Raw genomic sequence first — 61,348 nt, forward strand, 5'->3', positions numbered from 1 at the left:
GGAGAGGGAGAGAGTGGATGAGGGAGTAGGAGAGGGGGAGAGGGTGGGTGTGGGGGAGAGGGTGGGGGAGAGGGAGAGGGTGGGAGTAGTGGCGAGGGTGGTGAGGGAGTAGGGGGAGGAGGAGAGGAGAGAGTGGGATGAGGGATTAGGAGAGGGGGGAGAGGGTGGGTGTGGGGGGAGAGGGTGGGCGGTGGAGATGGAGAGGAGGTGGACGAGGGGGGGCAGGGGAGGGGGAGGAGGTGGGCGAGAGGGAGAGGGTGGGCGAAGGGGCAGGGGAGGGGGAGGGGGAGAGGGTGGGTGAGGGTGTAGGGGAGAGGGAGAGGGAGAGGGTGGGTGAGGGTGTAGAGGAGAGGGGACGAGAGGTCGAGGGTTTGGCAGAACACGAGTGGGGACTGGCAGCGGCGGGGGGCGAGGTGGATCGGATGGCCACGCTGCTGGAGCGGGATCCCGGGCTGTTGAACCGGCGGGACCCGGTGAGCGGACTGACAGCGACTCACTGGCTGGCGAAGCGGGGCGATGTGGAGGCGCTGCTGGAGCTGCGGCGCCTGGCGGGGAGAGCCGGCTTGAGGCTGGACGTGGACTTGCGGGCGGGCGGAGCGGGTTACACGCCCCTACACCTGGCCGCCATGCAGGGCCACCACATGGTGATCAAGCTGCTGGTCGGCGCCTACAACGCCAACGTGGACGCCCGGGACTACGCCGGCAGGAAAGCCTGGCAGTACCTGGGCAGCGGGACTCCGGGGAAACTGCGGGACCTGGCGGGGGCTCAGGAAGAGGAGCGCCCGCCCCGGACTGGAGCCCAGCGGGCGGAGCAAGCCCACGGGCCGCAGAAAAAAACCCAGTCCTTTGCAATCGTCTCTATGCAGAACTTCTTCCAACTCAAATACTGGCGCCAGTGGAGGTCCCAGCGCAGCGCAGACTGAGAGCCAGCGGCGGCTGCAAACACACAAACACTGGCATTGCTATAGCGCCAGACACGTCCCTGGTTATGGGACGCACACTTTGGCACCTGTTGTGTCGTGTTGTAGTGGAGGCCCCGGGGCAGCCAATGTACTACCAGCAAGACCCCACAAACAACGTGTGTAGTGGGAAGGAACTGCCGATGCCATTTGCACTGAAGATAGACAAAAAATGTCAGATTTGTTGAGACCGTTCCTCTCTCCAGTGATGCTGCCTGACCGCCTGCCCGGCTGCCCCGCTGAGTTGCTCCACTATTCTGTCTACCCATAAACAACACGAACATTTTCGTTTGATGCTGACACTTAACGTTGTTTATTCTTCTAAATTGTGGGCAAAAGCGCTCAACGTTTTGTTTTTCTCTCGAGAGTTTGGTGTTTGTTTACAAATTCCAATTGTAATTCTAGTTTCTATTTACCAATTGGTAAATGTATTGATAGGAGCTTTTTTTAAACTCTAAGAATCTTTGCACAATGAGATGCCACGTCCATTATTGACGTCTCTACATTTTCCATTAATAATTTTGGGAATCGCACCTTCGTTTTTTAATGTGAAATTGATCATTGGTGAATGTGTAACAAATCACTGAACAAGTCAGGGCGATTATTTCGCCTTGTCTTTATTATCTGTTTTGGTTTTTAAATCTGTTTAAATTTCACTTTTATACCATAAATCTGTACACTGCATTTTTTTTCCCAAGTGGGATATTACTGTGTAAAAACCACCCGGGTCGTTAATCTTGTTTTGGGGATTAAATTGTAATTACAAAGATCATCATTAACAATAGTGATAATAAAAATAACTGTAAAGTTAGAGATTTTTTGTGAAATGATTTATTTAAGGCAGGTTGCAAACTGAGTGCTTGTCAACTCACTGGTTCGGGCAGCATCTCTGGGGAACATGGATTGGTGACGTTTTGGGTCGGGACCTTTCTTCAGATCTTTCTGCAAACTTGAATGTGTGTTAGTGGGGTCATTCATAACATAGATCTCGCGGGGCAATGTAGAAAGACATTCTTGCCATAGAGGGAGTACAGAGAAGGTTCACCAGACTGATTCCTGGGATGGCAGGACTTTCATATGAAGAAAGACTGGATAGACTCGGCTTGTACACACTAGAATTCAGAAGATTGAGGGGGGATCTTATAGAAACTCACAAAATTCTTAAGGGGTTGGACAGGCTACATGCAGGAAGATTATACCCGATGTTGGAGAAGTCCAGAACAAGGGGTCATAGTTTAAGGATAAGAGGGAGGTCTTTTAGGACCGAGATGAGAAAATCATTTTTTACACAGAGAGTGGTGAATCTGTGGAATTTTCTGCCACATAAGGTAGTTGAGGGCAGTTCATGGGCTATATTTAAGAGGGAGTTAGATGTGGCCCTTGTGGCTAAAGGGATCAGGAGGTATGGAGAGAAGGCAGGGATGGGATACTGAGTTGGATGATCATATTGAATGGCGGTGCAGGCTTGAAGGGCCGAATGGCCTACTCCTGCACCTATTTTCTATGTTTCTATGAACTAGTGTGAATGGGTGATCAATGATCGGCATGGACTTGGTGGGCTGACGGACCCACTTCCACGCTGTATCTTTCAATCAATCCATGTATTTGCTATATTTACAATATTACTTACAATATTGTTGTATTTTCAGAATTCTATGTGTGTGTGTGTGGGGGGGGGGGGGGGGGGTGGTGTAGTTTTGCCTGTATTTAAAATATGGACTATATTTAGAAACACATTTAAAAGTTTCATTTTTAGTTTTGAGATACAGCGCGGAAACAGGCCACTCGGCCCTCCAAGTCCACACCGACCAGCGATCCCCGCACATTAACACCAGCCCACAGACTAGGGACAATTTACACTTACACCAAATATTCAAACCAAGCCAATTAACCCTACAAACCTGTGCGTCATTGGAGTGTGGGAGGAAACCGAAGACCTCAGAGAAAACCCACGCGGTCATGGGGAGAACGTACAGACAGTACCCGGAATCGGGATCAAACCCATGTCTCTGGGTCGGGTCGGGTTCAGGCTGAATAAGGGGTTCTACCCGCAACATCACTCATCCCTTCTCTCCAGAGATGCTGTCTGTCCCGCAGAGTTACTCCAGTATTTTGTGTCTGTCTGCTGGTTTAACTTGTTTAATAGAGGATGCATCCATACACTATTAACCAGTTGTTGCTCCATTCACATGTTGAAAGGTCTGCTTTGTATTAAATTCCATCTTCCGTTTTAAATTCTAGATCGACCAGTCTTCACAAGATAGTCTGGAGTGTGAATAATACTCAGCCCTGTGCCTCAATGATTCAACAAAATTCATAAACATAGTGCAATGTATTTGATGGCTCACCAGATATCAAGTGTCAAAATATGATAGACACTAATTGCATGAATCATCTTTGTATGAGAACATGCAGTGGGTTCATTTTACCATCTATATATCAGTTGCCATTCATGCTGAAAATGTTGTGTTACACAAATACTTCATTCAAATATAGGATGTGGACATCGTTGGCATTGACTGTAAATTCCGTGGTGCCCTTGAGAATGTATGTGGTGGAGGGCCACAGACATGTTTGAAGCGTGGCAGTAAAGTTGGGTCGAGGGCTTGTTTTTAAAAAATCGTGTTCTATGAAGGATGATGGATTATGGAATTGCAATTCAAGATAGGGACTAGGGAAATGTGTAGGTGGTGATGTTACCAAAGAGGTTAACAATTGGTGGGAAATGTTATTGAAGAATGCTATAAATATGAAAATAATTCAGTCAGTCTATTTACGTTGCAGCTACTCCTGTGACAGATTCCAGTCACACATAAATTCAGGTTCTTGTGCCTGTGCTTCTCTACAGAGCTCTGTGCACTGTGCAGTACATTTGGCCAATGGTAACAACATTAACTGATTTGTAGCGGTGAGAATCCTTAATCTATAAAGATTTAAACTGAGGTTATATTAACATAAGGTTTGATGCTGCACTGGAAGTGGACACATTGTGGGAGGGAACTAGGTTAGTGTGATCACCCATCATCACTCTCTACCAGGGACTCGAAATGTTATTCACAAATATAGCAGTGGGCAAAGGAAATAGTTTTGCATCAGAGCCAGATTTGGAATGTCAATCCAGCCTTTTGCGATATCTGTAGTTTAAACCCACACTTAGTTTAGATTGCCCAACACAATAGGACTGAGCTAACTGCAACATTGGTCCTCTGTTAACATTTAAGGTGTGTTGACTTTTTTGGCTTGTTCATCGTGTAACTAAATATGTAGGAAGGGACTGCAGATGCTGATTTAAACCAAAGATAGACACAAAATGCTGGAGCAACTCAGCGGGACAGACAACATCTCTGGAGAGAAGGAACGGGTGGCGTTTTGGGTCGAGACCCTTCTTCAGGCTGTTGTCATAGATAAGAAAGAGTAAGATGTGAAAACACGACTAAGGGAATGGAGACAAAAATGCTGGAAAAACTCAGTGGGTGCAACAGCATCTATAGTCCCATAGATGCTGTTGCACCCGCTGAGTTTCTCCAGCAATTTTGTATACCTTCGATTTTCCAAGCATCTGCAGTTCCTTCTTAAAGAAAGAGAATGGAGATCAAGAAACATGTCGAATAGATCATTGTTGGCTGGGAGAAGGTAACAACAAAGCAAACAAAGATAAAATGTAGTCAGAGACAGTAAGACTGGTCGGAGAACTGTGAAGTGGGAGGGATGGAGAGAGAGGGAAAGCAAGAGGTACTTGAAGTTAGAGAAGTCAATGTTCATACCGTTGGGGTGTAAGCTACCCAAGTGAAATATGAGGTGCTGTTCCTCCAATTTGCACTGGACCTTGCTCTCAATGGAGGAGGCCTAGGACAGAAAGGTCAGTGTTGGAATGGGAGGGGGAGTTAAAGTGTTTAGCAACTGGGAGGTCAGATAGGTTTAGGTGGAGTGAGCGAAGGTGTTCAGCGAAACGATCGCCAAGCCTGATATATAGGAGTCCACACCTGGAACAGCGGATACAGTAGATGAGGTTGGAGGAGGTGCAAGTGAACCTCTGCCTCATCTGAAAAGACTGTTGAGGTCCTTGGATGGAGTCGGGGGGGGGGGGGGGGGGGGGGGATTATAGGGACAGGTGTTGCATCTCCTGCAGTTGCTGGGGAAAGTACCTGGGAGGGGGTGGTTTGGGTGGGAAGGGGTAAGTTGACCAGGGAGGTGCGGAGGGAACTGTCTCTGCAGAAAGCGGAAAGGAGTGGAGATGGGAATATGTGGCTAATGGTGGGATCCTGTTGGAGGTAGCAAAAATGTTTGAGGATTATGTGCTGTATGCGACAGCTGATGGGGTGGAAGGTGAGGTCTCAGGAAACTCTGTCCCTGTGGCGAAAATGTCACCAATTCCTATTCTCCAGAGATGCTGCCTAACCCGTTGAGTTACCCCAGCATTGTGTGTCTATCTTCAGTGTAAACCCGCACCTGTAGTTCCTTCCTACACAATTCTATTGTGATGGCCGGGGTGATTCAAACAAGCATTGGTCAACACTACAAATATTATTTAAACTTGTGTTAATATATCACGTCTGGCACTTCATGTACTTCTGGTGATCCAGTTTCTACCTCTGTCTGGGGTGGCGAATGTCAAGGATTTGTCACCTCCTGAAAGAAGGAGAGAGGTTACATGACTGGGCAAAGGATCTGGCAACTAGAGTATATGGTGCTAAACTGTGAAAGTGTCCATTTTGCCTGGAAGAACAAGAAAGCATATTATTTACATGGGGAGAGACTTTGGAACTGTGAGACTCGGAGGGACCCAGGTTTTATCGAGCATGATTCACAACTATGGGAAGATGAATTATTATTGATATTGTTTGGGAATTGCTTACAATAGTAAGGAGGTTGTGTTTCAGTTATACGTATTAATGTGACTAGGAAAGAAGGATGTTAATTAGGTTACACAAAAAAGCTGGAGAAACTCAGCGGGTGCAGCAGCATCTATGGAGCGAAGGATGGTAGCGTAATGTATGAAATGCGTGAGTTGTCTTGCACACAAAAGGTTGGACAGTCTAGGCTTGGCTTCACTGGATTTTAGAAGTGTGAGAGGGGACTGGATTGGAACAAATAATATCTTGAGGGAGCTTTTCAGGGTGGATGTGGCATAAGCAGCAACTAAGGGGTTGGGGTTGATTTATGAATATGATTTCATTTTTTGATACAAGGTAGCATTTTCCACTCAAGTGGATCATGAGCTTGCAGCCCTTTGCCTCAAGGATTGGTGGAGACAGGTTTTGGATATTTTAAAGCTCGAAATAGAAAAATTCATATGCAAGGGTGTGAATGTTTACCGAGTAATTGGGAATGCAAAATTGAGGTTGAAAACAAATTAGGCATGATCTTACCTAATGGCAAAAGCAGGTTCATTTCTGCTTCTCATTCGTATGTTTATGTGGAATAAACAGGTCCCTCTGATGTTTGTAGATTGTGATCAGTGGAGCACTGCAGGAAAGTGGCATTGGTCCAAACCACTGGCCATCTATGTTGGTCTACATTTCAGTGGACCAAAGATGTAATGTTACTAAGTTTCCTGATGCCACAAAACTAAGTGGGAATGTGAGTGGTGGAGAGGATGTGAAAAAACTTCAACGGGATACAGTCAAGTTAAATGAATGGGTGACAATGTGGAAAATGTGATGGTATCCACGTTGGTAGAAAAGGCTCCTGCTGCATACTTTGTAAATGGTGAGAGATTAGAAAATACTGAAATTCAGGAAGTGTCCTTGTACAATGTTCTCTGTAAGGCTGCACCTGAATTATTGTGCACATATTTGGTGTTCTTGTACAGGGTGAAAGTCTGCGTTCTGGTGTTCTGTAGTCTGGTAACACACGTGGTCAGGCATGTTTTGGATCTGGCATCACTGGTCTGCAGAGCAGCCACAAGGGTAGCTCGATTGGCATTTTTATATTCACTTTTTTTTTCCACATCAACAAAATTTGAGATTCAGACTTTAGATACAGCGAGGAAACAGGCTCTTCGGTCCACTGAGTCTGCATCGACCGTACTCTAGCACTATCCTACGCACTAGGAACGTCACAATTTTGCCAAAGCCAAATTAACCTACGAACCTGTACGTCTTTGGTGTGTGGGAGGAAACTGGAGCACCCGGAGGAAACCGACGCGGTCACAGGGAGAATGTACAAATTCCATATAGAAAGCACCTGTAGTCAGGATCGAATCCGGGTTTCTGGCGCTGTGAGGCAGCAACTCTACTGCTGCCTCTTGTGCCGTGTCAAATGCAGAATCAAATGTCACTGTTTGAATTTGTATGAAATGAAAACACACAATACAGAGAACTCAATTAGTTCACCAAGGACGACCATCTGCAAGGGGCTGGTTCACAGCAGAAGGCCACTGAAGGGATTTGTTTCGGAAACTGATAAGGCATTTTCTTTTATTGATACTAGTTGCAGTGGCCGGCTCTCAGTAGGGAGTCGCTTATGGGGGGCAGAGTGAACTGACAGCCCTCGGCAAATGTTTATGGGTGGTTAGGTTCCCATGGCAACTTCTTTGGTCCAGCTCGGTCTGATTTCAGGGGTGCCAGATCAGAGCGTTTGCCCGTACTTGCCTTCGAGCAAGTGCAGTGAAGACACATCAGATTCCTTCCAATTAGGAAGATCTGTCATGAGCAGATACATGAGCAGAACAGGACTGTCTTATGAAGAAAGACTGGATAGACTTGGTTTATACTCTCTAGAATTTAGGGGATTGAGAGGGGATCTTATAGAAACTTACAAAATTCTTAAGGGGTTGGACAGGCTAGATGCAGGAAGATTGTTCCCGATGTTAGGAAAGTCCAGGACAAGGGGTCACAGCTTAAGGATAAGGGGGAAATCCTTTAAAACCGAGATGAGAAGAACTTTTTTCACACAGAGAGTGGTGAATCTCTGGAACTCTCTGCCACAGAGGGTAGTCGAGGCCAGTTCATTGGCTATATTTAAGAGGGAGTTAGATGTGGCCCTTGTGGCTAAGGGGATCAGGGGGTATGGAGAGAAGGCAGGTACGGGATACTGAGTTGGATGATCAGCCATGATCATATTGAATGGCGGTGCAGGCTCGAAGGGCCGAATGGCCTACTCCTGCACCTAATTTCTATGTTTCTATGTTTCTATACCTTGGCTTCCATTTGCCAGAAAAAATAAATATACAAAATATTGAAGAGGTGCAATGAAAAACTTTGTTTTGCCGACTATCCTTTCAAATCACTTAACATTAAACAGTCAAGCTCGACTCAAGTACAATAGGTAGGGAAAATGGGATGATACAGAGTGCAGAATATAATTATCAGCATTGTAGCACACCAGTTCCAGAGACAAAGTCCAAAGACTGCAATGGGACAGAGGTGAATCAGACAGTACCTTAGCTTATAGAAGGATCTTTCAGACGCCTGATAACTGAAGGGAAGAAGAGTTAATGAGAAGACTAAATCAGCCTTGAACCTCAAATGATTTAGCAGACTTAGTGGACCATGAGGGTTAACTTTGCACCAGCTCCCAAGTCATCTCTTACATTCACTTAAGAGGAAATTCTGCATGGACTTTCTTTAGGAAGAAATGTGTCTTCATTTCGCCTTTAGATCTTTCCTCAAATGTTCTAAATCAATGATGCAGGAAGTAGCTGCTTCCATTTCTCTATTTTGTACATAAGCCCTTTCATCTTCCCCGTCTTGCTTCAGGAAGAAACCTAGTTTCTCAAATCCTTCCACAAAACTAAACTCCCTCGTTTCCGGTCATCCCAGTAAATCTGAGGCTCGTTCAGTGATTTGTTATGGATTGGGAACAATAAGCAATTTTTTAATTGCTTTGATGAATATTTTTCCACCACAAAATATCTGCCACATAGAAGGACATGAGAGAAAAGCCACATGAACAGTATTGATCACCAGCAAGGGAGCCTGGTGTGCTGTCTGTGCAGAGATTGTATGTTCTCCCTGTGGCCGTTTGGGTTTCATCCCACTTCCCACAGACGAGTAGATTAGTAAGGGCGGCACAGTGCGATCCAGGCTTCAGGTACTGCCTGTGTGGCGTGTGCATGTTCTCCTTGTAACCGCATGGGTTTGTTCCGAATGCTCTGGTTTCCTCCCACGTCCCAAAGACGTACGTGTTCTTTGGCTATGTGGCCTCTGCAAATGACCCATCGTATGTAGCGAGTGGATGTGAAAATGGGATATCAAACTAATATGGACACGTGATGAATGGGCGGCATGGTCTTGGTGGGTCGGAGGGTCAGTTTGATATTGTATCTCTAACAACAGATATATGTCATTACAATAATATCAACGAGATAATTGATATATTTTCCTTTGTGGACGATTAAACAGTCCACTAGTTTGCTTTAGGCTCATGGCTGCATCACTTCACAATCTGCAAGTAATGCCATTTCCTCCAAGTACAGTCAGTTTCAAATGGACAACCTTAAACCCGTCAGATGAATGCATAGTTGTACAGCGAACATTATTGTTATTTCAAATCATTTTGTGGCTTTGTCTCGTCACGTTGGAGGTGATTAAAGATTGCTTGCATTTTGGGAAGTATGGTTTTGATTTCAAGAACCACAACATCTGCAATATGTCAAACATAGCACCAGGAAGTGTGTTGTGGCTTGTACATTCTGGTACTTTTAAAAACAAGCCCGTGACAGGAACAGGAGGTCACTGGCATAATCACAGGTGTTTAGGGGCAGGACACAGGTAGGGTAGATGTGCTGCCTTACAGCACCGGACACCCAGGTTTGATCCTGACTAAATGTGCTGTCTGTACTAAGTTTGTACGTTTTCTCTGTGATTGCGTGGGTGTTCTCTGGGATCTCCAGTTTCCTCCCACACTCCAAAGACATACAGGTTGGTAAGTTAAGTGTCTTCGGTAAAATTGTAAGTTGTCCCTAGTGTGCGGATAGTGTTAGTGTAGGGGAATCACTGGCTCAGTGGGCCAAAGGGCCTATTTCCTAAAGTCTAAAGTCCTGTATCGTTAAAATCAAAATAAAGAACATTATAGTCAGCAACACTGGTTGGTCTACGACCTTTTGGAAGGACATTAGGTGGGATTTTAAATGACTTTAAATTGTTTCACAGTCAATAACCGGTCCTTTTCAGAACGGCAGGCAGTGACTAGTGGGGTGCCACAAGGCTCGGTGCAGGGACCCCAGTTATTTACAATGTATATTAACGATTTAGGCGAGGGAATGAAATGTGACATCTCCAAGTTTGCGGATGACACAAAGCTGGGTGGCAGTGTGAGTTGCGACAAGGATGTTATGAGGCTGCAGGGTGACTTGGATAGGTTGGGTGAGTGGGCAGATGCATGGCAGATGCAGTATAATGTGGATATATGTGAGGTTATCCATTTTGGTGGCAAGAACGGGAAGGCAGATTATTATCTGAATGGTGACAGATTAGGAAAAGGGGAGTTTCAACGAGACCTGGGTGTCCTTGTACATCAGTCACTGAAAGCAAACAGGCAGTGATTAACGCTGATGGCATGTTGGCCTTCATTGCTAGAGGATTTGAGTTTAGGAGCAAAGAGGTCCTACAACAGTTGTACAGGGCCTTACTGAGATCACACCAGGAGTATTGTGTGCAATTTTGTCTCCTAACTTGAGGAAGGGCATTATTGCTATTGAGGGAGTGCGGCGTAGGTTCACCAGGTTAATTCCTAGGATGGCAGGACTGACATATGATGAAAGAATGGGTCGACTGGGCTTGTATTCGCTGGAATTTAGAAGGATGAGAGAGGATCTTATAGAAACTTATAAAATTCTTGAAGGATTGGACAGGCTGGATGCAGGAAACATGTTCCCGATGTTGCGGGAGTACAAAACCAGAAGTCACAGTTTAAGAATAAGGGGTAGACCATTTAGGACTGAGATGAGAAAAAACTTCTTCACCCAGAGAGTTGTGAATCTGTGGAATTCTCTGGGTTAATTCACTGGATGTTTTCGAGAGGCCAATTTACTGGATGTTTGCAAAAGAATTACCAAATTAAAAAAAGAAAAAACATTACATTGATTAGTTATCTGGAGATAATTCAAAATTCATACAAACATACCATCTAGTTCTATATAACGCAATCTTCCCATATCTTCCCAGTGCACTTTCGAGTTCATTTTAAAATTCTTTTATTTGTTTTTAAATCGTTGAATGGGCTCGCCCCGCCTTACCTCTCTGAGCTGCTCCACCCATACGCTCCTGCCCGGTGCCTCAGGTCAGCTGATCAGCTGCTCCTTGAGGTACCAAGGTCTAAGCGGAAGCTCAGAGGGGATAGAGCCTTTTCTGTTGCTGCTCCGGCACTCTGGAACACCTTGCCGTTGCACATCAGACAGGCCCCCTCACTGTCCATCTTCAAATCCACCCTAAAAACTCATTTTTATTCTCTGGCTTTCGACACTGGCTGAGACATTGCTCCTGTTTTTAGTGCTTTTAATGTCTTTTAATTTTTACTGTTTTATAGTCCTTTGTTTTACGGTTTTTAATGGTTTGTAATAACTTCTTGTCCATGAGTTCTCATGTACAGCACTTTGTGGCAACTGCAGTTGTTTAAAGTGCTTTATAAATAAAGTTATTATTATTATCTAGCTCGGCATTTATCTAATTGGTGTCATGGCTCAAATAAACGGTCCATTTTTCCCAGATCTTCTCAAATAAATTCTCCTTGACTCTCAAGGAATATGTCAATTTCTCCATATTAAAGATGTCTCGCACAATTTCTAACCACTGTTCCTGTTTTGGACTTTTTTCCATTAAGCCACTGCCTGGTAATGGCCTTCTTACTTGCTGCAAGCAAAACTTTAATCAAATATGTATCTTCTATTTTTACGCTATCTTTAATATGCCCCAGATACATCACAGGGCAGGTATTTGGGATTTTATAACCCAAGATATTATTTACAGCTGCATTAACATTTTCCCAGTATGGCCTTATCTTTACACAGTTCCAGAAAATATGCGAGTGGTCTGCCTCCGTACTCCCACACAGCCTCCAACAGTGTTGTTGGACAGCAAGTTGTCTGCTTTTTATTTTGGGTGTTATAAAAAAGCGAGATAGATTCTTCCAGCAAAATTCTCTCCATACTAGTGAGCTTGTGGATGAACATTGTGTTTCACACATTTGATACCATTCTTCTTCTGTTATTTGAATCTTTAATTCTGCTTCCCATTTTGTTTTTATGTAGAGCGTTGATTCTCCCCCGCTTCCCACCAGAGCTTGGTAGAAAGCAGAGATGACCCGAGATCCCTTCTGTTTGTATGCATCCACAATCACCTTGATCACATTATTTGAAGTTTCATCTAGTTCTGGCCTTATCTCTTTTGTAAAGTAGTCTCTTAATTGCAAGTACAGGTGCACAACCTTTTATCCGGAGTTCCGGAAACCGAAAAACTCCGAAAACCGGCCATTTTTTCCAGGATGTCGTCTGCACACCAAAGCTCGCGTTTGGTGCCAAACGCAGCGCTGTGGCCGGTGGGGCTGCGGGCGGCACCGGTTGTAGCTCCGACCCCGGCAACTCTACCCCTGGCTGCGAGGCGCTCCAAATCCAGCGCCGTCCGCGGCCGGACGCCACAGCTCCGAGAATGTTGGGAGTCGGCGGCGTCGCAGCGCTGGGACACCAGCGGGGAGCGGGCAATGCCTTACCGGGTCGCCGTGCGGCAAGCTCCGGAGCGCTGTGGCCGCCGACTCCCCAACGTTCGCGGAGCGTCGCTGGATTTGGAGCGCCTCGCAGCCAGGGGTTGAGTTGCCGGGGTCGGAGCTCCAACCGGCGCCGCCCGCGGCCGGACGGAGCCCGCAGCTCCGCGATGTTGGGAGTCGCCGACCAGGTAGGGGACTAAGAATTAAAGTTTCCCCCTTCACCCCTACTCCACCACCACCACCACATAAAATCCCTCCAAACTAACTGACTAACATTTATGCAATGATTCTCCCGGTCTCCGGGGAGGAGGCAGCAGCTCCAGACTTTTCAAGCCGCCCGCGCTACCTACCTAATCTACGCTAAAAATCTTCCATTCGGAAATCCGAAAATGTCCGAAATCCGACAAGTGTCTGGTCCCAAGGCTTTCGGATAAAAGGTTGTGCACCTGTATCTAAAAAAATCTTTGTTTTCTCCAGACCATACTTTGACTTTAAATCTTGGAAGCTCATAAACTCGCCATTTTCTGAAATTGTATACATTGCCGTTATGCCTTTTTGTGCCCATTCTTTGCACTTTGAATCATACACCCCTGGCTTAAACTTTGAGTCATATGCGAACAACTTCAATGCGTGAACCCCTCTTTTTAATTTATACTTTTCCACTATAACATTCCATATTTCTAACGTAAATGCTACTATTGGATCCATAGCATGTCTCAAAGCCCCTCTCAGATATTTGTCTCCCACCAAAATCTGGGTCTGGTAACCCTGTATCTCCCTTTCCATTTCTTTCCATCGAGATTCATAATCAGGTCTACACCAACAAGCCAGAGGTCTGAGTTGAGCTGCATAAAAATATTTCCTCAGATTTGGTGAAGCCATTCCACCCTTGCTTTTCGGCAGTTGAAGTGTTGTTAGTTTTATTCTTGGTTTTTTGCTATTCCAAATGAGTCTAAAGATCATTTTATCCCAGGCTATGAATTTATCTCGGGGGACATTAGTTGGGAGAGACTGGAATAAATATAGTAATTTAGGTAGAATATTCATTTTTACCGTTTGTATTCTGGCACTGAAGTCTAGAGGGAAGGGTCGACCACCTTTCAACATCCTTTTTGATGTTTTCTTCAATTTTGTTATAATTAGTTTCAAACAAGTTGGAAAGTGTTTTGGTTATAGTTACACCAAGATACTGCATCATTTTAGAGTTCCATTTCAGATTATATGCATCTCTGATTTGTTGGGATGGAGAATAATTGAATGAAAGAATTTGTGTTTTTGTTATATTCAATTTATACCCTGAGTAGTATCCATATGTTTCAAATAGGTTCATTAGATTTGGGAGACATATATCTGGTCATTCAAGAAAAATAATGATATCATCAGCGAAAAGACCAATTATATGTTCTTTCCCCCCTATTCTGACCCCCTGCAGGTCTTCTCTCTGCCTTATTGCTTGTGCTAAGGGTTCAATATACAAAACGAAGAGAGTAGGAGAAAGACAGCATCCTTGCCTTGTGCTCCTCTCTAACTGGATCCTTTTTGATATGTTTCCATTTACCTTCGAGAGGCCAATTCACTGGATGTTTGCAAGAGAGAGATTTAGCTCTTAGGGCTAAAGGAATCAAGGGACATGGGGGAAAAAGCAGGAACGAGATACCAATTTTAGATGATCAGCCATGATCATATTGAATGGCTCAAAGGGCCGAATGGCCTACTCGTGCACCTATTTTTCAATGTTTCTAATATCAATATAACTGAACGGGACAGGCAATATATCTGTAGAGAAGGAATCGGTGACGTTTTGGGTCGAGACTCTCCTTCAGACTAATGTCAGGGCGATACAGAGGTAAAATGTAGTCGGAGACAGTAAGACTGGTGGGAGAACTGGAAAGGGGGAGGGGGTGGAAAGAGAGAGGGAAAGTAAGGGCTACTTGAAGTTAGAGAAGTAAGAGTGAGGCCCAGAGCAAATTGGAGGAACAGCGCCTCATATTTCACTTGGGCAGTTTTCTTTTTAAATTCCATATTCATTTAACTACGGAACTTCAAAGTTACCAAGTTTAAATTCAAATTCCGTTGATCAGACATCTGGATACTGATCCCATAATTCCATAACAACCACTATGTTCCCAAACTTCCCTGCCCAGTGTGATCTATTATATTCATGTATATTGATGTGTTTATTACTATGGGGTATACACATGATGATGTAAATGAACAGGTCAGTTATAATGTTCCATTTAAGATTTTAACGTCAAGCTGGAGATCAGAAAGATTCTGATATTAAACCGTTAGTATTCATAGTGTCATCGTCATACGGCAGGGAAACATGTCCTTTGGCCCAACTTGCCTTTGTTAACGACATACTGCATCTACGCTAGTCCTACATACCCACTTTTGAGCCAGCACCGCCATTCAATGTGATCATGGCTGATCATCCACATTCAGTAACCTGTTCCTGACTTCTCTTCATATCCCTTGATGCCACTAGCCCCAAGAGCTCTATCTAACTTTCTTTTGAATGCATCTAGTGAATCGGCCTCCACTGCCTTCTGAGGCAGAGAATTCCACAAATTCACAACTTAAAAGGAAATCTACACCCAAAAGACAAAACATCACACTTTGATCATAGGTAGACAAAAGTGCTGGAGAAACTCAGCGGGTTTACCCGCTGAGTTTCCCCAGCACTTTTGTCTACCTTCAATTTTCCAGCATCTGCAGTTCCTTCTTAAACACTTTGATCATATGTATTTTGTATAAAATTACTTTTACTAATAATATTAAGTATTTACATTTGATTTTTTTTGGCTTGGTTGCTTTTTTATTTCTTAGAATTGACTGCTGAGAGTATTGGCAGATGAACACAATGGTTGTGGACCACTAAAAGGTTGAAGTGCCTTCTGTCAGGCACTTATGTCCTTAACCAAACTAGCTCAGCGCAAAACCTATTCCTGTTTCAAAGTCAGCGAAGCCAATTAATAGATCAAGCTGTGCCAAAACAAACAGTGGTAGTTGTACAAAAGCAGTTGTGAAGCCGACTGAATCAGCTTGAAGAATGTTGCTGGGTTACCAACCCGCAGAAATTCACCCTCTACAGTCAGAGGGTGGTGAATCTGTGGCATTCAATGCCACAGATAGCTGTGGAAGCCAATGGATATTTTTAACGTGGAGATTGACAGATTCTTGATTAGTACAGGTGTCAGGGGTTGTGGGTGAGAAGAATGGATTTGAGAGGGAAAGATAGATTAATCACGATTGAATGGCAGAGTAGACTTGATGAGCCAAATGGACTATTTTGCTCCAATAACTTGAGTATGCAGCCCTATGCCTTGAATTTGAAATCTTATGCAGAAAAACTGTTTGAGTTTTATTAAGTATACCCACAGTTCTATTAGTTTGACCACTGGGCAAAAATTCTAGAGCTGGCAGACAGCCTCTGTGCTGAGATCACTAGTGCACCGTGCACTTTTTCCACTTGAGAGCTGCTCTCACTAGAAAAAAAGGCAGTATAAAATGGTGCAATGGGTTCTTTATTGTCATGTGTCACAGGTACAGTGAAATCCAATTTTTGCATACCGCTCAGGAAGACTATCCCATGCATAAGCACGATCACTCCCGGCCAGTTCAGAATGTAAAGGACAGCCCACTGAGTCTGTATGAAGGAGGTGGAATTTTACAGTCCAAACTGCAGCCGCTGCCTTCATTTCGGATGTCTCATGAACCGTCGTCCCTCTCCACCCCGGCAATCTTCAGCCCTTCAACACAAAATCCAAGTTAGTGCAAGAGGTGGTCTGTGAGGATTAGAATTATGCAGGATTAGAATTATGCAAGACAACTGAAGAACCTGATGGTTGTAGGAAATTAGCTGTTCCTGAACGTGGTGGTCTTGGATATCAGGCTTCTGTACATCTTGCCCGACCAAAATACACCACAGATATTTTTGCATGGTAAGCCCTCAATAACATGGGGAAAATCTGGACGTCTCAGATGTCAAACTGAGATTCTTCCATGCAACTGGAGAGACCATATTTTTGCACGGGTGTGAGGCATGGACTCTCACTCGAGCACTGTCCAAGTCTCTCGATGGTACCAACACCCGAATGCTCAGAAAGGTTCAAAATGTCAGTTGGAGGGACTACACCACCAGCGCCCAGCTCTATGGGGAGAATCAACCTCTGACTGAGAAGGTCAGGTGGAGAAGGAAGAGGCTCGCTGGTCACTGCCACTGCCACCCAGAAATGACAGCAAACAAGGTTGTGCCATGGGAACCACCCGTGGAAGACGTGACTCAGGACGGCCAATGCTGAAGACATTGATGGAAGACAAAATAGGAGTTTGCCAGCTGCATGGGGGACAGAGATGTGGTGCGTCCATCGGCGTGCCCGTGGAAACCAGCACCACTGCGTCGCTAATTTTTCAACAATGATGATTATGATATTTATCAGTGCAATTCTTTCCCCAAAACACCAATGTCCATCATCTCCATATTATACATCATCCTGACTTGGGAAAATATCACTATTCGCACATTATCGGCGGATCAATATCCTGGAATTTCCTCATCAATATTTGGATATGGGTTATGTGCAAGTAGATAAGTGAAGTTCTTGGCATCATGTTTGGTACAGACATTGGGGGCTGAAGGGCCTGATCTTGTTCTATGTACTAACAATGCTGCAAGAGTAACTGTACTGGGACTGAAACATTCAGGGAAATAGCTACCCACAAATTCCTCAAGAAGAATTAGCAATGGACGATAAATGCATTGCTGACAAGATGAACACATTCAAAGATTTAGACTTCAGAGATAGAGAGGAAACAGGCCCTTTGGCCCACCGAGTCCGCTCCGACCAGCGACTCCCATACACTAGCCTTATCCTGCACATTGGGGACAATTTTACCAAGCTATGTTTCACCTTCAATTTGCATCAAGAGTATATTTGTATGGAGGAGTTGGATTTTAGTAAAGGTCATTATTTTCTATTTTTTACTTGACTTTCTTCCTAATTTCCTGCACCAGGAACGGGTTTTAGTTTAGTTTAGATTATAAATACAATGCGGAAACAAGCCCTTCTGCCCTTCGGTACCGACTAACAATCCCCACACACTAATACTATCCTGCACACACTAGGGACAATTTACAATGACAATTATACTGAGCCAATTAACCGGAGATTCCAGAGAAAATCCTGCGCAGGTCACAGGGAGAACATGCAAACTCTGTTCAGACAGCACCCAGTCAGGATTGAGCTTGGGCCCTTGGGCTGTAAGGCAGCAACTACCACTGCACCATTGTGCTGCCCGCCAATGGGGTTAAAGGGAATTCAAGTCATTTGATTAGGGAAAAGACTTAATACCCCAAGGAACAAACTACCCTGGACCAACATCTACACAAGTCCAATTCACTTCTGGAAATAAACAGATTATGCGTATAGAAGGCAGCTGGTTACAATAATCGCAGGTTAAATGAATGACTGATGAACTTGGGGCATTTCTAGCCATCATGATAGAGCCTAGCACACTTGCTTTAGTTCTCAATAATGTTCACTTGAACCTGGCATATGAAGCAATGGGTTAACCAACCAAGATCGGCTGCCACACACCAATGAACATGAAAGATGTGCCAAGTACAATTAAAGATTGAAGATAGACACAAAAAGCAGGAGTAACTCAGCGGGACAGGCAGCGACTCTGGAAAGAAGGAATGGGTGACGTTTTGGGTCGAGACCCTTCTTCAGACTGAACTGAACTCTCGTCAGTGAGAGTACCTGTGATTGTCTGAAGAAGGGTCTCGACCCGAAACGTCACCCATTGCTTCTCTCCAGAGTCGCTGCCTGTCCCCACTGTTACTCCAGCTTTGTGTTTATCTTCAATTTCAGAGTTAAATAAAAAAAACACAGAGTGCTGGAGGAACTCAGTGGGTTAGGCAGCAGCTGTGGAGGGAATTGGGAGTTGTTTCGGGCCAGGGTTCTTCTTCAGTAGGAAGGAACTGCAGATGCAGTTGTCTTTGCAAAACGCCAAATGATTCCGGGAATGCCGGGGGGAGAGGGAGAGGGGGAGATACAGGGAGAGAAAGTGAGGGAGGGAGAGAGAGGGGACAGAGAGAGAGCGATCGAGAGAGAAAGAACGAGAGATAGAGAGATTCCAGCCTCTTAACCCCAAGCACTGTGGTAGATCAACGCTTACAAAAATAATCCAGATCTTGAAATTTAAAATACTAATAGTTTTAATCTGCTATAATTTTTAGAGGTACAGTATGACTTTTTATATCCTTGTATTTTTTAAGCAGCAAGATCAAGTCATTTTCACCAGGTTATTACTTTTCCATTGGCGAGTGGAATATTAATGAAACAGGAAGTCGGGCCGATCTCAGTTGTTCCCACCCGCTTGCAGCACCTCGGCCGGTACAGCGGTGACTCGTTGTTACGGTTATCTATGGTAGTTTGTTTTTTTTTTAAATCCGCATTTAACAATGCAAAATCGTATATCAGTATTCTTATCGCATTTCCGTACGAAACACGGAAAATCCGTACTACTTGGCAGCTCTGGTGATGGCTTGGCAACACATTTGGCTTCTATGGGTTTTGAGAAAGCAAGTGTGGAGGAACTATTTCTGCTGGCAAATAGCTGGCAACCAAGAGATGACAGATTTTAAAATAAATGTCTTTGCATAGTGGAACTTTACACTAGTTGTGTGTGTGCACGTAGAAAATGTATCTGCATGTAGGACTAAACCACAGTAGAAACAGACTCCCTAGTCAGTTTAAGGAGGCATGCAATGGGATGAGGACTAATTTAAAAGGCTATACGTATAAAGATGGTACATGAAGAGGGCTTTCAAAGACCTGCTACAGGAATAAAAGTTCAAATGCTGTGTTCTTTGCTGCAAGATTGTATAATTATTACACCAGTTTAAAAAAAACATTAAACTGGTGACCTTTGGTTAAATTAAGACTGTACACACCTTGTCATGAGTATTTATTGATCGCAAGTGTTCAACACCATTGAAAAATACAAACATTGCACAAGAAACAAAAAGGAAATAATACATTGCCTTGAGAATTAACAAAGTAAAAGTTTCAACTTTCTCTTGGGGTTCTTACAACTGCTCTGATCTTTGAATGTACAAACAGCTTTGCAACATTTGATCTGAAGAAAAGCAAACCAAAAATGTATTTTGTTGCAGATTTAGCATTGGTTTTTAGTTTTCACCAATTCCGCCGATCCTAAAGATGAGAACATCGACAAGATGTTAAACTTGGAATGACGGAACTGGCAATATTGCAAATCAAGGATCAAGAAACAGGCTCCATATTTTCTTGCTTATTTTACCACACATGATCCAAAACTATGTGCACTCTTAGTAAATGACCAACATGCTCACGAGATTAGTCACTGTACAGGTTTCTATTTCCGTTTTCTGTAAGCCATTCTGCTCCCCAAGAAAACAACTCAGCATCAACTGTTCTTCCATCGTATGGATCAGATTGCCATTCAACTGTTTAAAAAGCATGTGCACTCACACACCAACAAGTTTCTTCATACAAAACAGACTCCTGGCTACCAAGTAACTGGCGCCCTCTATTGGCTACACAGGGAGCAATGTTATAGGGACTTCAAGGCACAAGGAAGGAAGGTGGGGGTGGGGGGGGAATTGAGCTAAGAGCAGACTTATCACTTCACACTCGTTCCTTAATGAATCACATTTCCAACTAGTGTCAGAAATGATCTTGTGTTCTTCATGAAGTAAAACTCGAGTCAAATGCACTGGTGCAGCATAGCAATAGGAAAGAACAATTAGATTTTAAGCAAAAAACAAATCACCAGTCATCAAAGAAACAGTATTAGATCGAGAACTGAAGCAATACATCAGTCAGTTCAATGCAAACTGCAACTGATATGTTTTCCTGTTCTAGGCTTAGACACATTTAATGCTAAAAATGCAGCACCTATGACAAGTATGAAAGAACAATTATTTGTTTTTACTCACTTGGGCCTTTTTATTGATCTTTCTACCACGGAATCCAAGACCACTAAGAATTTGGTCTCTCATGCTCTAACCTGCAATGCCGAACTAAATTTATATTAACATAGCCCAGGTAAGTTATTTGCATCTTCCAGTATAATTCTGCTATAGCTAACAGAACACACCCTTTTGACTTGCCTCTTGCCTACCCTGAAGTAAATAATGGGTTATCATTGGTATCATTAGCTTGTGTCAAAGCAGTTGGCTAGTACATTTTCAGAGCTACTAGCATCTGTCTAGTAAGCACAACATTTAATTTACATCCCAGTTAATCTCCAACAGTTACAATCTTGCACGTCGATGCTCTGCCACAACCGCGATGATAAAATAAATCTTCATTCTTAACATTGGGAATTGACCAGCTTCAAACATTTTATCTGACAAGCAAACTGCACCATTCTCATTCTCCAAGCTCATCACCAATAAGGACACTTTTGGACTTCCCCCACACGCTCGTCATACTGCGATTGCGCGATCACTGAACGAACAGCAGGCTTTTCATTCCTCGCTCTCCTTTTCGGCAATGTTTCCAGAAGCCTCGGATTCCTTCTTCTCCTCGCTGTCCTCGCCTGATTTCACGCTGCTATCGCTAGACTTTGGGAACGCCACCAGCCGGCTGCGGCTCCGTGCGCCCGGTTGGTACAGCTGCATCGTGGGCCTGTCCTGCAGACAATATGAAAACACATTGACCACTTCCTTTTTTACAGCTGCTGTCTGACTTGAATGTTTTCACCATTATCCCCGATATGCACTAGGGATGTGGCCTGGACAAGGGTGGGACTACTTCCCCTGGAGTGAAAGAGGACAGGGGGTGTCCATAGAGATGTGTAAATCAAAAGAGGGAAAAGATAAAGGTGAATGGTCAGTCTTTACCCCCAGGTAAGTCTAAAACCAGAGGGACACAGAGTTCTGGAGTAACACCGCAAGTCACAGAACATGGATCAGTGATGTTTAGGGTCAGGCCTTTATTCAGGTCTAAACCAAAGAGTATAGATTTGGAGCAAGGGGAAAAACGATTTAAAGGGTATCCGATGGTGGTGGACATATGGACCAAGCTGCTAGAGAAAGTTTTAGATAGAGGTACAATTACAATTTTTAAATGACATTTGGACAGGTGGGCATGGAAGGAATGGTTTTGAGGGATGTGGGACAAAAATAGTCAAAGGGCCAAGCTCAATAGAAAACTTAATCAGTATGGACAAGTAGAGCCAAAGGGCTTGTATCCACACATTATAACAGCATTGTAGATTTTTCTAAGAATTACTTGCAGTTAGTTTATAAATTGTTCACTATGTACATAATTTTTCAAAACAATAAACAATGTATTTTTCTTTAACATGGCTCCAAGTTATTTAAATTAATTCCCTCCAAAAATGCTGGTAGTGTATTAATAATTGGGAACAGCAACCGGACCCTCTGGGCCCAGACTAAATTTAAATGCATTACAGGGCAGCGGGAAGCTGGTTTGCCGAGTTAGTTAAATAGCAGCAATTTAATAATAACTGGATGGCTCAAGGTTAAAACCACACAATAATCCATTTAAAAATGCCATTAAATATATTAGAAAATCCATATATTCAATGTAAGTAGATTGTTAGCTATGATGGTTTTATATAACGTTTTTTTTTTAAATTGTGTTTATTGATGGTTTAGTGCATTTAGAGATACAGCATGGAAACATGCAAAATCAATGAAATCTCAGAAGTTTAGAAATAAATGAAGAACAAGAGGTTAATAAAATATAACCTAATAAGAACAAAGGAAAAGTTTAAATATGAGAATGTGATTAAATAGGAGGCAAGAAAAATGTTTACTTTCTTTAAAAGTGGAAAAACTACCAGGACCAGATAAAATGCATCCCTGGCTGTCAGATCTTTCCACCATTTCCCAGCTACAGTTATGATGCCAAAGGATGGTGTGGTAACTAAATTAAAAATGGGGTTAGGGTTGGAGAGTGGGATTGATCAAACTATTGGAGGCAAGGAATCAAACTATTGCGGCAAAATGATAAAATGACATTTTGAAGGACAGTTCAAATAATTATTCAGAAAGACAGATCAACGGGTATCAATGTAGATTTGTCAAGGGATCGTCACAATTGACTAAATTGATGTAACAAGGCTGACTGTTGAAGATTACACATTTAATCTTGTTTAATTAGATTTTAGCAAAGTACTTGTCCAAGTGTCACATTGCAAGCAGATCAGAAACGTAAATATTCATGGGATCCAAGTAAAAAGAACAGCAAGTTAAATCCAAAACTATCTCAGAGGTATAAAGCAGAGTTGAATTAGTTGATGGTGTTTTAGTGAAAACAAAACTATTTGCAGTGGCATTCTACAAGGTGCCAGGAATTCAGTCCGGTGAAGTGCTAATGAATACATTTGGTAGAGCAATCAAGACAAGGTACGATACCAAGAAACAGAAGGACCCAGGGGTACAAAGCAGGTGGATGAGGTGGCATATGGGATACTTTCCTTTATTTGTTTATATATGGAATATAACAGCAGGAAGGTCTTTCTGGGACTGTATGAAAAAATTAGTTGGCTGTAACGAGAGTAATACAAACAAGTACTGCCAGAAGGATGCTACATCAAGAGTCAAGAGTCAATTTAATTGAGGCCGAGAGGCCGAGGATATTTATAAAGATGTTACAAGGGATGTTGAAGTTCAGCTTTGCCTATGCTACAGTTGATTTCTTTAGAATAAAAACCCCAATGAGATATAGTTGAAAAGTACAAAACTATGAAACTTACATAGGATGTGTCAAGAACCCATTTCCCTTGGTAGGGAAGTCTATAACTTGGAGTATAGTTCTAAAGTAATCAAGAAAAGGGTTGGAGGAAATAAAATTCAGAGTGATTGGGGTTGGAAGGCTGGCACAGTGGTGCAACGGTAGAGTTACTGCCTTATAACGCCAGAGACCCGGCTTCCATCCTTACTACGGGTTCTGTCTGTAGTTTGTATGTTCTCCCAGTGGCAACGCAAGTTTTCTCCAGATGCTGCGGTTTCCTCCTACACTCCAAAGACATACACGCTTGTAGTTTAATTGGCCTCGGTAAATTATAAATTGTCCCTAGTGTGTAGGGTAAGGCTGGTGCAAGGGGTGATCGGTGGTCGGCACAGACTCAGTGGGCCGAGGGGCCTGTTTCCACACTGTATCTCTAAAGTCTAAAGGAAGGTGCTCCCTGACAAGGTGATAAGCGCCTGGATGACCATTGGGGGTCTCATAACCAAAAGACACGCGGTATTAATCAACCGCCCTTTGTCAGGCAGCATGGACGTAGGGCAACAGCTTCCTTTTATGCCAGCAATTCACTTGTTCATAAATTTGCAATCTGTGTTTACAGTACAAGTAGTGTCTCTTTTGACTGTTTATAAGTGAAGCAATCGTGTACCTTATTTCTAATTCGTTCTTTTTTTAATGAACTTTCATCCTTCTTATCTTCTCTTCCCCTTTCCAATTTGTCGTAACTAGGTGCGATCTCCAAGCTTTCCTTTCTACGAGTTTTTTCATTTGATTGATCTTTTTCCTTCTTAATCTCTTCGTCTTTTTTTCTGAAAGGCCTGTCAACCTCACACCGCTCCCTCGGCTTCCGTCGCTCTTCCTCTTGCCGTTTCTGCCGCTCTTTCTCCTTCAGCCTTCTTTCGCGCTCCCTTTCCTCTTTCTCCCGGTAATCTCTTCCACCATCGTCTTCAAATCTGTTAGGTCCACACAAAGTTAAACTCATTTAAGGCTCCAGAACAGAAACGCCTAATTAGGAGGACATTTAGTTTGCTTCAACAAGGCAGCCAGCAAAGACCAACAAAACCTCTGGCCACACTCTCATTTCACCCCTGCCATCGGAAAGGTTTAGGAAACCATGACAGCCAGGTTCAAGAAAAGCCTCTTCCCAACTCTAAAAAGCACTACCTAAACTACAGTGTCTTCCATGATGTTTGGGACAAAGACCCACGGTTTATTTTTTTGCCTCTGTATTCCACAATTTGGGATTTGTAATAGAAAAAAAATCACATGTTGATAGATTTTATTAATGGCCATTTTTATACATTTTGGTTTCACCATGTAGAAATTACAGCTGTGTTGGTACATAATCCCTCTATTTCAGGGCACCATAATGTTTGGGCTTCACAGGAGTTTGTAATTGCTCCAGTGTTTAATAGCCTTATTGAAGGTATAAGAGAGCTCTCAGGACCTAGTCTTTCCATCAGCGTTGGAAACTTTTATTGCTGTTTATCAACACGAGGACCAAAGTTGTGCCAATGAAGCCATTATGAGTGAGAATTAAAAGACATCAGCCAAACCTTAGGCCTAAAATCAACTGCTTGGAACATAATTATGAAGAAAGAGAGCACTGGTGAGCTTACTGTTTAAGAAAGAACTGCAGATGCTGGAAAATTCAACGGTAGGCAAAAATGCTGGAGAAATTCAGCGGGTGAGGTAGCATCTATGGAGCGAAGGTATAGGTGACGTTTCGGATCGAGACCCTTCTTCAGACTAATGTTGGGGAGGGGTGACGTCAGAAAAAATAAAGGAAGAGGCAGAGACAGTAGGCTGTGGGAGAGCTGGGAAGGGGAGGAGAAAGCAAGGACTACCTGAAATTGGAGAAGTCAATGTTCATACCGCTGGGGTGTAAACTGCCCAAGCGAAGTATGATGTGTTGCTCCTCCAATTTGCAGTGGGCCTCACTCTGGCCATGGAGGAGGCCCAGTACTGAAAGATCTGATTTGGAATGTGAGGGGGAGTTGAAGTGCTGAGCCACTGGGAGATCAGGTTGGTTAGTGCAAATTGAGCAGAGGTGTTGGGCGAAGCGATCCCCAAACCTACGTTTGGTATCACCGATGTAGAGCAGCTGACACCTAGAGCAGCACCTCATATTTCGCTTGGGCAGTTTACACCCCAGCAGTATGAACATTGACTTCTCCAATTCCAGGTAGTCCTTGCTTTCTCCCTCCCCTTCTACTGTCACTGCCTCTTCCTTCCTTCCTCCCCCCCCTCCACATCAGCCTGGAGGGTTTCGACCCGAAACATCACCTATTCCTTCTCTCCGTAGATGCTGCCTCACCCGCTGAGTTTCTCCAGCATTTTTGTCTACCTGGTGAGCTTACTAATTGCAAAGGGACTGGCAGGCAAAGGAAGACATCCACAGCTGATGACAGAATTCTCTCCATAATAAAGAAAAATCCCCAACTGATCAGAAACTCTATTCAGGAATCAGGCGTGGATTTGTCAATGACCACTGTCCGGAGAGGACTTCATGATCATAAATACCGAGGCTACACTGCAAGATGCAAACCACTGCAAAATAGGATGGCCAGGTTACAGTTTGCCAGTTAGAGCAACCACAGTTCTGGAAAAAGATGGACAGATGAGATGAAGATTAACTTATATCAGAGTGAAGGCAAGAGCAAAGTATGGAGGAGAGAAGGAACTGCCCAAGATCCAAAGCATAGCACCTCATCTGCGAAACACGGTGGTGGGGGTGTTATGGCCTGGGCATGTATGGCCGCTGAAGGTACTGGCTCACTTATCTTCATTGATGATACAACTGCTGATAGTAATAGCATTATGAATTCTGAAGTGTATAGACACATCCAATCTGCTCAAGTTCAAACAAATGCCTCAAAGCTCATTGGCTGGCGGTTCATTGACAATGATCCCAAACATACTGCTAAAGCAACAAATGAGTTTTTCAAAGCTAAAAAATAGTAAATTCTTGGGTGGCCAAGTCAATCACCCGATCTGAACCCAATTGAGCATGCCTTTTATATGCTGAAGAGAAAACTGAAGAGGACTAGCCCCCAAAACAAACATAAGCTAAAGTTGGCTGCAATACAGGCCTGGCAGAGCATCATCAGAGAAGTTCAAGCAGTCATTGCATGCAAAGGATATGCAACAAAATACTAAACATAACTACTTTCATTTATGACATTGCTGTGCCCCAAACATTATGGTGCCCTGAAATGGGGGGGGAGAGAGACACTTGGTATAAACACAGCAGTAATTTCTTCATGGTGCAAATGTAAACCAAATGGCCTTTATTAAAATCTGACAATATGCACTTTAACCACATATATTTTGTCCTATTACAAATCTCAAATTGTGGTGTACAGAGGCAAATAAATAAATCATGGGTCGGTCCCAAACATTATGGAGGGCACTGTATCTTCTTCTTCTTGCGTATGGCGTGCACAGCCTAAAATTGTCGGACAACTTGTTCGATTTGCTCTTATTTGATTGTGCACGCCGGGTTGATTGCATTTGTCAAAACAGCGCGGATCACGTGAACGTTGCAATCTCCCACTCCCCAAGGGCACTGTATGAACTATGGAAAGTCTATGGTTGCACTCAGGACTTCAGGCTTGTTTGTATTAGTATTAGGGTTATTCATTTATTGAATTTGTTTATTAGGTTATGTATGAGTATTGTGTTTACAGGACTGTTATGATGCTGCAAATAAGGATTTTGTTGTTCCAATTTCAGGACAATTAAACACTCTTGATTCTTGTCTCGACTTGTGATGCAAAGTGGAGGTGGCCGATAAAGATGTACTTTGTTATCAGTTTTCTGTTGCCCTGCAAGGATGGTATACAGCCTCAGCAAAGATTTTAACAACAGAGTTCCATGCCAGAAAATCAGTGCATCTGAAAGGCCACCACTCATTGTACATGTCTAAACAATCTAGAACCAGGGGACTGAGTCAACTGCAATACTATCGGCTAGAGACAAAGGCCAGATCAGGTAGAAACAAATTACCTTTTAGCAAATGATAGTAAAGAACCAGATGGGTTTTGACAAATTGGGTAACTTGGTTACTGACCACAGTTTTGTATTGGAATTTTGGAATTCTGATTAAACAACATGTAAATTCTGCCAGATTTCTTGGTTGCTAATTATTTTACCTGCCCGTCCCAAACTGATCTTCGTCTTTAGCCGCCTCCATTACCAGAATGATGTCACCCACAAGCTGGAGGGACAGCACCTCATATTCCGCTTGGGAAGCTTACAACCCAATGGTATGAACACAACATTCTTTAACCATGTAATAAACACCCCTCTTTCTTTCCCATGCCCATCACTTCTCTCCCATCTCCCCTCGTCATTCCACCTCCTTCCCTTCCTTCATACACTCCCCTCCCCAAGTCCCTAATTCCACCACCCCCCCCCCTCCCAATCCCATTCCACCCACATCCCTCCCTTGGCTTTACATGCCACTCTTCTTATCTGGCACCCATTTGCCTTCTTTTCAGCTCCAGCCTTTGTCACTTACGCCACCCGTTTCACTAAACCCCTTCATCTGTATCCTCCTATCACTTGCTGGGCTTTGTCCTGCCTCCAGCTCTCTTTTCCAGCTTTCTCCCCCCCCCCCCCCCCCCCCCCCCCCCCCCCCCCCCTCCATCTCCAATCAGTCTGAAGAAAGGTCCCAATATGACACATTGCCTATCCATTCTCTGGCCGGGTGCTGCTTGACCCACCAAATTACTCCGGCAATGTGTTTTGCCAGATTAACCGATTCTCAAAGTGCACAGGAAAGTTCCCTCCAGCTCTTTCAAAGCATTTATTTGGGCTACTGTGAATCCAAATGTAGGAGTATCCTTTGTTTTGATTTCTCTGTGGTCTAATGGTGTTACTCTCACCCGATCCTGAAACCATGGGTTAAAGGCGCACTGAAGATTTTTTTTTTCCATTAAAAGCCGAAGTACTGCTGCATCATTTATATGCGTCGGTAAATGCAAACAATCAAGTGACACTATTTTGATCATTTATTCACTGGGGTAAAGGTGAGAGCAATTTCTAAATATCTGGCCCCTTTTCCCTGCCCTACTGTAGCGATCCCACCATGGACAGTTCCAGCAATAGTCACGTTAAATATGTACATACATTACTCCACCATGCAGTCTGTTACATCTTCAGAGAAGCGAGATACAAAACTTTGTCCCAATATTTCAGTAAACAAATACAGACCCATCATTGATTTTCCAAGGTCTTCTGTTTAGCCGGACCAACAGAAGACACGGTCTTGGCTCGCATGTGCCGTCTATGGGAACAGGCCTGCCGGCTCCAACTAGAGCCCTGGCCGTAGAATGCAAATTCAACCCGCCGATCAGTGCGGAAGTCCCGATGAGATAGAGATCGGCCGCCTCATTTACAGCGGAGCAACAGTTGCTGGAAAATTGGTGGTGGACCTGCACTTTCAAAGCAGGGATAGAAGTCCTTCTTCTCAAGCAATTCCTAATAAAGCTGGTTTGGGCTGCTAGTTACTATAGGTCAGATCATGCAACCCAGAGAAGCAAATAGCTCTCTCTTTGGTCCCATTGGTGACTCAATGGCCTCAATTACAACTGAGCTAGAAGGCTGTGAAGTAATGTTACACTCAAAATAACGCCGCTTTTCATTTGTCTCATCAGCCAGGAACAAATGATGAACACATTTATATATCAAGGTCTCATCTTCAAAAAAGGTCTAGGGAATGTCATAGGTCAGACTGAATGAAAGACTAAATGACATTCGCTGAAGGTTGACATAGAACAGCAATCAAACTTTTACAGAAAAGATCATAGTACGTAGTTCAAGGTAGCACAAACTCAGAAAGTACATAGAGACCAAAGACTGCAGATGCTGGAATCTTGAGCAAAATACAAAGTGCTAGAAGAAAGCAGGCTACGTTTAGTTTAGAGATACAGTGTGGAAACAGGCTCTTCAGCCCACCAAGTCTGCACTGACCAGAGATCCCCGTACTATCCTATATAGTAGGGACACTTTTAAAAAAAATTCTGAAGTCAATTACCCAACAAACCAGCATAGTTAGAGTTTGGGAGGAAACCCGAGTACCAAGAAAAAAAAAATGTGTCGCAGGGAGAACGTACAAACTCCGTGCAGACAGCAACCATAGTCAGGATTGAACCAGGGTCTCTGGTGCTGTAAGCCAACAACTCTACCGCTGCAGCACCAGGGATGGAATGGAGGCAACATTTTGGGTAGGGACTCCAATGCTGCCCAACCCACATAGTTCCTCCAGCACTTTGTGTCATGCTCACAAAATAGTTCAGATTTGTTCCTCCATGTTTGCCCACTATCTGTAAACTACTCAGCACTAATTTATAATAACAGGCAAAAGACTGCACATGTTTAACATGACAACAGGATTCAATTAATTTGCTTTATTCCCACATACTTCTTTCCTTTATCTTCCTTGATTGAACTTTCCAGACGTTTTCCTTGGCCAGTGAAAGGCCTGTCCTCTTTAACCCTCTCTCTTTCCAGTTTCTTTATTTTGTCCTTCGTTTTTTCCATGCCAGCATCATCTCCTTTTTCTGGCTTCTTCAGGAGCTACAAATCCATTGAGATATATTCCTGTTAGATATTTTGAAATTAATATTACACTTGTAGGAATTATGATGGTATTCTGTACCTTAATCTTTGGTTCATCCTTTGATCGATCCTTATCTTTATCAAATCCTTTCTCTACCATCATCTTCTTTTGCTTCTCTGCTTCTCTTCTTTTTCGCCTCTCATCCTCCCTCCATTTTCTTCTTTCTTCTTCTCGGAGCCTCCTCTTTTCCAGCTCTCGTCTCCTCCTTTCTTCTCTTTTTTCCTCTCTTATTCTCTGGTAAGGGATAAGAGCAGCAAATTAAGAACATACTTAGAAAAAACACAAAACAGATTTTTCAAAAATTAAAGAAAGGTGCAAGTCTTTACCTGCTTAGTTTTTACATAGTCCAGAAGAGGAGTTGTTTTCTTAGCTGTTAATTAAGGAAAGGTATCCATTTACATTAGTACAAAAACATCTGATTTCTATAAAATTGCAATGTAAAACCTGTACACGACATTGGGGCCAAATTACTGCTAAGATCACAACTGCAACTGGTCACGAGTCAAGAGCATCATTGTAAATACTCCAAGATGCACAAAAAGCTGCCATCTCCACTGCTGTTCATGAGTGTTATGTTTAGTTCAATGAAACATTGAGGAAACAGGCCCTTTGGGCCACCAAGTCCACATTGACCTACAGTCACCCATACATTGGGTCTATGTTATCTTAGTTTTGCATCCCACACACTAGAGGGAATTTACAGAAGACAATTAACCTACAAACCTGCACGTCTTTGGAATGTGGGAGGAAACCAGAACATCGGGAGTAAACCCATGCGGGTCACAGGGAGAATGTGCAAACTCTGTACAGACAGCACCCATAGTCTGGGTCGAACCCGGATCTCTGACCCTGTAAGGCAGCAACTCTTTGCCACAGTGCCAGCGTATATTTCTTAAGCACAATGAGGACGAGCTTGGAGAGGGTTGGGTGCTGATGATAGACTGCAGCATGTAATCCTCTTACAATCATTCATTGCATTTAGGAAGAGCATATGTGTTTGATGTGCACTTCTCCAAAAATGATAACATTTAAACCCTTACATCCCTGCGGAGTGGGACTACTGTGGAATAAATAAGTTTATTACCACAATACATCTATCATATGTAATACATCTGGGTGTGGTGGTGGCAGAGTATTTAAATTACTTGGATTAGAAAACCAGAGGCCCGCACCAACAACCATATGTGTAGTTTCAAATCCTGCTATGGCAGCTGTTATTTAAATTTGGATAATAATCTGGATACTAAAGATACTAAAAGCACCCCAAATTTTTTGAACATTACAGTACGGGAAAAGCCCCTTGTGTCCACAATGTCCGTGTCAAACATGTTGGGAAATTAAACACTGCCTGCACCTGGTCCATATTCCCTGCAAATCCGCATGCCTATCTAAAAGCTCCTTAAATGCCACTATTCAAAAGTTATAGGGGCAGCATTAGGCAATTCGGCCCTAAGCCACTGTTGCATCTTCCTCCACCACCATCCCTTGCAACAGGCTCCGGGAACACACCACTCTAACTAAAAAAAAAATCTGCTCACACATCTCCTTCAAATTTTGCTTTTATTCCTTAAACCCTGGCATTTTACATTTCAACTCTTGTAAATTTGTACACTTCTATCAGCACTCCCCTCCGCCTCCAACAATTTGCAATAATTCACAGAAGTAACATTTCTGCAACTCTTTTTTAGTATAGGACATTTTTGAAACGGTCTCATTTACCTGCCAGCTCTTTTGTTTTAGCTTCAATTTCCTCTAGAAGCGTTTCAGGATTGTTGGCATTTTTCTCATCATCCATGTTATTATAACTCTCCAAAAACTTTTTATATTCGGGATCTAGGAAATGGATACACATAAATGCGTAAACTTTAATAAATTCCAAAACCTACTCAACCAAGGATCAATACGGAAAGACATTCAATTAACTTCTTCCCTTTCAAATAAAATTATCTGCCCAATCTCCCTTATCAAAAACAACAGAAACTTTTATTTAGGTCATAAGCTTCAGCTGTTTGGACAATAGGATCATTCAAAACAGTCTGGGAATCATATGCTGAACTTAAATCCCTGAAGCCATAGGTGGTCTCAGTTCTTATCCAAATCCCCACCTGAAACCAAATTTATTGCAAATCAGTTAGGTGCCGATGTTTCCAAACAAAAAGTAGCCAGATGAGTGTTTAGCCAATATGCCCTCCTTCAAGTAACGGCAGTACAGGTGCACAACCTTTTATCCGAAGTTCCAAATAACGAAAAGCTCCGAATAGCGGACATTTTTTCGGTCCTTGAAGAAAGGTCCTTGAAGACGTTCACCGAGGGCGGCCCGCAGAGGTGACAGCGGAACCTCCGGTCGGTCCTCGAAGAAAGGGGAACTAAATCCCCATTCATAAAAGAGAAGGTGAGGGTATATTGCGCGGGAGGGTTAATAATTGACAATCTGCTGCTACCTGCCCGCTGAGTTAAAAAGTTCCCACGGTAGACTCACGATACACAATGTATCATGAGTCTTACGTGGGAACTTTTTAACTCAGCGGGCAGGCAGCAGCAAATTGTCGCTCCCTTCAGTTTCACCCCACCTACACCCCTCTGCTTCCCGGCCATGTGTGTGACCCCTTCCCTCCCCTCTCCAGCTCCCCGCCCATTGCACCGGCGCAGGGGCTTTGCACTGTCTTCACGTTGGAGCCAGTGCCAGTCACCGGAGACGTCAGGACCAACGGGACACCGGCCCCCAGGCCCACTGCAAGCACGGAGATCCCAGAGACCCGCAGCCAGCAGCAGCCCAGCCCCGTTCTAATTCCAGAGGAACACGCTCCCCGTAGGGACAGAAGCTGATGGTGTGCAAGGTACGTCTTGGTCTTGGGGTTGCGGATGAGGCAGCGCAGCTCGGGCTGTGACGTCTCCGGCCACCCCCTGTACAGGAGCTGAGACTGGGAACTGTGGGGTTGTTTGCAGTTGCAGAGGGAGGGGGCAAGGGCGGTACAGTTCCCAGTCTCAGCTCCTGTCCAGTGGGGTGACCAGAGGCGTCAGGACCAACGGGACACCGACTGCAAGCACGGAGATCCCAGAGACTCACAGCCAGCAGCAACTCAAGCCCAGCCCCGCTCCAACTCCAGAGGAACCCAGGTTGCGGATGAAGGGGCGCAGCTCGGGCTGTGGGCGAACTGCCACTTGTCGCTGTAGCGGCGCATCGGGGAGCGGGTTCTTGTTGGTCCTGACGTCTCCGGCCACCCCCCTGGACAGGAGCTGAGAGACGTCAGGACCACCAGAAGCCGCTCCCCGATGCGCCGCTACAGCGACAAGTGGCAGTTCGCCCACAGCCCGAGCTGCGCCCCCTCATCGGGACACCAACCCCCAGGCCCACTGCAAGCACGGAGATCCCAGAGACTCACAGCCAGCAACAACTCTAGCCCAGCCCCGCTCCAACTCCAGAGGAACCCGGGTTGCGGATGAGGGGGCGCAGCTCGGGCTGTGGGCGAACTGCCACTTGTCGCTGTAGCGGCCCATCGGGCAGCGGATTCCTCTGGAGTTGGAGGGACAGGGAGACACAGCGGCTTTTGAGAATGGTGGGCAATCACTTCCAAAGATCTGCCCACAGTCAGTACACCTCTCCTACACTTGTCTCCCGCACTAAGATCATCTCGCAGAGAATGATCCCAGCCTAACCCTCCCTATTCTCTCCTATTCTGCAAGAAAAAACTACATTGAAGACTCAAACTCGCGATCGAGTAACTGCCGGGATCGAGGCGCAAACTCGCGATCTTGCGGATATGAGCCGAGCACTCTACCACTGAGCCAGCCGTTAAAATCTATGCTAAAAATCTTCCATTCTGAAAGCCGAAAAATTCTGAATTACGAAAAGTGTCTGGTCCCAAGGCTTTCGGATAAAAGGTTGTGCACCTGTACTACAGGATCAACCACAGAATGTTGCCCGTTCTACCCTAATCTCTAAAGCATGGTGCTAAAATACATAATTGAAGTTGCCTGGCTGAAAGAAAACAGAAATAAATAACTGTAATTAATAACTGCATGGAAAAATGTCACTAAGTTGCAGGGTTAGAACCAGAAAACCGCACTTGCCACCTAGATAGTTTGCTTCAAAGGTAGATTAAAGAGCAACAAATACATAATTTGCCAATTGAAAGAACACAAAGATTACCCAAATTAAAATTGCAGATGGTGGAAATCTGAAAATGTTGGAATAATTAAAGGGCCAAGTTACATCTCTGGAGAAAAACAGAATTAACATGTCTATGCTTCTTAATCTGTTGAAAATATGTCATGGTTTCATCAGAAATAAACAGCATAGAGCTGGAACATTTCTTATCTCTCCCCCCCCCCCCCCCCCCCCCCCTCCTTCATACTTCCCCCGACTTCACAGCTTCCATCTATATCTCACACCACGTGTCTTTTCATCCTTGGTCTTTGCCCAATCATCTGTTAAGAAAAACGCCCTCCCCCCCTCCTTCCCCAAACCTGTATCCATCACTTGGCAGGCTTGGTCCTTCTCCACCCTCCAACCACACCCCCCATGCAATGGATTGAAAGCACAAGCATTATTTGCCATTTTTCTTTAAACCACAAACCGCTTGATAAAACACCTTCCCACTCAGAACCCCCAAAGCCCATCTTCTAGCTGGCAAGGAAACACATGCATTTCTACAGAGCCTTTTAGAATGACTTTCAGCACTCTGGAAACAGTCACATTTTTGACGTATTCACTTCTATAATGCAATAAATGGAGTAGCTTCATCCACACATCACTATTAAACTGCTGTTTTTGCTCAGATAATCAGTTTTAGACTATATTTGGTGTAATCTGGGTGGTTTAGTTTTAGCTTAATTTGGAAATGCAGCACGTAAATAGGCCCTTCAGCGCACTCCAACCATTGATTACCCATTCACACTAGCTATATGTACTTCCACGTTCTCATTCACTCCCTCTAGGGAGAATTCTGAATCAGCAATTGTAGTCACAAAATATTTGATTGGGTTAAAACCAGATGGGTTTAGCATTAATGTCCTCACTTGTCATGGGCTGCTTTAAATTTCAGACCTACATGGGTGGTCGACTCTTAATTGCTGTCATTATAAAGGGCAACAAGGATGGTCAATAAATGTTGGTCTAGCTAGCAAAGCCCACAGTTTGCAAATTATTGTATCGTTTGGCAATGTGAAGAAATATCAGCTAAGACAGTAGGGGCTGTTCACATTGGCTCCAAGGAACACCTTGAGACTGCCAGCGATAGCAAACGAGTCTATTCCAAAGATTTTACTTCAGTACTGCAATGGAGCTTCATGTAGTATATCAACTTATAACTGGAGTGGGTACAACAGGAATAACCAAGGCTGATTTACACTCAACCACAGTGCTGCAGTAACTCAGTGGATTAGGCAGCACCTCTGGACATGGATAGGCAACTTCAGATAAGAATTCTTCATAGTCTGAAGAAGGACCCCACTCCAAAGCATCGCCAATCCAAGTCCTCCAGAGATGCTGCCTGACCCGCTGAGTTACTGCAGCAGAGTTCTGTGCAAGATTACAGCATATACTGTTCTTGTATCTCTACAATTTACACCTTATACATCTACCAGAAAGTTGTAAAAGCCAAACAAAACAGAAGACGACAAAATGTGTTTATAATATTGACACTATAGAAATAAAGCAGGTGTTCCATACCATCACTAAAGTGCAAACTGTCTGTATTTTCTTCAATAGTTCCTGCTTTTGCATCTTTTTTCTTGCTTTTCTTTTTTGGAATTTTCTGAAATGGAGCAAATTCTACAATAGCAGGGAATTCCTGACCTAGTGGCAGGAAAAAGAAAACGCATGTAAGATACCTGTAAAAGGTTAAACTATTAAGATATTCAATTTAATATTACATTTTCAGCAAAATATAAATTAAATATGGGTGAAGCATAACAATTAGGATGGAGCTGGAACAACTTGTTCAGAAATCAATTTTTGATTTAGATCAAACAAACATTCTTGACAACTAAAATATAAGCATAGCTTAATTTGGAATATTTTGAATTATTCCCTATTCAAAGCCAGGAAGTATATCAAAAGATTATTATATTTAAAATTTCCCCATGTTTATTTCCAAATAAACAATTATTTCAATGTAATACAACTTTTCTTAAGCGTGTCTTACAAAGAGAAGCTTTCCAAAGTGAAATAATTGTTTTCAAAAGTACATTATTATATGATTACACCTAAGAAGGGAGAGGTAAAAATGATATTTACCATATTAATATTGAAAGAGAAATAATCATTCAATAATTTTGAGAATGCACAATGGCAAATGATTTAACGGGTGCTTTCCACAAAAGCTTTTCACTGTGACAATACATGACAATAAACTGAACTGAAACTGGATGCAAATTGCAGAAAGCAAATGAGGCGTTATCAAGAATAGTTAAAAGAACTGTACCTTTGCTATCAATGAAAACATAGCCATCAAATTGATCCCTGAAGAGAACAATATCTTCTTGGTTTTTGAAATTGATGTATGCTCTAGAAAATATGTGAGGAAACAAACTGTAGAGGGAAAAGAGACAAGTTTAATGCAATAAATAATTTGAAACGGTGAATTAGTTCCGAATTGTTTTTGCAGCTTTAACAGTTAATATCTTAATCTGAGTGAGTTCGATTTTAACTCATCCAAAATTTCCAATAATACAAAGCCAAAGAACAGTGTGGGTTTGCGAGGAAGGGACACAGAGGCATCATGAGGTTATAGATAAATTAAGTGAACAAAGTGGGATATATGGTGGGAAAGAAGCAAAATCATGCATTTCTTCAAAAAGGCTGGAGTATTTGAAGTATGGCGAGATATGAAGCAGATTCGGCCTGTAGAGTTGGGAAGAATGCGAGGTGATCTCAGTGAAATATATAAAATTTTAATTAGGCTCGACATGGTAGCCGATGTTTTCCCATGTCTAGAACCAGAGGTCAGTGTCTTGAAACAAGGTATTGGCCAATCAGAACAGGCAAGATATTTCTTCACTCACAATGCAGTGAATCTGTGAAAATCCATACCAAGGCTGTGGAGACTCAGTCACCAAGTATATCCACAGCAAATCAATTGAATTTTAGATATTAAGGTGATCAAAGGTTATGGGAATTAGTGCAGGAAAGTGGTGCATGAATTTATTGATTGATACAGAAGACATTGGGCCAATCAGCCTACTCTTACTTCTTTCATCTTATGTTACAAAGTCATTCATCAACATTTACGACTTCAACAATCTGTACAGCAGAAACATCTCTCTCCTTGTAGCCAGTCTAATTTTATACATTCATAATTCAGAAATACATCAAGTCAGGCTTATTGTCATATGTACAAGCACAATTCAGCTCTGACTCAAGCAGAAATAAGCATTTCAAGATTAAACATAAAAGGCAGTTATTCAGATTGCTGCTTTGCCATCTAAAAATAAATTGCTGGAATTTCCAAAATGGGCCAGTCAAATGATTCAAATTACACTCCATCAAATAAGTACTTACATTAACCCCAATCATGGAGACAATCAAAAAGACAACCCTGTAATGGCTATTCATAAACCAAGTTGATTATTGTCAAAGTTCTGTATTTCTGTTCAAAGCACTATCCTAATTTAGAAATGCATGTGCTGTCCACTGAAAGCATAGAAAATAGCGATCACTATTGGACGGTACGTGATTCAATTATCAGCATGTTTTACTTTCAGATGTATTTACATATGATTGCAGTTGGGATCAGTCTGAGATGGATACAGGAATCTGAAATATTTCATTCTAGTTAAATGCAGATTTAACATCAAACTCAGGGTTCGAAGACCCCTAAGCTGCTCTGCAGTCCGCCAGGCTTACAATTAATGCACATTTTAACTGTTCCGTTGCATAGTTAAATTCTCAAGATTTTACCACAGGTCGTCAGGAAGGAAAAAAAAACTGCAGGTGCTAAAAGTCTAAAATAAGAAAAGGAAATATGGAAGATACTCAGTAGGTCAGGATAGATGTATGGAAATTAAGTGAGAGTTAGTTGAATAAAAGGCGAGCATTTCTGGTTCTTATTACTCTAGCTGATGAAGCCTGTCAACATATAATATTTTAATGAAAAATAAAGAGCAATGCCAGTGCTAAGGCAGTCTATTTTTTGTAAAGTTTGATACAATTCTGCTATACCAAATACTCACCTTGAATTAGTAGAAAAAAACTCAAAGTAATCATGCTCAGGTAATGGGGAAAGTTGTTCCTCCAATTGGTCTTTCGTCAAACTAGGAGGTAGACGGCGAATCACCACCTAAATAAAGTAAAAATTAAAATCAGTTATTAACTCACATTAATGGTTGTTAGAACAATTTATAATAGGTTTAAATTGTGGAATAGACCACAAATCAGATATCCATTGTGCCGATCAATTTTTAAGCAATGGTATCTGTCGATCACAAAACCAAGCATTCCAACTGCAGGTTTTACAACGGATGATCTGAAGACCTTGCTTCAATAGGGGATAGTCAGTGGATCACTCAAATACAATTCTTTGGTGACAGAAAAGTTATTCAGAGTTACCAGTTAAAAATGTAACAACTCCCTTAAAAATTATGTTTTTAGTTTAAACATCAAATACTAACAATATTGTGAGATTACTATAGGTCAAATGTAAAGCACGTAGATTTCATGATGACAACAAGTAAAGATTAATTCAATTTTAGGAGGCTCTTGTTGACATACAAAATATGTTTCACGTATTAATGAGTTTAAATGAATCCAGGCTTCCTGAAATCAAAGTGTAGAAACAAGGAACTGCAGATAATGGTTAATACACAGAAGGACACAATGTGCTGGAGTAACTCAGCAGGTCAGGTTTAGGCAGCATCTCTGGAGAACGTGGATCTGGAGAACACAAATCTGTGTTCAGCATATCATATCACATATCAGCAGCATAACTTCAGTGTTGATAATAGTTTTAATTAACAAAGCTCAATGTGCAATTAATGAATAGTGGGACACAGTGCCACAAAATAAGACACTTACATTTTACTGCATGGGATAAATTCCCAGCCATATAATTATACAATTCAGTGTAACCATGGCTAACAGATGGCTACAAGAGCCTAGGGAGCAGTGCAGGTCCCCAGCTGTTCACAAGATATGTCAGTGACATATTTAAATTTGAAGATGGCACAAAGCTGGGGTGTTTGGGGAAGGGATAAATGAGTTGAGTGGAGGATGCAAAGAGATTCCAAACTGATTTAGCCAAGTTGGGCAGGTGGACAAATGCATGGCAGGTACAGTTTACAGTGGGTATAACAGAGGACATCCAGTTTTGTTCAAGAAACAGAAAGGCAATGTTGGGAAAATGGAAGATTTCATGAGAACAGGACGTCCTCGTATACCAGTCGCTAAGAACAAGTATAGTGATAAGCACAAAAAGCTGGAGTAATTCAGCGGGACAAACAGCATCTCTGGAGAAAAGGAATGGGTGATGTTTCAGGTCGAGATGCGGTGAACAGTTAGGGTGGCAAATAGGGAGCTAAATTTCATTGTAAGATGATTGAGTAGAAGAGGAAGAATGTTTTGCTGCATCTGTACAGGGACTTCAACTGCAGATGTACATGCATTTTAGGTCGTCTCATCTGGGCGAGCAACAAATCTTTATATGACTGATTCCTCAGATGGCGGTGCTTAACTGGGTAAGTTAGATGTATATTCACTGGAGTGGAGAATAAAAGATAGAGGTTCTCACAGACCTAAAATTTCCAATAGACACGACAGGGAGAACAAGGGGACACAACCTCAGGATAGAGGGTATGCCAAAAGAATCAAGATTAGGAGAATTTTTTTCACTCAAAGATGTGAATCAGTGGAATTCTGCATCCAGGAGTGAAAATCAAGTTATTAAATACAAACTTGATGGAGATAAATATATTTCTTAACACACAGAGATCAAGAGATATGGTAAGAAAGCAGAATACTGAAGTGGACGTTTAGTCTTGATCATGTTGAATGGCAGAGCAGCATAAAGTGCTGAAAGGCCTCATCCTGCCCCAGTTATTTATTGTCATTGTAACATGGGCCATGTATAAAATGTCGAAATTTAAAATGTCGAAATATATAGATTTAGATGAGGGAATTAAATGTGACATCTCCATGTTTGCAGATGACAAAGCTGGGTGGCAGTGTGAGCTGCAATGAAGATGCTTTGAGGCTGCAGGGTGACTTGGATAGGTTGGGCGAGTGGGCAGATGCAGTATAACGATGCTGTCAGATTAGGAAAAAGGGAGGTGCAACGAGACCTCGGTGTGCTTATACATTAGTTACTTAAAGTTAGCATGCAGGTACAGCAGGCAGTGAAGAAAGCCATTGGCCTTCATTGTTGAGGATTTGAGTTCAGGGGCCAAAGACTGGACAGTCTGAAGAAGGGTTTCGGCCCGAAACGTTACCTATCTCCTTCGCTCCATAGCTGCTGCTGCACCCGCTGAGTTTCTCCAACATTTTTGTGTACCTGTGCGTGTGTGGGTGGAGGGTGCCCGTGAAAGTAGCCCTCGGCAGTTGAATGGACTTTGCAACCTGAACCCGTCTGTTGCACCGAGGCCTGTTGCTTCACAAACCTTGGTCAAAGCCTCTCTCTTTTCCTTCTTCTCGGTTCTCTCTGCCCGCTCCTCGTACTTGACCTCGGCTTTCTTCTCCCTAGGTTTGGTGTTTTCCTTATCCTCCTTCATGTTGAGTGGCGGCGACGCCACCTGCCGCAGGCCTCTGCCCGACACTGAGCCCGCGGGGCTGGGCCTCCCGCACGTCGCTCAGCGCTGCCCGCTGCTCTGACGGTGGGCCCGGGGCCGGGACAGGGACCGGCTGGGCAAAGGGCCGTGAGGTTACACCTGGAGCTCCGAGACACTCCCACAGCGTTGAGGAAGGAAACCCGAGGTGAGATGATGGCGCTCGCACCAAGGAGCAACTTTCTGTCAGCTTCTAACAGCTCTGTCGCTTCTATCACTGCGCATGGGCAGCTGGCCGTCTCTGGGAGGCTCCCTACTGCGCATGCTCCGAATGGGCGGCCGTTGGGTGCGCTCGCGCGTCCAATACACTGAGCCTGCGCATGCTCAGTGTAGTGGGACCGTGACTGCTGGTGGCGTCCGCGCATGCTCAGAGTAGGGACGGCCGCGGGCCAGGGCGCCCGCGCATGCTCAGTGTGTGGAGGGCGAGTGGGACGAGGGCAGGTCGCGGCGCCCGCGCATGCTCAGTGTGTAGGTGAGCGGGTCCGGCCGCGGTGCTCGAGCAGCGATGTGGTACGAGATCCTCCCCGGCCTCAGCCTCATGGCCGTGTGCCTGACCATCCCCGGCCTCTCCACCATCTACCTCCATAGGTGGACGAACGGCGGCAAGGTGAGTGTGGTCGTGGCAGTGTATGGGCTCACGGACCCCGCTGCAATAGTGTTGTGCCTCTGGCCCTTGATTCAACACCTGTCGTCTGCCTCTGATGATCCACCTGGACTGGAGGCGATGGTGGACCCCAACAGTCTCTGAATATGGGCAGTTTAACTATGATAGACCGAGGTTAAGTTTCCAAGAGAGAGATTGTGCGACTGGGAGTGGAGGCTGCACATTTTCCCACGTAACTGCTGCCCTTGCCTTTCATGGATGGAGAGGTCAAGGATGGAGCTTGGTGAGTAACTGCAAATAAGGATGCAGAAGAGTTTTACTACAATGCTGCCTGGATTAGAGGGTATTAGCTACAGGAAGAGATCAATTTACCACACTGTCCGGTGGATGCAAGTGTACCTTTACTGGAAGGGGCAGCTGGTTCTGAGGCAGAAGGTCAGTGCTGCAAAAAGGAGATACCGTGCTTTACCAATTATATCCAGCGCTCCGGGTTCGTGGATCAAATTTAACTGTTTATATAAATACACTTTTAAGTTGTAGGGTGATTTCACCAAAGGTCAAATGAGCGTAGATCCCCCCTCACGTGACCGAAAATTTTAACTGGAGGACATCTCTCAGTTTGGTACATGTAAGTGAATGGGGAAACACGCACTTTCCCACCCGTTAAAAACATGGAAAACGGCCGATGTTTGAGCTGAAATTTTCTGTGCTAGTCGGGGTGACCGTGAAGCACAGCGACCTAAATTTTCAGGCAAAAAAAAAGATAGAAAGTGAGGTAATTACAAGAGGGAACTGAAGGTAGAAAGCGGCGGAAGTGAACAGCTGACATTTGCCGTGGTAATTTTAAGATCCAAAATATCGGGAATTAACGCGTTTGCTCGCTGAATTTCATCAAAAGTAAGGCATTATTAACTTACTTTTGATGAAATTCAGCGAGCAAACGCGATAATTCCCGATATTTTGGATCTTAAAATCTTCACGGCAAATGTCAGCTGTTCACTTCCGCCGCTTTCTACCTTCAGTTCCCTCTTGTAATTACCTCACTTTCTATCTTTTTTTTTGCCTGAAAATTTAGGTCGCTGTGCTTCACGGTCACCCCGACTAGCACAGAAAATTTCAGCTCAAAAATCGGCCGTTTTCCATGTTTTTAACGGGTGGGAAAGTGCGTGTTTCCCCATTCACTTACATGTACCAAACTGAGAGATGTCCTCCAGTTAAAATTTTCGGTCACGTGAGGGGGGATCTACGCTCATTTGACCTTTGGTGAAATCACCCTATTGGCTGCAATCTTTCTTTGCCGAAGCTATTCTAATGTATGGCAGATGTAGTATAATGTGGATAAATGTAACGTTATCCACTTTGGTGGCAAGAGCAGGAAGGCAGATTATCATCTGAATGGTGTCAAATTGGGAAAAGGGGAAGTACAACGAGACCTGGGTGAGCTTGTACATCAGTCACTGAAAGTAAGCATGCAGGTTCAGCAGGCAGTGAAGAAAGCTAATGACATGTTGGCCTTCATAACGAGAGGAGTTGAGTATAGGAGTAAAGAGGCCTTTCTGCAGTTGTACAGGGCCCTGGTGGGAGTGCTGTGTGCATTTTTGGTGTCCTAATTTGAGGAAGGACCTTCTTGCTATTGAGGGCGTGCAGTGTAGATTCACAAGGTTAATTACAGGGATAGCAGGACTGTCATAATATGAAAGAATGGAGTGACTGGACTTGTATTCATTGGAATTGAGAAGGATGAGAGGGATATAGAAACATATAATATTATTAAGGGATTGGACACACTAGATGCAGGAGACATGTTCCCAATGTTGGGGAGTCCAGAAGCGGGGGGCACAGTTTAAGAATAAAGGGGTAGACCATTTAAAACTGAGGTGAGGAAAAATGTTTTCACACAGAGTTGTGAATTTGTGGAATTCTCTGCCTTGTGGCAGTGGTGGCCGATTCACTGGATGCATTTAAAAGAGAGTTAGATAGAACTCTTGGGTTTCACGGAATCAAGGGATATGGGGAGAAGGCAGGGACGGGGAACTGATTGTGGATGATCAGCCATGATCACATTGAATGGCTGGCTCAAAGGACAGAATGGCCTACTCCTGCACCTATTGTCTGTGTATCTATGTATGTATCAATGCAAAGCAAAAGGCAGTCAAGAAAATATCAAGATGACATTGATTTCTTAAGAAGGTATCATTACTAACGATGTAAAAAGGTTGTCAAATAATACAACATTATGCCGTCAAAGCTGAGAGAAAACACAAACACAAGGAGAATAAATAAAATAGATTAGATATTTGTATCTTGCATGAATAAAGCAATAAAGACTTGAATTGTTATGGGCTAGGTTTTCTTCAGGCTGTGCGCATTCATGCGTTGAGTTAAGAGGATGACTACGATAAAACAAACTGTTAAATGAGTGAGTAAGGAAATGATTAGGAGGACTCTGAATATTGATGGGTGAACTGGATGTATTTTCTCTGGCCAATCCATCTTTCTTGCATCAGCTTCTGAAGAGCAATCCATCTGGGCTCAGCCCCTGCCTAGAAGTTAGTTGGTTTTCCTTCTTGAAAGCTATTTATAGATAGATTTCAAGAAGTCCACCACCCTCCTTTATCTTTCAGTCTGAAGAAGGGTTCTGACTCAAAATGTCACTGATTCTTTTTCTCCAAAGATGCTGCTTGACCCGCTGAGTTACTCCAGCATTTTGTGTCTGTCTTCGGTGTCCACTTTGGTATTTCCTTCCTGCTACATAAGATGAAGCTTGGTTAACATTAGTTTTCATGAATAACACACCGCTACTCCCTTTCTCTCTGTGGTAAAACTTTAGCACAATATCTTTCCATGAATAAACTGGGATTGGGAATGTCACGTTTGGTTAGTCTTGAATTAAATCCTTAGAATGAGGGCTATATGAAGTGCAACTTTTATTTATTTTTTAAATCATAAGAAATAGGATTTAATGAACATGATTCCCTGAGCAAGTTTTATCATTCAGAAGTACCATGGTTTATTTTCCTACCTGACCCCCCCAATTCCTTTCCAAAAAATAGTAGTAGTCCATTTTGTATATACTAATGACTGGATGTCCACAGCCCTCTGACTGGATGTCCACAGTAATTTTTCCTCATTTGCATGCTGATTGGCTGGTATCTTATTGGGTCATTTTTGACCCCCCAAATATAAAACTACTGGTTACTATTATTTGAGAAATAAAAGCCTTTTAAATCAGAGAAAGACAATATGCTGGAGTAACTCAGCAGGTCAAGCAACATCGCTGGAGAACATGAATATGTGATGTTTCAACAAGGAATCATTCTTCAGGCTGATTGCTGGACAGTGGGAATGAAGCTGGATAAGAGAGGCAAAGTGGTTGCTGAGTCTATGCGATGTAACACCATTTCCCTTTACCTTCTCCACCGAGGAACCCCAGCAGTCCTTCCAGGCGAAACAAAGCTTCACATGTACCTCCTGTAGCCTCATCTACTGCATCTGATGTTCTCAATGTGGCCTCCTACATAAGCGCAACCAAACGTAGACTCTGCGACTGCTTTGCCGAACACTTGCACTCAGTCTGCTAAAGCCTACTGGATCTCCTGGTTGCTAATCCCATTTCCATACTGACATTTCTGTCCCATGCCTCTTCTATCGTCAGACTGAGGCCACACAACCCAATGATATGAATATTTGATTCTCCAATTTTAGATAATGACCCCACGGACAGCCCCCTTCCCCTCCCCTTTTTCTACGCAAGAACCCTCTCCCTTTCTTTCCCACTCTCCTCCCTTGAACCCTGGCTGAGCTTGCATTGGTTTCTCCCCCCCACGGCATCCAATTTGCAACTTTTCTATCCCCGACTTTAAAACCTTGCCCGTGTTCATCTATTACTGGCCATACCTTGTCCTGACCCCCTCTTTTCCAGCGCACCCCCCCCCTCCTTCTTTTCCCCCATCACCATGCCATTGGGCTGAAGAAGGGTCCTAACCTGTTGAGTTCCTCCAGCACTTTGTGTCTTTCTTTGATATAAACCAGCATCTGCAGTTCCTTGTGAACGCCTTTTAAATCAGATTTACCAAAGCATAGATGTATATCATGAAAACTAAACGTTGCTTTTTAAGAAAACCAGATGCTGTTAACAGATTTCAATGGTTGTTCATACTCAGGAAAAACGGACTGCACGTTTACCTTATCACTGGAGTCTGTTGGAAAGAGACAGGAGAGTGTCTGACTGCAAAACCTACTTCAAATCAAAGGTAAATTCTTAAAGTGAATACTGAAATATTTTATTTTGATCTCTGGTTGGGTCCACTTAACGTTAATCTTGCAATGCAATTAAAAAGTAAAGAGCAGCAAGTTAATATAGATGTAAGCTTTTAATTTTAATTTATTTATTGTGATTATGTAAAGTGAATATCCTGTTTTCTTTCATTTTAACAGGGATTGGAAAACATCGACTGATGGGCTTTTCTTCTGAACATCCAGTTTGTGACCATAAAGGAGAAGCATTACTAAAACATGAAATGTAATCCATGTTTCATAATGTAAATTACATAGTTTAACATAAAATGGAAGATACAATTTCCTTGTATGTAGCTTGTGTTGTCTATTACAGATAAATTTGGGAAGGCAATAGAAAGTAGGGAGAAAGAAATTAGTGAGTTTGAAGTCAGGAAATGCTGATTCTGGGCTATCAATATAGTCATTGAAAAGGTTTCTGTGTTGTATCTCTCTCGTACCTATCTTGTCCTTTATAATTCTTTTGGAGCTTGCAAATTCTATTGGCACATAGCCAAATAAAATTAAGCAAGCACAATAAGAGTAAGCACAGGGCAGTGAACCCCTGTATGGAGAAATTTCAGCAATAAATTTCAAACCATGTAATGATATCAACAATGTCCATAATGCAATGACTGTAATCCTGATTTGTATGATCATGGTTTAGTAAACCAATGAAACTAGCTTGTCCTCTAGCTGGTATCTATATTGATGGCTTCAGAAGTTGTTAAATAAATATGTTGAAGCGTTTCGAGAGAAAGTTCTGCTTGGATGCTAGTTTTTGCACTGGGTAAAGTAGTAAGATGTTGAAATGAAAGAAGGCATCCTGGCCATTGTTTTGATCAGGTATTCTGCAGGTGTAAATAGGGAAGTAAACAAGCCTCTGGAAAGGAGTAGAGAGAGCTGCTTCATATGGATTGTGACAATTGTTGTGTTCCAGTACAGTATTCAAGTATAAATACGGCACTTACACTCTACAAGCACTGCTTGTTAGACGGTCTTAAATGGAATGCTGGACGCTTCTCTTCAAAGCAGATGCAAGACTTTTCCAGTATTCTATTTATATAGTAGTTGCAGATATCCTTCCTGCCATTAATTAATATCCTAAGTTTTTTTTTTTAACTTTCCCATGCACAGGGCAAACAACCAGGCAGATTTATCAGGCCACCGATGAGCTACAAAGGCATGCTTTGTAGTCTGTACTGCAGCTTTGTTCCTATTTATATGATTATAGGTTCGGTGTTTTGCTGTGGCCTCCAAGTAATGCCCTAGCAGTTTCCCTGGTAACGCAGCTTGCGCTTTAATTGTGTGTGCATAATTCCTTCATCTATTCCCACGTGTGGTTATTGAACAAGGTCAAACATGCCAAAGATGGTTTCTCATTTCTAGTCAAGGTTGCACAGCAATTATCTATAATTCCATATTTAAATCCTAAATAAGAATTGGTAAGATAAAAAAGTCATCTACCTCTTCATGGGAGAACAAGCAAGTGAAGTAGGAGTGGACCATTTTGTGCCATTCAATTATATGGCCAGTACTATTGTAAATCTATCCTCCTGGCTGAACCCTGTATGCCTTGAATTCCTTAGTATTCATGTACAGGTGCACAACCTTTTATCCGGTGTTCCGGAAACCGAAAAACTCCGAAAACCGGCCATTTTTTCCAGGATGTCGTCTGCGCACCAAAGCTCGTGTTTAGCGCCAAACTTGACCCGAAACGACCCACGGTCAAACCAGGTCTGTACTACTGCAGCGGCTGCCTCCTCCCCGGAGACCGGGAGCCGTTTAAACATCTGTAATTCATTGCTTAAATGTTAGTCAGTTAGTTTGGAGGGCTTTTATGTGAAGGGGTAAACTTTAATTCTTTGTCCCCTACCTGGTCGGAGAGGCGGGGAGCGGTCAATGCCTTACCGGGTCGCCGTGTAGTAAGCTCCGCAGCGCTGTGGCCGGTGGGGCTGCGGGCGGCGCCGGTTGTAGCTCCGACCCCGGCAACTCTACCCCTGGCTGCGAGGCGCTCCAAATCCAGCGCGGCCCGCGGCCGGACGCCCCAGCTCCACGAATGTCGGGAGTCGGCGGCGTCGCAGCGCTGGGATACCAGCGGGGAGCGGGCAATGCCTTACCGGGTCGCCGTGCGGCAAGCTCCGGAGCGCTGTGGCCGCCGACTCCCAACGTTCGCGGAGCGTCGCTGGATTTGGAGCCGCGCAGCCAGGGGTAGAGTTGCCGGGGTCGGAGCTCCAACCGGCGCCGCCCGCGGCCGGACGGAGCCCCCAGCTCTGCGAGGTTGGGAGTCGCCGACCAGGTAGGGGACTAAGAATTAAAGTTTCCCCCTTCACCCCTACTCCACCACCACCACATAAAATCCCTCCAAACTAACTGACTAACATTCATGCAATGATTCTCCCGGTCTCCGGGGAGGAGGCAGCTGCTCCAGACTTTTCAAGCCACCCGCGCTACCTACCTAATCTACGCTAAAAATCTTCCATTCGGAAATCCGAAAATGTCCGAAATCCGACAAGTGTCTGGTCCCAAGGCTTTCGGATAAAAGGTTGTGCACCTGTACTGGTTACTTTCAGTCTTCAATAAACTCAAAAACTGAGCATGCACTGCACTTTGGGTTTAGAATTCCAAAAGTTGACACCCCTCAAAATAAAGGGGCTTCGCATCTCAGTCTTGTAGCCAGCCCTCACCCTTGGATTCTGCTCCTGTGGAATATTCAACAAAACACAGTGCTGGAGGAACTTAGCAGGTCAGGCAGCATCTGTGGAGGGAATGGACAGACAAGATTTCTGGGTTATGACCCTTCTTCAGACTTGCATGCAAGATCATCTCCAAGTTGATGCACAATCCACAGACCAGTAGGTGAGCACAATGGTTTTGTGAAAGGAAAATAAATCGGACATGAAAGATAAAATACCATGTCAAATCAGCAAGGCATATTTTTATTATTTCTTAAATTTTTATCACCATTATTACAGTAAACCATTAGGGTACATCTTCTGATGAATCCTATAGTGTTGCATTTGTTTTATTTCTGCATGCCATTAACTGTTGGATCCAATAACTAGGAAGGAAAATAAGAACAGTGCAGCAATGATGCCAATTGTAGAGAAGAACTTCACCCCACAGCATGTGATTCCTGGAGCTGGAAAAGAATGATATAATTAATATTTTCAAAATTTACATTGTTGGTTATGAGATTCAGCATGTCCACCAATGTCTCAATAAAATACCAAAGAGTATTTTATTGTCATATGTCCCGGATGGGACGATGAAAGTCTTACTTGCTGCAGCACAACATAATACGTAAACATAGTACATAATGGGGGAAGAGAAAAAAAAGAAAAAGTTCAATAAATAACAAATATAGGGCAATAATAATATTGTCTTTTGCAGCTCAGGGCTTATTCATCGTTGTGTTTAATAGCCTGATGGTTGTAGGGAAGAAGCTGTTCCTGAACCTGGATGTTACAATTTTAAGGCTCCTGTAATCTTCTTCCTGATGAGAATGGTGAGATGAGTGTGTGGCCAGGATGGTGTGGGTCCTTGATGATTTTGGCTGCCTTTTTGAGGCATCGACTACGATATTGGACAGATTTCCTGATGGATGTGCATATTCTGTAAGGAACACTGCGCAAAGTTGCCTCTGGTAGCTATTGGATTATAGTTTTATATTTAAATTCATAAAAAGAAGTCGCATTTTGTCCAAAATCTATATACTATTAAAACTTGTTTGTCTGACTGTCTGTGATCTCAAGGAGCTATGCCAAAATGGTACACAATAGTGCAAAAAAATTTGCAGAACCTTACTCGGCTTTTTCCCGTCTTCGGTCTAATCAAGTTTCCTTCAGATTTGATGGTATATTTCACATTATTGATATTTCAAGCTTTAAAAAACCAACGAACAAGATTTTTACTGTTAAAATCCTTGCTGCACCAACTTTCAACAGACTTTGATACAAAGTTGCAATACAGGAACGCTGTGCTTCCACCTAGCTTTCACCTGAATGGGATATCACAGTCCTCCACCTGACATTGCAACAATCTTGCGATATCATACAACACTACTCCAGCTATTGGCAGGACAAAAGGGGGAGGGTGAATTGGTATTGCAATTAGGGAAGTGCAATTGCAATTTTTTTTTAATCCAGTGTTGGGGGAGGCAGGGGAGTGCTGGAATCTTGCGTTCGGCAACGTGTTGAGTTGGGGGACCACGCCACCAATGGGGGTTACGAGTTAGTGGTGCAATATTGCGTTGGGGAACGGGTTGGGTTGGGGGACCAGGCCTCCTCCTGTGTGACGGGGACCGTACCAGTTGCTCTAGTATATTAAATTTGTATTCAAGAAGGAACTGCAGATGCTGGAAGATCGAAGGAACTCAAAAATGCTGGAGAAACTCAGCGGGTGCAGCAGCATCTATGGAGCAAAGGAAATGGGCGACGTTTCGGGCCGAAACCCTTCTTCAGACTGATGGGGCGTGGGGGGGAGAAGGAAGGAAAAAGGGAGGAGGAGGAGCCCGAGGGCGGGGGGATGGGAGGAGACAACTCGAGGGTTAAGGAAGGGGAGGAGACAGCAAGGGCTAGCAAAACTGGGAGAATTCAACGTTCATGCCATCCGGACGCAGGCAACCCAGGCGGAATATGAGGTGTTGTTCCTCCAATTTCTGGTGTTGCTTACTCTGGCAATGGAGGAGACCCAGGACAGAGAGGTCGGATTGGGAATGGGAGGGGGAGTTGAAGTGCTGAGCCACCGGGAGTTTAGGTAGGTTATTGCGGACTGAGCGGAGGTGTTCGGCGAAACGATCGCCCAACCTCCGCTTAGTCTCCCCGATGTAAATCAGCTGACATTTAGAGCAGCGGATGCAGTAGATGAGATTGGAGGAGATGCATGTGAACCTTTGTCGCACCTGGAACGACTGCTTGGATCCTTGAATGGAGTCGAGGGGGGAGGCGAAGGGACAGGTGTTGCATTTCTTGCGGTTGCAACGGAAAGTGCCCTGGGAGGGGGTGGTACGGGAGGGAAGGGAAGAATTGGCAAGGGAGTTGCGGAGGGAGCGGTCTTTGCGGAAGGGAGACGTAGGGGGAGATGGGAAGATGTGGTGAGTGGTGGGGTCACGTTGGAGGTGGCGGAAATGGTGGAGGATTATTTGTTGCAGGTAGGTTATTGCGGACTGAGCGGAGGTGTTCGGCGAAACGATCGCCCAACCTCTGCTTAGTCTCCCTGATGTAAATCTCTGTCCTGGGTCTCCACCATTGCCAGAGTGAGCAACACCGGAAATTGGAGGAACAGCACCTCATATTCCGCCTGAGTTGCTTGCGTCCGGATGGCATGAACGTTGAATTCTCCCAGTTTTGCTAGCCCTTGCTGTCTCCTCCCCTTCCTTAACCCTCGAGCTGTCTCCTCCCATCCCCCCCGCCCTCAGGCTCCTCCTCCTCCCTTTTTCCTTCCTTCTCCCCCCCCCCCCCCCATCAGTCTGAAGAAGGGTTTCGGCCCGAAACGTGACCTATTGCCTTCGCTCCATAGATGCTGCTGCACCCGCTGAGTTTCTCCAGCATTTTTGTGTACCTATTAAATTTGTATAGTGTCTTTAATACCAATAGTGAGATTGGTGCAACACTATGATTCAGTTTTTGGTCCTGCTCCAGCCAGAGTGAGGGAAGCTTGAGGTAGTGAAATCAGCTCAGATCAGGTGCGAATCTTTGTGTTGGAAGGAAAGTCCTGTCTCACTGAAGGTTGGTCTTAGTTCCACCAAGTAGGAGAACCTAGATCGAAGAGCTTTATACTCCCCAATAATTTATTTTTGCCTCCAACAAGAAGCCATGGCAAATAGATACTAAAGCTCTCAGTTGATAAAAAAAACATGCATATTAATTACTCAATTAGAAAATAATTTAAAAAAAAAACCACAATGTCCCCAAATAATCCTAATGATACTATTTAAAAACATTCAAAGTTGCATTATTGCTTACCTTTAGTTAAAGGATGTGATTGTACATTAAGCCAATAGATTTGAAAGGATTGTGCTACAGTTGCGCTGAAATGGGACATAGAATGCAGTAAATAATTTTAATATCAAAAGCTATTGATTTATAAGAGACTTGTAAACGCACTCCCCACCATCTTGTTTCACTTGCTCCACCTGCCACTGAAGGCCTATTTATGAAACTAAGGACAGCGAAAACTATTCAATTGAAAAACCAACTGTGAATGATCAGCTAGCATAGGAGCATAATCTAAGGATAGGTTTTGCCACTTAAGACTGAGATGCGAAGCTCCTTTATTGTGAGGGTTGTCGTTCTTTAGAATTCTAAACACAGAGAGCTGTTCTTGCTCAGTTTTTGAGTTTATTCGACCGGGAGTGATCAATGCTTAAATACGAAGGAATTCAAGGCATGTTTGGTTCAGCCACGAATATAGATTACAACCCAGCGGTATGAATATTGACTTCTCTAATTTCAAGTTTCACAGAAACTTGCTTTCCCTCTCTCCCCATCCCTCCCCCTTCCTAGTTCTCTGACCAGTCTGACTGTTCCCCTGATTACATTTTATCTGTTTGCTTTGTTGTCACCTTCTTATAGCTAACAAGGATCTATTCTACATTTTCCTTGAACTGCATCACCTTTGATATCTCGTTTTCATACCCTACTCTTCCTTATCTCTGTGTCTCTCCCTCCTCGACTGTCAGTCTGAAGAAGGATCTCGACCTGAAATGTCACCCATTCTTTCCATCCAGAGATGCTGCCGCTCCCGCTGAGTTACTCCAGTGTTTTGTGTCTACAATATAGATTTAATGAATAACTGGCCATATAATTAACAGGCAATGCAGCATAAGGGTTTAAATAGCCCACTCTTACTTCATTTCTTTGTTCTCCTAAGTAGAGTACATAAAGAGGTAGGTTCTGTGACACAGCATTAATACATCCAGTCATGCATAACTAAACCTGATTAATGAGGGTAGTGCCAAATTTTAACCAGTGTTCAAAGGAAACGATTCGCTCTCAACCCCGTTCTCCTGTCTTTGTTTCATAACCCCTGACACCCATAGTACATTTGAATTTTAAAAAAAATACAACCAACAAATAATTGTTATTGAATGACCAGTTTTAAATGAGTGATTTTGGATTTTACTGGGCGGCACAATTGCACACCTGGTGGAGCTGCTGTCTCACAGAACCAGTGACCCGGCTTTGATCCTACATGGAAACATAGAAATTAGGTGCAGAAGTAGGCCATTCGGCCCTTTGAGCCTGCACCACCATTCAATATGATCATGGCTGATCATCCAACTCAGTATCCCGTACCTGCCTTCTCTCCATACCCTCTGATCCCCTTAGCCACAAGGGCCACATCTAACTCCCTCTTAAATATAGCCAATGAACTGGCCTCGACTACCCTCTGTGGCAGAGAGTTCCAGAGATTCACCACTCTCTGTGTGAAAAAAGTTCTTCTCATCTCAGTTTTAAAGGATTTCCCCCTTATCCTTAAGCTGTGACCCCTTGTCCTGGACTTCCCCAACATCGGGAGCAATCTTCCTGCATCTAGCCTGTCCAACCCCTTAAGAATTTTGTAAGTTTCTATAAGATCCCCCTCTCAATCTCCTAAATTCTAGAGAGTATAAACCAAGTCTATCCAGTCTTGACTGCTGTCTGTGTGGAGTTTGCACATTCTCTCTGTGACCACGTAGGTTTCCTCTGGGTGATCAAACTTCCTTCCACATCCTGAACATGTAGGTTTCTAGGTTAATTGGCCTCTAGTATGTAGGGAGTGGATGCCACTAGTGTGTAGAGAGTAGGTGCAAAATTGGGATAAAATTGGCAGACTGTTGTGAACGGGTGATAAATGGGCCGAAAGACTTGTTTCCATGCTCTATCTCTAAAACTAAGCTAGTAATGGTCACTTTTTTTTATTTTGATATTTTTCCTGTATATTCACATTTATAGGTTCTAGGAGCACGATTAGAACATCTTTCTGATCAAGTCTACTCCTCAATTTAATCATGGGTGATCTATCTTTCCCTCTCAACCCCGTTCTCCTGTCTTTGCCTCATAACCCCTGACACCCTTACTAATCAAGAATCTGTCAATCTCCACCTTAAAAATATCCATTGACTTGGCCTCCACAGCTGTTTGTGGCAATGAATTCCACGGATTCACCACCCTCTGACTAAACAAATTCCTTCTTGCCTCCTTTCTAAATGTACGTCCTTTTCTTCTGAGCCTATGACCTCTGGTCCTAGACTCTCCCACTAGTGGAAACATCTTCTCCATAGTCACTCGATTCAGGCCTTTGACTATTCAGTAAGTTTTGATGAAGCCGTTCCTCATTTCTAAATTCCAGAGAGCACAGGCCCAGTGCCTTTCAAACACTCATCGTATGTTAACCCAATCATTCCAGGGATAATTCCCGTAAACCTTCTGTGGACCATCTACAGAGCCAGCACATCCTTCTTCAGATATAGGGCCCAAAACTGCTCACAACACTCCAAATGCGGTATGACCAGCGCCTTTTAGAGCCTCTGCATTACATCCCTGTTTTTGTATTCTAGCCCTCTCAAAATAAATGCTAGCATTGCATTTGCCTTCCTCACTATCGATTCGACTCACAAATTAACTTTTTGGGAGTTCTGCACCAGCACTCCCATGTCCCTTTGCACCTACGATTTCTGAATTCTTTCCCCATTTAGAAAATAGTCTGTACCTTTATTCCTTCTACTAAAAATACATGACTCCTGTATTCCATTTGCTACTTCTCAGCCCACTCTCCCAACCTGTCCAAGTCTTTCTGCAGAGTCCCTGCTTTCCACTCTACATGCCCCCTCCACCTATCTTCGTATCATCTGCAAACATGGCCACAAAGTCTTCAATTCCCTCATCCAATTCATTGATATACACCGTGAAGAGTGACGAACCCTGTACTGACTCCTGTGGAATATTCCCACCCCTTTTTGTTAAAATGGTTTCACATCTTTGTCAGAATGTCCTCCATTGGCTAATTGGTTGTGGTAGCAAGCGCAAAATTCATTTCATTTGATATGGACCCAAAGAAAAACTACTTCTCTGTCAGGTTTGCTGCTGCTGCTGCTGCTGCTGCTGCTGCGACGTAAGTTTGTTACTAAACATGAAATAAGAATGCTCAGCACCAACAAGCAGTAATGGAGTTGAAGACTGATATTTAACCAGAGACATTTTCTGCATTGTTTTTCGGACTATTGTCACACGTAATACATACACAAATTTAACAGCAGTGGGACAGGCAGAGTCAGGAGGGACCCATGCAAAGGTGACGGAATTGTTCCGGGGCGATGTGTCCAGATGGGTAACGGCAGACCTTGCGATTCCAAAGCACTGAATTAAAAAAGAGATATCAAACGCTGGAATAGATTTGTGGATGACAAATTAAAAATTGTATGAACTGAACAGTTTTGAGTTTGCCGTTTCAGACTCTACCTGCAGCAGCTGGGTGTTTTCAGGTGGGATTTGCCATGATCCTAGTGGTGTGCTGCTTCCATCTCTTCGGGCTACGAGCAAGAAACCATTGTATTGTGGCCCCAGTATTTGAACTGAAGTTAAGAGTCAAGAGTGTTTTATTGTCATATGGCCCAGATAGAACAATGACATTCTTACTTGCTGCAGCACAACAGAATATGTAAAGATAATACACTAAACAATATGATAAACGAGAGAGGAAAAAAACGTTCAGTGTGTACACACACACACACACAAAAACAAACAATAGTAGTGCAATAATAATAACAGTTTATTGTAGTTCAGAGCTTAGTTAACCATATAACAATTACAGCATGGAAACAGGCCATCTCGGCCCTTCTAGTCCGTGCCGAACACTTATTCTCCCCTAGTCCCATCTACCTGCACTCAGACCATAACCCTCCATTCCTTTCCCGGCCATATAACTATCCAATTAATTTTTAAATTATAAAATCGAACCTGCCTCCACCACCTCCACTGGAAGCTAATTCCACACAGCTACCACTCTCTGAGTAAAGAAGTTCCCCCTCATGTTACCCCAAAACTTCTGTCCCTTAATTCTCAAGTCATGTCCTCTTGTTTGAATCTTCCCTACTCTCAGTGGGAAAAGCTTATCCACGTCAACTCTGTCTATCCCTCTCATCATTTTAAAGACCTCTATCAAGTCCCCCCTTAACCTTCTGCGCTCCAAAGAATAAAGACCTAACTTGTTCAACCACAAATTAGATCAACCCAGCGGTCTGTAACTTAGTTGCTGAAACCCAGCCAACATTCTAGTAAATCTCCTCTGTACTCTCTCTATTTTGTTGACATCCTTCCTACAATTAGGCGACCAAAATTGTACACCACACTCCAGAATTGGCCTCACCAAAGCCTTGTACAATTTTAACATTACATCCCAACTTCTATACTCAATGCTCTGATTTATAAAGGCCAGCACACCAAAAGCTTTCTTTACCACCCTATCTACATGAGATTCCACCTTCAGGAAACTGTGCACAGTTATTCCTAGATCCCTCTGTTCAACTGCATTCCTCAATTCACTACCATTTAGCATGTACGTCCTATTTTGATTTGTCCTGCCAAGATGTAGCACCTCACACTTATCAGCATTAAACTCCATCTGCCATCTTTCAGCCCACTCTTCCAAATGGTCTAAATCTCTCTGTAGACTGTGAAAATCTACTTCATTATCCACAACACCACCTATCTTAGTATCATCTGCATACTTACTAATCCAATTTACCACACCATCATCCAGATCATTGATGTACATGACAAACAACAGTGGACCCAACACAGATCCCTGTGGCACCCCACTAGTCACCGGCCTCCAACCTGACAAACAGCCATCCACCATTGCTCTCTGGCATCTCCCATTCAGCCACTGTTGAATCCATCTTGCTACTCCACCATTAATACCCACAATTGAACCTTCTTAACCAACCTTCCATGAGGAACCTTGCCAAAGGCCTTACTGAAGTCCATATAGACAACATCCACTGCTTTACCCTCATCAATTTCCCGAGTAACCTCTTCAAAAAATTCTAGAAGATTAGTCAAACATGACCTTCAAGGCACAAATCCATGTTGACTGTTCCTAATCAGACCCTGTTTATCCAGATGCTTATATATATTATCTCTAGTATCCTTTCCTTTAATTTGCCCACCACTGACGTCAAACTAACAGGTCTATAATTGCTAGGTTTACTCTTAGAATCCTTTTTAAACAATGGAACAACATGCGCAGTACGCCAATCCTCCGGCACTATTCCCGTTTCTAATGACAATTTAAATATTTCTGTCATAGCCCCTGCTATTTCTACACTAACTTCCCTCAATGTCCTAGGAAATATCCTGTCAGGACCTGGAGACTTATCCACTTTAATATTTTTCAAAAGTGTCAGTACTTCCTCTTCTTTCAATCTCATAGTTTCCATAGCTACTCTACTTGTTTCCCTTACCTCACACAATTCAATATCCTTCTCCTTGGTGAATACCGAAGAAAATAAATTGTTCAATATCTCCCCCATCTCTTTTGGCTCTGCAGATAGCTGTCCACTCTGACTCTCTAATGGACCAATTTTATCCCTCGTTATCTTTTTGCTATTAATATAGCTGTAGAAACCCTTTGGATTTACTTTCACCTTACTTGCCAAAGCTACCTCATATCTTTTAGCTTTTCCAATTTCTTTCTTAAGATTCTTTTTACATTCTTTATACTCAAGCACCTCATTTACTCCCTGCTGCCTATAATTATTGTAGATCTCTCTCTTTTTCCAAACCAAGTGTCCAATTTCCCTTGAAAACCATGGTTCTTTCAAATTTTTACTATTTTCTTTCAACCGAATAGGGACAGCTGTAAACAGCAATAGCAGGAGATTACACTTTCATAATTCAATAGAACTTTATAATATGTACATAATTGATATACAGAGCTGTGCATAAACCTGTGTCCTAACCGGTTTCCATATTTTTCTACCAATGGACTGATGCCATTTGGCCTATTGAGCTCACAGTAATCCCATATCTCTACTATTTGTACCAGCTATGCTCGGCTGAAGCAAGGTTTATTTTTGGACTGGAGGACTGTGATTAGTGGTGTGCCTCAGAGATCGGTGCTGGGCCCATGGCTATTTGTGGTTTATGTCAGCGATGTGAAGGAGAATATACAAGGGATGTCTTTCGATGACCTAGGTGATATTGTAGACAGCATAGATGGTTGTCAACAATTGCAGCAGGATCTTGATTAGCTGGACAAGTGCTGGAATCCTGCACCTAGCCTGTCCAACCCATTAATAATTGTGAAGAAGGGTTCCCTTAATAATTCTGAAGAAGGCTTTCGGCCCGAAACGTTGCCTATCTCCTTCGCTCCATAGATGCTGCTGCACCCGCTGAATTTTTCCTGCATTTTTGTGTACCTTCGATTTTCCAGCACCTGCAGTTCCTTCCTAAACCCTTAATAATTGTATATGTTTCTATAAGATTCCCTCTCATCCTTCTAAATTCCAGGGAATATAAGCCCAGTCTATCCATTCATTCGTCATTTGTCAATCCCGCCATGGGGAATTTGGTGAACCTATGCTGCACTCCCTCAATAGCAAGAATGTCCATCCTCAAATTAGGAGATGTAAAAAAATAAATCTATTGAAATATTGGATGGCAGGATCTATCCTTGATCAATGTCATTAAAAATGCAAAATGTGGTTGTTGTTACATTACTTCCTGAGTGCACTTGTCGCTGCTCCTTTTCCTACATTACAACTCGTAACTTTGAAACCAGTTGTAAAGAAGTTTGGGATATTGTTAAATAGAGTGCAGTGCTACATATATGCACGTTTTCCTTGTTTAAAGGAAACAACAAAGATCTACTGTAAATCCTAGGAATGTGAACTGGAGGATTACGTCCCCTTCTCCACAACTCTTCACCACTGCCGGGGCACATGGAGACGTGAGAAGAGGAGCATAATTCTTGTAATTTCTTTAAGAAGGAACTGCAGATGCTGGAAAATCGAAGGTACACAAAAATGCTGGAGAAACTCAGCGGGTGCAGCAGCATCTATGGAGCGAAGGAAATAGGCAATGTTTTGGGCCGAAACCCTTCGAAGGAAATGGGCAACGTTTCGGGCCGAAATCCTTCCGAAGTAAATAGACAACGTTTCAGGCCGAAACCCTTCCGAAGTAAATAGAAAGGAAATAGGCAATGTTTCGGGCCGAAACCCTTCCAAAGGAAATAGGCAACGTTTCAGGCCGAAACCCTTCCGAAGGAAATAGGCAGCGTTTCGGGTCGAAATCCTTGAAGGGTTTCGGCCCAAAACATTGCCCATTTCCTTCGCTCCATAGATGCTGCTGCACCCACTGAGTTTCTCCAGCATTTTTGTGTACCTTCTTGTAATTTCTTTCTCTGATTGCTTTATATTTAGAAATGTGAGAGTGAGATTGTATGGTGGTGATCTGTGAACTGAGTGGTTGGGTCATGGGAAATAAACAAATCTCACGTCTAAACAGTAAATAAGGAGAACTTGTTTCCTTTACAGGTGCAGCCCCAGAAGTTATGGGTTTAAAATACGTGACTAAAGAACCAAAAGTCACGTGAAAAAAATTGTCCAAGCAACGTATAGTTTTGATCTGGATTACACTGCATACCAAAGAGTTTGTTCATTGGTCTGAAAGAAAATCGAATAAGTAATTGGAGGAAAAAAGCACAAAGAACATGAAATGTAACAAAGATAGACACAAAAAGCTGGAGTAACTCAGCGGGACAGGCAGTGTCGCTAGAGAAAAGGAATAGGTCACGTTTCGGGTCGAGACCCCTAGACCAAGTTTGAAGATGGGTCTCGACCCAAAATGTCATCCATTCCTTCTCTCCAGAGATGCTGCCTGTCCCGCTGAGTTACTCCAGCATTTTGTGTCTATGGTTTAAATCAGCACCTGCAGTTCCTTCCTACACATGAAATGTTACAAATTGGATCACTAAAAACACAGGCATGAGCTTCAAATGGACTGATTATGTTTTTCTAGACTGGACAGTAGGTCTAAAACTTGATGTAAATTATGGTTCACTGAGTTTCAATCATTGGAAAGCTTCCCAACATACATTATTTTAATTTAATGATGTACTTGTACATGTATTGTAAATGCTCATTACACAAGTAATCTCAGTCTGAAGAAGGGTTTTGGCCCGAAACGTGGCCTATTTCCTTCGCTCCATTGATGCTGCCTCACCCACTGAGTTTCTCCAGCATTTTTGTCTACCAGTAAACTATATTTGTCTTAACAGGTAAGGCATTAACTGTAGCACGAGGAGATGTCAATGCAGAGTATTTTTAACTAGGCAGGGAGTATCTCCTGCGTTACACAGAAACTTACCTCGTACTGGCTTGCCGGGGTGAAAGACGCTTGCTTCGGGTTCGACAGTATAGGGGGCCGCGTTAGACTGTGGCACAACTCCAGCATGCCTGGGCATCATGCTTTCACACGCTGATAAGGGAGCACCATTAGGGAAGCATCTGCTCAGGCTGGAAAATGTCAGAAACACAACGCAATACACGACAAAATCTCTGCAGACCATTTCTGATGCTCTCTGCCTGATGCTTCCATGAGCAAGACCATCTGTGAAATAGGCTGGCTAAGTTTTTTAATTGGATACGAAAGGCAGTATTTTGCTGACTCATAGTAAAAAAAAAAAATATTTTTGAGTTTTCATCTCAATAGTTCCAAGCAGAGCTGCAATTATTCTCAGTCAGGTATTTCTTGAGTTACACCTGTGAAAACATTCTAATCGTTGGTTAGGTTTTCACAAAGGACCTTTTTTTCTAACAAACAGCTGTATTTGATGTCCTTTTATCATCCCTGACATTACTTCAAAGGAGAGAGGAATTCCTGCTTGAGTACCTCGGAATGAAATGAATGGCGGCATTTACTAAAAAGGGAACCTCACGAGAGGGAGGTGGATTCATGTCATCGCTTTGCTTTCAATACTGACAAAGAAATGGAGATACTATTGCCTCTCGTCTTTGTGCCAGAACATTGTGGGATCAAGTCCAACTAAGGACAGGCAGCTTCTTCAATACAGTACTGTGTTTAATGCCATCAGAGGGCCAGCTCTCTGATTAGATACTAAATGAAGTCCTTCACTGCCTTCTTGATGAGTTTATAAGACCTTGTGCATTATTTTGAAGAGCATGGGTTTGATCCTGTGTCTTGACCAATATTTCTCCCTCGATGTCAGTGTAACAGTTTTGTTTTGTTATTTCTCATTTGTGGGAATCTATTAGTGCAAGTTGACCACCATGCTCCTTTCATAACTACGTGAACTACACATCCAAGGTACGTTGTAAAGGGGTTTTAGAAGGTTCCTTTTAGAACACCTTTATTGCGCTGGTTCCCAATCTCCAGCCCTGTCCCAAAATTGGGCCGCAAAGGATTGAAACTGGAACGTGAAGGGGAACTACAAAATCTTTATTTCATATAGCAGTCTGAGAAGGGTCCTGTCCCGAAACAACACCCATCCTTTTTCTCCAGAGATGCTGCCTGACCCGCTGAGTTACTCCAGCACTTTGTGTCTATCTTTGGTATAAACCAACATCTGCAGTTCCTTTCTACAGTAAACCAACATCTGCAGTCCCACTGCGGCAACTTAATCTGCGAGTTTAGAAGAGTTTGCTGCTCGCATATCCTAAAGGTGTGGTGGCCTGTTGACTTCTGTTGACCTATTTGACCACTGGATTTCC

The 61,348-nt window shown here is 43.3% G+C and overlaps 4 protein-coding genes across 6 annotated transcripts; 2 read left to right on the forward strand and 2 right to left on the reverse strand.

Annotated features, from left to right (window-relative positions):
• Positions 1 to 339: 339 nt before the first annotated feature.
• On the forward strand, positions 340 to 990 carry LOC129701936 (ankyrin repeat domain-containing protein SOWAHD-like). Its single transcript, XM_055643383.1, has one exon. It carries the CDS (start codon positions 423 to 425, stop codon positions 921 to 923), a length of 501 nt encoding a protein of 166 aa, XP_055499358.1. The 5' UTR covers positions 340 to 422; the 3' UTR covers positions 924 to 990.
• A 15,123-nt stretch (positions 991 to 16,113) lies between these two features.
• Positions 16,114 to 41,012, reverse strand: upf3b (UPF3B regulator of nonsense mediated mRNA decay). Of its 2 annotated transcripts, none has more exons than XM_055644062.1 (10): positions 40,590 to 41,010; positions 38,172 to 38,278; positions 36,425 to 36,531; positions 35,671 to 35,796; positions 31,719 to 31,832; positions 30,326 to 30,369; positions 30,039 to 30,233; positions 29,802 to 29,956; positions 24,024 to 24,327; positions 16,114 to 16,354 (listed from the first exon to the last, which is right to left on the reverse strand). In XM_055644062.1, exons 1-10 carry the CDS (start codon positions 40,698 to 40,700, stop codon positions 16,349 to 16,351), a joined length of 1,269 nt encoding a protein of 422 aa, XP_055500037.1. In that variant the 5' UTR covers positions 40,701 to 41,010; the 3' UTR covers positions 16,114 to 16,348. The 2 variants fall into 2 exon arrangements, with proteins under 2 accessions (XP_055500037.1, XP_055500036.1); XM_055644061.1 differs by lacking the exon at positions 16,114 to 16,354 and adding an exon at positions 19,563 to 21,288 and having other exon boundaries at positions 40,590 to 41,012.
• Positions 41,013 to 41,162: 150 nt separating this feature from the next.
• Positions 41,163 to 46,393, forward strand: LOC129702326 (NADH dehydrogenase [ubiquinone] 1 alpha subcomplex subunit 1-like). Of its 2 annotated transcripts, none has more exons than XM_055644064.1 (3): positions 41,163 to 41,361; positions 45,522 to 45,611; positions 45,796 to 46,393. In XM_055644064.1, exons 1-3 carry the CDS (start codon positions 41,260 to 41,262, stop codon positions 45,814 to 45,816), a joined length of 213 nt encoding a protein of 70 aa, XP_055500039.1. In that variant the 5' UTR covers positions 41,163 to 41,259; the 3' UTR covers positions 45,817 to 46,393. The 2 variants fall into 2 exon arrangements, with proteins under 2 accessions (XP_055500039.1, XP_055500038.1); XM_055644063.1 differs by lacking the exon at positions 41,163 to 41,361 and adding an exon at positions 41,371 to 41,641.
• Positions 46,394 to 48,602: 2,209 nt separating this feature from the next.
• Positions 48,603 to 60,226, reverse strand: LOC129702327 (putative defense protein 1). The gene is made up of 5 exons (XM_055644065.1): positions 59,985 to 60,226; positions 55,077 to 55,189; positions 54,859 to 54,974; positions 51,600 to 51,664; positions 48,603 to 48,775 (listed from the first exon to the last, which is right to left on the reverse strand). Exons 1-5 carry the CDS (start codon positions 60,184 to 60,186, stop codon positions 48,675 to 48,677), a joined length of 597 nt encoding a protein of 198 aa, XP_055500040.1. The 5' UTR covers positions 60,187 to 60,226; the 3' UTR covers positions 48,603 to 48,674.
• Between the last annotated feature and the right edge of the window lie 1,122 nt (positions 60,227 to 61,348).

The sequence above is a fragment of the Leucoraja erinacea genome, chromosome 12 (genome assembly GCF_028641065.1).
Source record: "Leucoraja erinacea ecotype New England chromosome 12, Leri_hhj_1, whole genome shotgun sequence".
Lineage (NCBI taxonomy): Eukaryota > Metazoa > Chordata > Chondrichthyes > Rajiformes > Rajidae > Leucoraja > Leucoraja erinaceus.

What these genes read in the sequence shown, in the direction of transcription:
- LOC129701936 (XM_055643383.1), top strand. Translation starts at nt 423, where the DNA reads ATGGCCACGCTGCTGGAGCGGGATCCCGGGCTGTTGAACCGGCGGGAC.
- LOC129702326 (XM_055644063.1), top strand. Translation starts at nt 41,456, where the DNA reads ATGATCCACCTGGACTGGAGGCGATGGTGGACCCCAACAGTCTCTGAA. An exon ending in GAGGTCAAGGATGGAGCTTG is followed by an intron (nt 41,642 to 45,521) that starts GTGAGTAACTGC and finishes GTTCATACTCAG; the next exon opens with GAAAAACGGACTGCACGTTT. An exon ending in AAACCTACTTCAAATCAAAG is followed by an intron (nt 45,612 to 45,795) that starts GTAAATTCTTAA and finishes TCATTTTAACAG; the next exon opens with GGATTGGAAAACATCGACTG.
- LOC129702327 (XM_055644065.1), bottom strand. Translation starts at nt 60,186, where the DNA reads ATGGTCTGCAGAGATTTTGTCGTGTATTGCGTTGTGTTTCTGACATTT. An exon ending in AAAACACCCAGCTGCTGCAG is followed by an intron (nt 54,975 to 55,076) that starts GTAGAGTCTGAA and finishes TTTTTAATTCAG; the next exon opens with TGCTTTGGAATCGCAAGGTC. An exon ending in CCCACTGCTGTTAAATTTGT is followed by an intron (nt 51,665 to 54,858) that starts GTATGTATTACG and finishes GTCCCATTTCAG; the next exon opens with CGCAACTGTAGCACAATCCT.
- upf3b (XM_055644061.1), bottom strand. Translation starts at nt 40,700, where the DNA reads ATGAAGGAGGATAAGGAAAACACCAAACCTAGGGAGAAGAAAGCCGAG. An exon ending in TAAAACAAAAGAGCTGGCAG is followed by an intron (nt 30,370 to 31,718) that starts GTAAATGAGACC and finishes CTTAATTAACAG; the next exon opens with CTAAGAAAACAACTCCTCTT. An exon ending in AGGATGAACCAAAGATTAAG is followed by an intron (nt 29,957 to 30,038) that starts GTACAGAATACC and finishes ATGGATTTGTAG; the next exon opens with CTCCTGAAGAAGCCAGAAAA.